We start from the raw sequence: 71,386 nt of genomic DNA on the forward strand, positions 1-71,386 counted from the left end.
CGGCCTTTGCTCCTCGCCTAGCTTGCAGCGAGGTAGTGCTCCTGGTGGGTGCTGTATCCCGTGTCACAAAAGCACCTTTCTACACAACAGGGGTACAGAGAATGGGCCACAGCACAGTGGTTCTCCTTGGGTCGGCTCCAGCCCACCGTAGTTGGATTTCAGACCTCCCCCTGTGCTTCCAGCAAACACCCTCATTGGTGGGGATGTTCTTTTGCCCAAGCCTGGCAGAGATATCAGAGAGACCTGGAGCTCCTGGTGCTGCCTCCAAACCGCTAGAGAGGATAAATTACCTACCACTTATGCATAACTGGGTGAGTCTTATTCATTTTGTTAAATTATACATTTTGCACAGAAAGTTGATTGATGGCTTACTTATTAAATTTTTTTTTTTATGTGTAAAGAATGGCATATGTTGAGGAGCGTACTGAACTTGATAAAGATGATGAATATGCAGGTTTTCATTGCAGTTAAACATTGTAGCAGCAGAATTTAATGCTAAAAGCCATAAAATCAGCTTTGAATAGTCAAACTGCCGACTTTTCCAGTCACAATGGCACATGACTGAGAAACAAAGTAGCTCCAACCTGAAATTAACGGTGTAGAAAGCGCACAAGTGGAAATAAAGTTGTAATTAGCGGTGTAGAAAGCGGTGTAGAAAGCTCACAAGTGGAAATAGAGAAACATAGAAAAATAATCCGAATTGAAGAAACAATATGGAGAATGATAGTGGATGAGAGGAGAGGTAGCTTGGTAGTGCTGAGTGTTTTGCAACAGCGAACTGCTGATCAGGTGTGCTATTTTTGTAATGTCTTTAAACCTAAAGTGGATGGGAAATGAAATGAGTGCAGAAGAACGGAAGAAAAGAACTTTTAAACTCTGTTCTCAGATCCCAGTCAACCATGAGGATTATCTCCTGTCAGTCTACCCTTGTGGCTGTAGTTGTGGTTACACTCACTGTGGTGTCCTGCGCTGAAGCTAAGACTACACAGAAGCCAAAGTACCAGTACACCAAGAAACCCGTCCCTCAGATCACCGTGCACAGCCCTGTGACCACCAGCATGCCCAAGACTCTCAAGATAGTGCCGAGCGCAAATCCTGTGGAGCCCCATCCGCTCCCCACCACAGTGAGGGCCACCTATCCAAATCAGGTCCCTCCACAGTACTACACAGACACCACCGAGCCCCCCGGTGCTGGCCCTGAGAATTACACTCTAGATTACAACGAGTGCTATTTCAACTTCTGCGAGTGCTGTCCACCTGAGAGAGGCCCCAGGGGGCCAAAGGGAGACAGAGGCATGGCAGGTATAAGACTCACTGATAAAGCGCATTTGAGAAAAATGCTTTTGATTTAATCAATTCATTTGTTTGTTTTCAACATTTTGAACTTATCCTACGTTTCCTTATGTAGGGCCACCTGGTGAAAGAGGCCTTACAGGAGCAGCTGGTTTACCTGGACCACCGGGAGTGAGTGGTCCTATGGGGTTAAGAGGAGACAGAGGTGAGTATAATATGGTTAAATTTAAAATTGCTTACTACATAAACATTACAATTATATTATCATATATTATATTATACTAGTATGGATGTGTTATTTGATTTACTATAGATAGACAGAAAGGAAGAAGATAGATGGAAAAGAAAGAGAGCAAAAAAAAAATTTAAATGTGTGTGTATGCATGGGTATATGTGAGCTGTAGGTAGGTAGATATAAAGAAGAATTGTGTTGAATTGTTTTGTATTTAACTAAAGGATAAAAATAGAGAAAGGGGGTAGGACTAGAGAAGTTTGTTTATGAACTTCTTCCTACTCCTTTTTGAACATGGGAATTTCTTATTTGAATTATTTATAATAATTTTGGTAGATTGTGCTGAGATGTCCTTATTTATCTGTCATTTTAAGGACATCTTTTTTTTGTTACATGTTCAAATAAACTACTACTACTACTACTATTATATTATCATATATTGAAAGAATGCATCCATGGCATATCATACATTACAAAGACATATTATGAAACAATTGGCCCCTGGGCACAACACATAAAGCTCAGGGGCCCATTACACAACGGTGATTCAGAATAGTCAGTTTACACAGGCCCCATCAAATATATTGTTCTTCTTTACTAGTTAGAAAAATAAAAATACTCACATTGCTTATGTTGGATATTGTTCATTGAATCAATGTCTCAGGGGATAGAGGTGACAGAGGAAGCAGTGGGCCAGGTGGGCCATCAGGAGTCCCAGGGAAACCAGGACAAAAAGGTGCCAACTTGATCCGGTCATTGTTGAATTGTTTTATGTTGTTTCCACACTTCAACAGTTCTGACATAGTTTTCCTTACCTTGCAGGTGATGTTGGCTCAAAAGGTGAGAAAGGTGAGATAGGGTCGCAAGGTGTCAAAGGTGATAGTGGGGTGAAAGGGGAACCTGGCCAGAATGGGACTGCTGGTGAGAAAGGAGAACCGGGAAAAGAGGGCCCAGCTGGACCTCCAGGAGTGGCTGTTGAGATAGGTCCTAAAGGAGACAAGGGGGATAAGGGGGAGTGTGGCACGTTCGGGGAGAGAGGACAGAAAGGTGAGCGAGGGGACACCGGGTCCCCTGGCATTCCAGGAGCGATGGGCATTCCAGGAATGAATGGCAAGCATGGTGCCCCAGGTCCTGTAGGCCTCCGAGGGGATCAGGGACCTGCTGGACCACCAGGAGAACCAGGGTTTACAGGACCTCAGGGACCACAAGGCATAAGAGGGATGCTTGGGCCAAAAGGGGACAGAGGTTACCCTGGGATGAGAGGTGAGCGGGGCATTCGTGGATTCAAAGGAGCTAAGGGATCAGGGGTTCCCCAGAAACGCTCAGCCTTCAGTGTAGGTATCTCTCCAAGAAAGTCCTTCCCTCCCTCTGGCTTCCCAATCCGCTTTGACAAAGTGTTCTACAATGAAGAGAACCACTTCAATGTCACTTCCAGTAGCTTTACATGCATCCACGCTGGGGTTTATGTCTTCTCCTACCACATCACCGTACGCAATCAGCCACTGCGAGCCACGCTGGTAGTGAACGGTTCACGACGGGTAAGGACGCGGGACTCTCTGTACGGTCAAGACATCGACCAGGCGTCTACTCTGGTGGTGCTGCAGCTGGCAGCGGGTGATCAGGTGTGGATGGAAACGCTCAGAGACTGGAATGGCGTGTATGCCAGCAATGAGGATGACAGCATCTTCTCTGGATTCCTGCTTTACTCAGACACGGTCTGACTCTCTACTGAAAAAATTGTTTCCTCTACTGGACTGTTCCATTCCTGAAAAGGACAAATACTGGTGGTGCTACACTACACTCATTACTTATGAACTGTTGGGAAAGCTTTACTGCACACTAGTATGAAAATGCAAGGACTGGCAATATCAAGGTCATGTTTAGTATCTTCTTATTTTACCTGTTGCCCTCTGAATAAAAACAAAAGTCTTGTTTACTGATTGTATATATATATATATATATATACAAAGTTTTTATATACACAACCTTCCTCACGTAACACGCATAAAAAAAGATCTATAAGTAAACATAGATGTGGGGTATATTGTCCAGTCCAAAAAATTTGGTAAATTAGTCAATGAGGAATCTTGAAAAAACACACACATTGCCTCCTAGGTAATTAGGGGAAGAAGACAATAAAAAACGACACTATAAAAATGTTTGCAAAATGACAAGGGCAAAACATGCCAATATTCACCATAAATTTAAATCTTACATACAAATATATGATGCATGTGTTAAGTATACAGAGACTATCACTGTGACCTATAACTGTATTATTATCATTACTGTAAATCCACTGCCCATGTTATTATACCAATACTTCTAATAAGAAAGCAGTATTGCATGAGGACTACTAAATATTGTGCAATAGGGTTGTAAAAAAGAGTTCATTAAAAAATAAAATCCAGTAGTACATACTGTATGATTCATGCTTTATTTGCTTGCACAATATGACATTAGTTATTATTCCCAGCACTACGGATCCAGTTAGTTTAGTACAGATGAGATCATGAAGTTGACACTTGGTAACATGTAGAATTAATTACAACAATTAACCATATAAAAAGTGTGCACTGGCAGCACAGTGTAAATATGATTGATATCAGATAGCTAAAGATGTGGCAGTTGCATGTTATTACTCTGATTTAGGATTGTGTATTTTCTGTAATGTCCGATAACTTGTCACTATAGGACAGTGTCTGCAGATCCTCCAGACATATCACCAGATCCTTCAGACATATCACCAGATTCCTCAGACATATTGAAGGGGGTAGGGGTAGCAGTTTGTGTGAGAGACTGGACTGTAGATAGCAGAGTGCTTGGTGCTGGCTGTGAAGGCATCAGTGGAGGAGCTGTAGAGTGGGTGCTCACTTCAGCAGGCTGAATAAAAGTGGGAGCTGCAGTGGATCGGTGAGGAGAGGGCCGGGCTGCTGTTGGCTCAGCTGCAGGAGGCTGGGAGAGCACTGGGTACCTGGTATGAAAAGTGCGAGGCACCAGCATCTGTGCTCCTATTGGGTCAGATACAAGTTGACCTCAGAAGCAATTCACAATTTTGAGGTTTAGGTTTGAACTTTTAGTCAAGGACACACAGCAGGTTACATTAACTTCTATGTACCTGTTATTTGTCCGAAGCTTTTGGGTTCACTCCACCTGGAGATGCCCAACTCAGGCACCCTGGCCTTGCAGCTGTACTGGCCTGGAGTCCGTTTGACCAAATCATGGTTCTCAGAGGTTGCTGTTCCCAGTCGGTTGTTATTCTTGTAGAAATAGAAGTTTATTGCAGGGGCAGGAGCACGGGCGTTGTATTGGAGGTGGCATATGAGCTTCATCTTCGTTTCTGGAATCAGGTTATTGTCTGCAGAGATCTCCAAAACTGGCTGCGACAGAACCTCTGAGATAGAGCCGCAGAAGAAGAAACATTACTGACACATCCAAATAGTTTAAAAGAATGTTGACTTTTTTTTTTTTTTTTTTTTTTTGGCAAGTAATTATGCTAAGATCTTATGGGAATGGTTCAACATTATGGGAAAGGCTCCTCACTTTCTTGCCGAGAGTTAGTTGAAAAGATGAATACTGCTCTCAGATACAAAAGTGGTATTGCTCTTCTAACTTTTGGCAAGAAAGCCAATAAGTGCATTTCCTAAAGTGTCTAACTATACATTTATCGCGTGCAAATTTACCAAACTCAGCATATGCAACCCAGAATGTAAACTCACCTAAGACCTGCACCGAAGCGTCAGCTGAAATTACAGAGCGTGTACGTCTGCCTTCATCCCACGATGCCCTACAAGAATAAATTCCTTGGTCCTCGAGGGTCAAGTTATTCAGGTAGAAATGTGGGTGGAGGCCATTCTGTCTCATGACTTCAACGCCATCTTTGTACAGAATCATCTCATGAAGTCGGGATGTGCCTCGGACGCGACACGTGATCTTTAAGGTTTCTCCGACAAGGCCGGGATGAGGTGGGACTTGCAGGATAGCCCACCCTCCTGAACAAAGATTACAGAGAAGAAAGTGACATTGAAATAACATCTTGTGCTCTTATATTGATATTTACAGTAATAAAACAGGCCAATGGCAGCGTGTTTTAAATGTGACCAAAACTTGGTCACGTTTTCTAAAAACAAACACACAACGGGGCACCGTGCAATATTTAAAAGCAGCTGGAGTTCAGTGGTTCCCAATTCTCAGAGTTGACGGGAGTAGCAGAAGTAGGAAAAAAGAGGAAGAAGAGGGCCTGACATGTGAATCAAGGAGATTTCTAATGAAATGATACTGATAAACAAGCTCTTACCATCCACGTGAATCTCCAAAGGCAGACTTTGGAGAGTGTATATGTTTCCCACTAATGTGTCCCTCACTCCCTGGCAGTAAAATTTCCCACCATCTTGAACCTTGGCTTTCCACAGAATGAAGTCCTTCTCAGACTGTGGGAGCTTCTTAGAGTCCCTGAACCACAGGTAGGTCCAAGTGGACCTGTATGGATCAGTAATGTTGCATGTCAGCTTGACACTCTCTCCAGAGAAGATCCTTGAATCCCCTGACACCATTTCCAATACAGCTCTGAACGAGGTCACACGGGGAACTAAGGAGACAGACACATATGGGTTTGCTGGGGAAGTATATCCCCCCAAAAAATAATCTGTATACCTGCACAGTTTCGATTATAAATGTTAATGTTTAGCTCATGAACTTAAAATCACATAATGCCATCTGTTCAGTGGATTGATAAATTCTATTGATACAGTATAATGTATGCTTACAAAGGTTAACATTTAGTTATGTGAAGTTCTTCCATATCTAGAATTTAATAATAAGAATAAGTGGTACATACCCTCTGTTACTACAAGCTGTGGTAGTGCCAAAAGAACTGAAAAAGGAAAATAATCCAGCATGAGACAAATAAAAGCAGAAAAACAATATTTTAAACACAATGATACATTTGTGAGATATTACGAATGAACGGATGAAAACTCACCAAGGAGGGAAATGACAGTGTCCATTTTAAATTTTTGTGAGAAACAGAGACTGAGGGAGATTCTTTTATTTCTAGTGGGGAGGGAAGTGAAAATGATGTTCCAACACATCACACAGGATATCCCTTTTTTTTTTTTTTTTTTAGAAATAACATTTTCATTTCTGACATAAGTCTATTTTTGAACTCTTCAAAAATACTTCCACAGAAACCTAAAGGGGATTACTTTTTTCTTTTTTTAAAACAACAAACAAGAATGGATGGGTATTACAATATAAGGGACTATCTCCTTTTGTTATCGATATAACAAATATTGAAAAAAATAAAATATATATATATATATATATATATATATATATATATATATATATATATATATATATATATATATATATATATATATATATATATATATATATACACACACACACTATGGGTCAAAAGTTTGGGGTCACTAGAAATTTTTTTTTTTTTTACCAGGGCAGCAGTTTTCAGATTACATGATGTGCTTATGTAATTGCAAAAGGGTTCTCCAATGTTTTCTCAGTTAGCCTTTTAAAATGATAACAGATTAGTAAACAGAATGTGCCTTTGGAACATTGGATGAATGGTTGCTGATAATGGCCGATGTAGATATTGCATTAAAGATCAGCCACTTCTTTCTACAACAGTCGAGAACCCTTTTGCAATTATGTAAGCACATAATGTAATCTGAAAACTGCTGCCCTGATTAAAAAAACAATGCAACTGATCTCAGCTGGTATTCTGTCTGGAATGGAGCGGAATGGGAATTTCGAAGTGACCCCAAACTTTTGACCCTTGTGTGTATATATATATATATATATATATATATATATATATATGTTAATTTTATAATTATGTCCTTTTTAGTCTTTTCTTCATATCTACTTAATTCCAAACAAAGGGAAGTGAAAGAAACACACCCTATTTTGTGATTCTGAGTTTCAGTTGAAATGCACCAACACCCAATGACAAATAAACACGGGAAGACTTATGAAACAAATCACAATATATGTTGTGTTGAAAAAGGACTAAATAAATACTTCTTTTAAATCCCTCTCCAATGACATGGGCAAACAGAGTGAGGACTGGTAGCTGGGGTTAGGAAAAGTGCCAGTTCACCTCCTGGGCACAGCCAAGGGGCCCTTGAGCAAGGCACCAAACAGCCAACCCGCCCCACAGCTTGATAATGTATTTTCTACCTGTTTTATTATTTTAAATAGTTCATCTGTTGTCTTCCTCTTTTGATTGACTTTTTTGTGATGCTGTAAGATTAAAATGTTTCACTGTATTTAGACTTTTATTAACTATACAGCAAATCTGAGATTACTTAATACATTTACAAACTTTTGGTCTGCTGCCCTGATTAAAAAAACAATGCAACTGATCTCAGCTGGTACTTTACTTTACTTTATACTTTATTAGTCCCATCACTGGGAAATTTGTCTTGGACACCGTGCATAGTCTAGTCATGCAAAGCAACATGATCAAATACGTAAAAACACAATAATAATAGATCATTCACACAATACAGCATCAAAAAAAAAAAAAAAAAAAAAAAAAAAAACAGCACAAGAAGGCAGTTCACAGTATTTCATTTCCATTTAGCGCCTTGATTGCATTAGGAACAAAGGAGTTTTTTAGTCGATTAGACCTGCACATCAAGACCCTGTACCTCCTTCCCGAAGGTAATAATTTAAAATTGTCATTCAAAATATGTGTATCGTCTCTCACAATTTTCTTGGCATGATTTAGAATTGAAGCATCAAATAGCTCTTGGGGTGATCGTTCCCCCACACCCCCTATAATTTTAAAAGCCATGTGCACCAATCGTCCCAACCTTGATTTTAATTGGACAGTCAAATTACCATACCATGCCGTAATACCATATCTGATCAAACTCTCAAAAATAGACTGGTAGAACAAATACATCATTCTCTGATTTACTCCGAACGCTTTTAACCTTCGTAAAAAGTATAGCCTCTGCTGTAACCTGGAACAAAGATTGTTGACATGAGAAGACCAACATAGTGCATTATCTATATAAACTCCCAAGTACTTATGTGAAGGTACCTGTGCAATGATATTACCATATATCATTACCGGACTATGGTCTCTTACACTTCTAGGATCAAAAATGATCTCTACAGTCTTGGCTCCATTCAGTATTAAAAAGTTATTATCGCACCAGCCAACAAATCTGTCTACCTCAGAGAAATAGTGCGAAACATTATCTTTCCTTTTTAATAAGCTTAAAATTGCTGTGTCATCAGAAAACTTAATAAAAAAAGTGCTCTCTTGACTTGCTACGCAGTCATTGGTATATAATGTAAATTAAATTGGTGAACAGACGCATCCCTGCGGGGCCCCGTGATTTGTAATTTTAACCTCAGAGTACGAGTTGTTGACTCTCACTTGTTGTGTGCGATTGTTCAGAAAGGAATAGAGCCATTTGATACAGTATGGATTTACATTAAGTTCTTTTAACTTTGTGGTCAGCAATCTAGGATTCAGGGTATTGAACGCTGAACTAAAATCAATAAAAAGTAAACGGGCATATGCTTGAGTGTCTTCTAAATGACTAGTCACTAAGTGAGAGATGCAGTTAATGGCGCCCCTCAGTACCTCGCCTCTCCTTATAAGCAAATTGAAACGGTCGAGAGTAAATGTTTAACATGATCCTTCAAACCCATTAAAACATATCGTTCAAAACACTTCATAACATGTGATGTTAGGGCCACAGGTCTGAAATCACGATTCTCCATTGAGTTCTGTTTCTTAGGGACTGGTATAACAATAGATTTTTTCCATAAGGATGGAATAGTATGTAAATCTAAAGATTTTTGAAAAATTGGGCAGAATGCCCTGGAAAGCTCTATTGCACAGGTTTTCAACAAAAAGGCTGAAATCCTATCTGGACCCATAGATTTTTTAGAGCATACATCTCTAAATAAAGTGCTAACCACCTGTGGGTCCACCACTATCCTCTGACCTGGTTCACATGTTACATTATCCAGAACATCCGTATAATCATCTGGCGACTCAAATCTAAGAAAAAAATCATTTAAATCGTTTGCCCTATGTTCGTCATCATTAGTTATAAAATTTCTATGAGGGGATGTCATATTTCGTATTCTGTCTGTAATGGAGTGGAATGGAAATTTCAAAGTGACCCTAAACTTTTGACCCATAGTGTGTATGTGTGTGTGTGTGTGTGTATATATATATATATATATATGTTAATTTTATAATGATATCCTTTGTAGTCTTTTCTTCATATCTACTTAATTCCTTGACCCTATCTATTTCCTGGAAATTTCAGTGAAAAACAAAGGGAAGTGAAAGAAACACACCCTATTTTGTGAGTTTCAGTTGAAATGCACCAACATCCAATGATAAATAAACACGGGAAGACTTATGAAACAAATCACAATATATGTTGTGTTGAAAAAGGACTAAATAAGTACTTATTTTAAATCCCTCTCCAATGACATGGGCAAACAGAGTGAGGACTGGTATCTGGGGTTAGGAGAAGTGCCAGTTCACCTCCTGGACACAGCCAAGGGGTCAAACCCCCCCTCCAAGAGGGGCGCCTGTTAAAGGCAGCCCCGTCACTCTGACATCTCACCATTAATGCATGTATAGATCCTAGGCATGTGTGTACATTTCAGGCCTGTTTGTATTGTAATAACTAATGGAGTGAAAAAAATGTAATTTCCCCTTGTGGTCTCAATAAAGTAGGTCTTAATCTTTTTTAGATTTAAGTTTAACAAAATCTCACCACAGGCAGCTAGAAGAGAGGACACAGAAATAAATTCATACTAAAAAGTCACTTTGATTAGTCATACTCTGACTTACTCTACTTACTGTCAAATATATTGTATACAGCTTGATAATGTATTTTCTACCTGTTTTATTTTAAATAGTTCATCTGTTGTCTTCCTCTTTTGATTGACTTTTTTGTGATGCTGTAAGATTAAAATGTTTCACTGTATTTAGGCTTTTATTATTAACTATACAGCAAATCTGAGATTACTTAATACACTTACAAACTTTTGGTCTGCAAGAGCCTATTGACTATTTCCAAAATTAAAATAATATGAGCATACACTGACGGAAAAGGTTCATGAATTGCAGAATGTTATATTTTGTTAAACTTTTACAATTACTTTTTTTCCTTTCATTACACCACCATGATACAGAACTGTATAAATTGTATCCATATAATTATCAGTGTGCCAACTCCTTATTTATTCCTAGCTTGCAAAATCACAAGTCAGGTGAAACTACATGAACAGGAACTGCACCCGAGTGCACATGCATTTTCAGTTTTTATTAATCATCATCACACACCCATAGATGCAAATAAACCAATACTGCCCCAATAAGTTACATTTAAATAAAAGACAGTATTGTGTATTTCCCATGTGATACAATAACAAACCTATTAGATTACAAAGATGTTTTAAACTTCCTTAAAATACCTGATAAATGGCTTGTGCATACAGTGCAATATTAAGTTATTCAAGGTATTGTTTAGGTTTGCATTAAAAGTCCTTTCTCAAACTAATATTGGACAGCAACTGCACATTAACTATACGTGCCGCTAATAGAATAAAAAAAAAAAAAAAAAAAGATTCAATTCTAGCAACACAAGGAAATCTCAGCTCATGAGCAAAGGAAAAAAAACAACTCTCCCAAACATTTCTCCCACTCTGTACATGACCGCCAAATACAAAGACACTGTTAAACACTGTTTTCACCAATTATCCTTTTAACTGAATATAGCCATTAACTTCCTTCATTAAATGTACCTCTAAATTAAGAGATTTAAAAATCAAACAGAAAAGTGCTTCAAAATTAAATTGGTTATGTGAATTTTTCTGCACTGGTAAAGCAACCGGCCTTAGGAGCGTATTGTGTTACAGGAAACAGCATCATCTTTGACTTCTTACCGACTTAATACAACAGCTCCAATAAATAAATCCCCAAACAAATCACCTAAAAACAGATTTTTCTATGTTGATGGGACACCCTCTAGAAAATAGAAATGAATAGATGAAGATTTTACTATTCAATCATTAGAAATCATGTAACATGTCTTGAAGCAATGTTCTTTTAACCAGAGTACTACTGTAAATATTACAGGATTAATATCTCCTATTGCATCCAAAATAATTGATACCTGCCACTCTATAGAAAAATAAAATCACTTCTGTACATCAAGCTTATGGCTGGAGAGTGAGGTCTGCCATGAAAATAAGACCACAATATCCATACACACTACTTTATGATTTACCGACATTAACGGAACATGACCATGCAATACCCGCTCACGTTCACACACACACTTTCCCCGCATGCACAACTGTCACACACGCACATCTCTCTGGATATTTCTCTGTAAGACAGGGAAATACACAGTAAACACAGCACAAATTACGAGCATGAGCTGGAGTGTTATTTTAGGGGGAAGTTAGGTTTTGCATTATACAGATTTCTTCATTTCCTTTGCCGATAACACATTTGACTGGAAACTCCCTATTAGGGGTTACTTGGGCTGTAAGCTTTTGTGTGTCCATTTGAGCCTCCACTGGTCAATTTACCTAGGGCCATCACAATTAGGATAACAAAATCCTTCTCTGAAAAGCCGCGAAGAAGGACAGAAACATGTTTACAAATCACATCCAACAATTTATACCGTCTGTTTAAATGTAACTACAAGGGTGACCAACGGATGGGTCTCCTGGAAGCCAATCTGTGAAAGCTTTCCCTGCACTTCTCACTTGAAAGGAGAAAGCACCAGTCAGAGCACGCTGGGGTTATATTTCCCAAATAGCCTGGGAACACCAAAAGGACATGACTGGGTCAAGGATGCCAGGACAACTCTGCTTATCCCGAAACTGAAATAGAAGCCAAACATCAGGGCTGCCCCGCAAATGCTGCACCTGAACTTTTGGAACCAGGGCAAAATGCTTAAAGTGTAAGTGGTCGCCGGGACTCTCTGGGACATTTTGGGAAATGATGATTCGCTTTTTGTTACCTTTTGACGGAGGCGGGTTAGGCATTTCCCCTCGGTTTCAAGCCTTTATTCTAAGCTATGCATCATATTTACTGTACAGACATGAGAGAGGCCATTGATCTAACTCTCTGCCAGACTATTCCTTTAATGTAATAGTTCTGTTACTGCTCAGTGTAATTTCAGGGCCTCTTGGACTACGGATGGATCAATGGAATAAAGATGGCCGGAGTGGAAAGAGGGTCCATGTCAGTATGTATGTGCATACGGACAGCAACATTTAACACCAGGGAAAAGGGGAAGGGTGAAGTAAAGTCTCCAGGGGACTTTTTTTTTGGAGCACAGCACATCAGCCAGCAAACACTTGCGGTAGCAGTGGTGGGGGCAGGTGCTCATTCTCAACATTATCAGAGTCGATTGCTGATGATGCTGCAGAAGTTGTCCCACTAGCCGTGGTTGCAGTGGGGTTTTGGGTCTCTGCTGGAATGCTCTCCAGAACGCTCTGCACCTTCTGCTCCACTTCGTCCGTCCAGTCGATGAGGTCGCTCTCCAACTGGCGAGCCTTCTCCATGACCCTCTCCTGCCTTTCCCCGAGCCCCGTTAGCACGTCCAGCCGCTTGTGGACCTGACTGAGAGTGGCGCTGCCTGGGGAGCAAGAAGAAGCTCCAGAGGACTGTGGCCAGTGGGGGGACGCCTGGCCCGACATGTACAGGTCAAACTCCTCAGAGCTCAGGTTCAGAGACTGGCCGTCCAGCTTCTCAATGAAGGCCACCGCACAGCACTGGGGAGAGGGGATGTGGCTGGTCAGTACAAGAACATCGCACATGGATATCATCAGTCTGTGATTACAGATTCACTGAGATTAAAAAAAAAAAAAAAAAAAAAAAAAAAGTCACTTTTTTTCTGCATTTGGTTTTTATTGGACAGTTGGATGGATGAATGGAATAAAGATGGCCCGAGTGGAAAGAGGGTCCACGTCAGTATGTATGTCACTCAATCAGATCTCATTTTAGACCTTTTAATGTGAATAGGTTTGTAAACATGACCAATTTACACTGACAAATTTATGAAAATGAAAGTAGTCGTTGACCAATCACAAGACAGACGACACCAGAAGAACACCAGACCAGAAAAGCAAATATTTTAAAACTTTTAAAAATATATTCAAATGTGAAACACTAGTGGATTAAGGCCCCATAGAACTGTAACGGCTGTGTCTGGCCGGGGACCTTTGTTGCTCTCTCTGTTGTGTCTCTCATATAATTGGTTATAAAGTATCAATGGGTTAGGGAGACGGAAAAAATTATTAAACAATAACATTTATATGTATTTAATGTTAAACCACCTAACGCCTTGAATGTTTCAGAGATCTTAGGAATTTTCCAACGACTATGGCATTCAGTAAATTCAAGGGGGTAATTTGTGACAAATGTAACTGTAACTTCTTTAACTCAATCTGTCTTTCCCACGTTGCTACCAGAGTGAACAGCAGCACAGTGAAGCAAGGTTTTCAAAATTTCTAAATAAAGCCATAAGACATGTTACATAAAATGTTAACATTGCATCATGGTTTATTGAGACTGCTGTTTGACTCAGCTGCTTGCGAAAGTTTGTCGTTATCCTGTTTTCAAAAAGGTGAATTTCCAGAAGAGCTGGACTGATTCAAAAATTGGACATCTGGATTATGTTATTTAATAACTGTTTTTAATAATTGTTTATTTTGGGAGGTGTTGATTCAAGTTTATGATTATTTTGCAGTATGTAGTTTGCCGTGCTGTTGAACTGTATTGAATGATTAAGAGAGGTGTTTCTGTCACTTCTGCATTGGCTTCATTTTCCAGCGCCGGTGGTAGGCGCTTCATAACACCACACAATTTGACAGAACCACAGCTTCTTCAAAAAAAATGTGGAAACGGAGACTTAGGGACACACACAATAAACCACATAGATGCAAGCCGGTACTTATTTCCTCACCATATTAGTGAAGTAGTAACCATCCTCTCCAGTCATGAGCCTGCTGGGGTTGCTGAAGCGGGTGATGTACTGGATGTTGGACTGCAGTCGCGGAGGGTTTGCTTTCAGCACAATGTAGATGAGCGTGGGGAGGAAGTCATCCGCAGACGCAGCCTCTTTCTTGCTGATTTTGATGGCGTTGAAGATGTGCTTGCTGCAACGGGTGATGCATGCCAGCTTCTCCTTGGGCACACACTTTGAATCCATTTCAATCACATCTGAAACGATGCCGACATTTGAGAAGACAACAAAAATGGTTTCATCTGAAAATCAGGCTGGATTGCTACAGCCAAGATAACGAGGTGATGTCCTACCACGGCCTTCTGAAAAGTAATGAGACTTACCCGTGATGGCTTTGACTACGCTGTCCGACACCTCAGCAATCTCCTCGTCTACAGGAACACACAGCATCTCAATGGTGACCCAATGCAAGGCTCTGTAACAGACCACAATAAAGACTTTGAGTTGCGGCCATTTCGCCTGCAAATGTGTTTTCTAGTGCTCAAAAGGGAATGCAGAGAAATGATTATCTGAGAAGCAAATGTAAGCATCATTACAACTTTTGTTTGCTAACCTGATTCTCTTCTGAATGGCCAGGTCTTTCCTCTCGTCGTCTGTGGTCTCAGGACAGAAGACGTCCTTGTAGAGACGAGTCATCATGTACTTCTCTACTTCATCCATAACACTCTCTACATGATCTGACGAACCTAGGAACAGAAGCACAAAGATCAAAGATATACCGAGCAAAGACATTTTACACTGACTAATGTAAGTGATATTCACTGTTTCTATTCTTCTTAAGTGTAAGCGTTAAGCAGTACCCTTGAACTGGGTGTGGAGGCGGTCTGAGAGGTTCTGGTAGAAGTCCTGCACACACTCTGACAGCTCATCAGCACCCATGTCCTGAACAAGGAATGGGAATGAACAGATCAGATTTAATTGAATTTTTAGCTTAGAAATACATTCATGGTACAGGAACGGATTTCAAAATCAAGCCCAAATTTGACAGATTGATATAATGTGCATCATTTTAATTTTGATAATGTTATCTGTTTAAATGTGGCAATTACTAGGCAATTTTAAATGGAGAAATAGTTCATGTCAATATCAAACTGGATATCTAAAAAAACTGTTGCTTGGGACAGCACTGTGTGACAGTCATCTCAATCGGAAGCAATCAAGATTTCACTAGCTGTTTAAGGTATTTGACAATGTCATGTAAAAATAATAAAAGCAATACAAGCTCATTTCATTCAGAGATTGCGACGTTAACATAAATCAGGACAGGTGGTAATGAAACACTATTACAGATAAACACTGCTGAAAGTAGACACATGGTGCAATCACAATGACTTGAAAACTATCAGCATTGCTATCATTGCTGTATAGTCTCGCATTGCCAGACCTATCTCCACAGCGCTGCGGAGGAAGGTCTGGCAACAGGAGTATACACTCCTGAATAGGAGAAAAAAACGGTCAGGGGTTGTTTGCATTTCTTTAAACCAATCACAGTTGTCTTGGGCGGTGCCAAGCTTCGGACACAGCGAGCATGGCTCTTTAAAATGGTTTCGGAAAGGAACTTGTTTTGGTGGAACATTTGCACCCCGCAAAGAAAACGCTGCATACGATATTAAATGAAGTTAACTGTTTACACAATACAGGAATGTGAGCTATATGAATTTGTTGGATACATGGTTAAATATAATTTGCTATTAACCAGTGTATCGCCATGTGAATTTTGTTCATAGCAAATCCCCACCAATCGGTCCGAAAACATCCCAGTTAGAGAGCGAATGCCGTAAACATATTCTTTGTAAATCTTTACAATCATTCCAGGAATTTACCAAGCAGGCACGCCTTGTTGCACGATCCAAATTTTCCCTTAACACTTGCTATTTACCGGAGTTTAAAGTTAACGCAAAGAAAATGAAAAGTGGGGGACTTCCGGCAGTGCCGCAACTATCCTGTACCCGAGCCGACTTTGAGTAAAAACACAATCTTAAAACAAAAATAAATAGAAGCAAAAGTACATTTGTTAACAGGCTGTCCAGATTTGCATAACTATTCATTCATAGGAATTAAATGGTTCCTACAAACACACAAAAACATGATCAATTATCCACTTCAGCTCACCCGCTTATAGACCATGCTCTCAGTGAAGGCCCGGCACTGTTTGAAGATCTCCCTGCCAGACTTCAGCGGCTTGAGAAAATCAATGAACTCTCGCGTTGCATAATCACTGCCCACAGAAGAATGCCGGCTCGTAGAGGAACTGGGGCTTGGGCTGGAGTGAGCATCAAAAGGAGTGTCTGGGGGAAGATATTTAATGTTACCCTAATCAAAGCTTTTAAAAAAAAAAAAAAAAAAAAAAAAAAAGGATGTACTAAGTATTTTCTCCTGATATCCCTTACAACATGTGGTAGTTGCACCACATGCTGCACTCTATAAGGTTATTTTAACCAAACTGTGTTTAGGTTACCCAGGTCACCACAAAAATGCAGGCAGAGAGAAAGTTCAATCAAAGCAAGCCTAACTTCCTAAATTAGTATAAATATCACCATAACTTGACAACAATACTGTAATTGTTTGAATCAAGAACAACAATGAAAACTTGAAAAATAAAGGTTTGATAAATGATTAGCATCTCTATCAGTTGAGTATGTGCAATAGTATGTACCTTTTTTTGGTGGCGTTTTTGTGGAAGGAGTAAAAAACTTTGTAACTGTATTGACTTTGCTGGACTTTTCCTTAGTTTTTCTTTCTTCAAACTTGCTGAAGGGTGTGATGGTAGGCTGTGTTTGGGCCTTCTGATGTCTGCTATATGCTTCCTCTTCCTCTCTCTGCAGCCTGGGGGGAAAGAGAGTACAACTGTAATAGCTGTCAGATGGACAGGCGGACAAAAGAGCAAGCCAACAAAATGAAGAGGTAAAGGAACAATTGACAGAGTATTTGCCTTTTAGGAATAATTGTACACAGGACACACAGAGACATACACACCTCTCAGCAAGTGCCCAGTCTTCCTGAATCTGTTTTTGCTTTTCTTTTTGATTTTCCTCTCGCCAGCACTTTGAGCACAGGCCCTGCCAGCCAGTGTTGCCATAAAAACCACATCCTTTTTTGCAAAGCAGTTCTGATTGGTCCAGATGGATCCCACGGCGCTGCGTCGTCATCCTTCACCAAAGTTAGAAACACTGCTAGGGCAACCAGAAGATAGAAAACTTTAACGACCAAAACAGTGACTACGAACAGCAACGCAGTGACAAAAACAGTGCATTATCGTGTGTAAAAGAGACAGTTCCCGTTGCCCATTACACTTGCCATTCAAGATCGCAGAACAACTTTCTACAGCAATGACTCACAGGATCTCACCACACGTCGTTAATCACACCCTGCTACAGTAGTTTATTCTAGCACTGACCAAAAGTTAATCAAGGCCCTGACGGCTCTAGTTGATTTCTTGTTTAGGGGCTATTGAAAGCTTTGACCTATTTACTTGTTAGCATTAGCTAATAGCTAGCACCTTTCTCTCGTGGTACTAAACTGACAAGAGAAGCTAACTCTACAACAGAATATCCTCTTAAAACAGCGTTGTCTCTTATTAACATATCATTCTAAACGATTGTAACGTTAGACAAGTATGTTCGCGCGGCAAATCAACAAGGGAATCCACAGCTAACGTTAGCTGCTAGTGTTTACCTAGCTATCGCTAAGCTAATTACACAGCTAACCTAGGCTATAGGTTAACTAACGTAAGCTGAATAACAATTGTGTTAATGGTGATGCTCTAGGTTGGCTATGTGAATTTTGTGTCAACATACACACTCATTCGCAGTGTCAAAAATCTATCGGGTAACGTTATCGTCGCTCAGGATCCAGTCTACTGTTGGTGGATGTTTACATTAGCCAAGCAGCTAACGTTAGGTTTGTCCCACAGCCATTTTGTCTGTCAGTTGTTTCTTCTTCTGTGATAGTTTTTTTTTGTATGTTACAAATCCATTTATATCGATGATCGCCGTCTAGCGTTACCACATTGCAATAGCCTACGTTTTTACTCACAGATTGTAAAACAAATGTCATTTATTTGCTACAAATAATGACTCGCCCTTTTCAATAAAAAATAAATACAATTCTATAACACAAGATCTTTTAAGGCACTGTTTAGATCTCCAATTTCGTTAAACTGACCCCTTAAATGTGTTTTACTGGTTTGTCCGGATATTACAACAAGGTGAGTCTACAGGCACACCTGAGGCTGTAGTGCTTATTGTAGAGAAACCCAAACCTTGGAGATGGATAAGAGCTGCGGCCCAGAGTTATTTTTTTTTAGGGAGATATGTTAATTTTGGGTTTATACTTAATAATTAATAAAACACATTATTTTTTTCATACTGTCTGTCTGAATATACCTGAAATTTGTATCATGCTGATATTTGTTCAAGTGATAATTTTTTTCACGAGTTTTTATTAGTTATTTGATGCTATAAAAACAGGATGAAAATGTCATGATTGACAGCTGTGATTGACTTGCGTTGCGATTGGCCGGGTGGGTGTATGGGCGGGACTTCGCCCTTCAATAGCGTTCACACACTACTATTGGCCAGGCGTCCATGCTTACGTGTACAGGTCCTATCCCCTGACCAATCCCCTAACCCTAACCTTAACCACTCGAGGTGAAATGCCTAACCCCAACCAATCGAGCTGCTTCGTAGGGCGGGTCTTGGCGTGGCCATAGTGGGATTCGTAATTTTGCTGCCCAATACTGCTGCTCCAAAATTTCAAGATATCGAGGCGACGCCCGTATTTGCGATATTTTGGCTTGTCTTTTGTACAGTGGGGTGGGAGGAAGTTAGCCTGGATGCCAGCCAAACTTAGCCCCGCCCACAACATTTGAGGTTGGGAAGTTCTGTCTGGACTTCATCCGTTTTGGAGCAACTAGCCTATGCTCGAACCAGAGCTGTTCGGACCAATCAAATTCACTGTAAACGTAAACGGATTTTGGAGGGTAGTAAATACAACACATGCAAATTGTTTAAATTTTACCGCAAATATATTAGTCAGTAAGCAAATATACAATAATGGGTAAATTCTACCTACATTACATATTTTATAACAGTAACATTTGCAGCCTAAACAAATATAATAAAATCTACCCCAAAATGATAAGTCTGCAGTTCAAAGTGCACATGCGTCAGTGCTGGTTCTTGGTATACCAAGAAGCTTGAGTATACGTAAAGTATTTCAGAAACTCTTTTGGTGCTTGACAGAGCAAAGCTGTTCAAGAAGGTCCAGAGCCTCAAAAGTAAGCTAATGATGAACTGTTTGTCACCGTATTCAGGCACAGACTGTTTCCTGGGAACTTACTGTTGGTGCTGAAGAATGCTCACTGTACAATGCAATCAGACAATTTCATCTCCCAAAGAGCAGTGTCACATTGAAATTCACTACATTCAAATAATGCATATCATCTCATGGATCAATGTTATTCAAAAGATACATATTGGTTGAGCAAGGACTGAACTCAGTGTGTTTCTGACTGGTACTAGGCTGTCAATTCATTTAACCAAAGGGACACGGTGTTGAGATGTGGAAAATGCTGTCTTATGTTCAGGCACAGACTGACTGGTTATCTTCAACAATCCCATAAGGCTTTGCAAATATCTGCATATGTTCCTCAAACATATAAAAAAATGTAAGATGTTCATGTTTGGTATAACAAACAAACTGGAATCCACATATGAAGGGTTTAAGAAACTTCTTTCAGTTGAATATGCAGAGTGGAGAGGGTTCTTTTTGTACATCCTCCTGTCCTTATTTTTTTGAACATTTCATTGATTAAAAGAAATTGACATGATCAAATATCTCCTGTGTCTGACAATAATTTTTTGTAAGTAAAATTTACCTTCCCTGAATAAGTAATGATTAATAACAATTATTAAGTATTAAGTGCTTACAATCAAGAGGTAATGTTACTTACTTTTTATAAGTAATCAGTTGTGTAATGTATTGAGAAATATTAGGTACACTTTACCTAATTTCTTTTAGTGTATCATAGCTGTTAAATGTAGATATGCTTCACTCAAAACATGTGGTGAAATCTACCCAAACAGACTGAGTGCAAATTGTTACGTCACATTTATTGAGTAGATTCTATAGGTTGCTTTTTACAATGTTGTCAGGGCGGGCTTTATACGATGATGGACAGATGATCAACAGTAACATAATCAACCATGTCACCAAAGAGTGCTTGGGTTGAATTAGTTTATTGGTTTAAAATTAAATTTTAATAAATGTGAGCTGTTTGCTGTTAAAACCTTTCCTTCTCTCTCTCTTTACGGTATTCCAGTTAAATCACAAGTGACCTATCTGGGTATATCCATATGTAAGGATGATAAAGTTAGATTCAGACTGAACTTTGACCCAGTTGTTGGGAAAGCTAAAAGGAAATTCAATTCATGGTTACAGAGAGATTTATCCCTAAGAGGACGAACTCTTATTACTAAAGCCGAGGGTATCTCAAGAATTACTTACCCTGCTCTCTGTTTATATGTAGATAAAGCTGCATGTGCAGATATTAATAAAATGCTATTTGATTTTCTGTGGAAGCATAAGAGGCATTACGTTAAAAAGTCTGTGGTTATTAATAATTATGAGTGTGGTGGTCTAAACATTTTAGATTTTACCTCTTTAAATAACACTTTCAAGATAAATTGGTTAAAACAGTACTTGACAAACCCTGAGTCTTTCTGGAATACTCTTCCTAATCTTGTTTTCTCTAAGGTGGGAGGTCTCCCTTTCTTATTATGTAATTACAACATCACCAAATTGCCCCTTAAATTGTCAAATTTTCATAAACAAGCACTTTTGGCCTGGCATCTAATTTATAAACACAATTTTAATCCTCACCGGTACTTTATTTGGAATAACTGCGATATTATTTATAAAAATAAGTCGCTGTTTTTCCCAAATTGGGTTAGAAATAATTTGATTCTGGTTTCTCAATTAATTAATACTGATGGATATTTGTACTCGTATTCAGAGTTTTTGAGTAAGTACAATATACCTGTCACTCCTCGAGAGTGCTATTATAATGGATGCCATCCCTTATGGAGCATTAACTCTTCTCAGAGACTCAGCTAGATCCCAGATTTCTATGTCAGTAGCTCATCCTTTTGATACAAATATTGGAAATGTTTGTTTTTTATCTAACTCTAATGGTCGGAACAGAATAATTAGACAGCTATTTCAAAATGAGATTTTTTCTCTCCCATACATTGTGCCATACTGGAATGGCCAATTTGTTAATATTCCATGGAAGAAAGTGTGGTCTTTGTCTTTTAAATATTTAATAACCAATAAGGTCAAGGATGTGTTTCCTCCGCTGGTTCGACTCTCTTTGGGCGAAGTTGTCTGCGGCAAGAAGAGTCAGAGAGTCAGAGGGAGGCAGGGAGAGAGGGTAATAAATACATGTGACATTATGAAATAAAATTCCCCCCAAGCATTATCAAGAGTATAGGTTTCCAAAGTAATTTTAGCCTGGGCTGAAAGCAACACTGGTAGGCTAGGCTGGCGCTGTTGCCTTGGAAATGACAACATCCGGTCTCTGAATATGAAAAAACAAGACTTTTTTCGTTTCTGTTTTCTAGTGATTTTATTTTTGTTATATAAAATATAAAATAAAAATCAAAGCATAGTTTAATTTCTCCCATCCCCTGTTGACCATGAAAAGGAAAACATGCCTTGTATTTCAATTTCAAATGTTGTATTTTAAAACAAAAATCAAATAACCATTGTTTTTTGTTTTTCAATACCTGTTTATGAAATGAAAATCGAATGAACGAAAAAGTACACGGACCTTTTTTCATTTCTATTTTCAAGTTGAACCATCACCTTATCGTGGTGGAGAGGTTTGTGTGTCTCTGTGAACCTGAGGGCTGTGTTGTCTGGAGCTTTGTGCTCCTGGTAGGGTCTCCCAAGGCAAAGTGGTCTCAGGTGAGGGGCCAGACAAAGAATGGTTCAAAAACCCCAATGAAGAAGCAAGGTAGAGATGGAGTGACCCTGCCCGGAGGAAGCCCGGGGCCCCGTCTGGAGCCAGGCCCAGACGGGCGGGCTCGTCGGCGAGCGCCTGGTGGCGGGTTTGCCACGGAGCCCGCCGGGCACAGCCCGAACAAGCTACGTGGCTCCCATCTCTCCAGCCCATGGGCCCACCACCTGTGGGAGGAACCGTTGGGGTCGGGTGCGATGCCACATGGGTGGCAGTGAAGGTCAGGGGCCTCGGCGGACCAGACCCGGGCGGCAGGCGCTGGCTCTGGGGCGTGGGCGTCACCTCTCTGTGGGGGAAAGAGCCGGAACTGGTGCGGGAGGTGGGCGCTACCGGTTAGATCTGGTGGGGCTTACCTCTACGCACAGTCTCGGTTCTGGAACCATACTCCTGGATAGGGGTTGGACTCTTTTCTTCTCGGAGTTGCCCAGGGTGTGAGGCGCCCGGGCGGGTGTGGGGATACTCACAAGCCCCGGCTGGCGCCGCTGTGTTGGAGTTTACCCGGTGGACGAGAGGGTCGCCTCCCCACGCCCTGCGGGTTGTGGGGGAAAACTCTGACTGTTGTTTGTGCATATGCACCAAACAGGAGTTCGGAGTATTCGGCCTTCTTGGAGACCTTGACTGGAGTCCTGCATGGGGCTCCAGTGGGGGACTCCATTGTTCTGCTGGGGGACTTCAACGCACACGTGGGCAATGATGGAGACACCTGAGGCGTGATTGGGAGGGCGGCCTCCCTGATCTAAACCAGAGTGGTTGTTTGTTGTTGGACTTCTGTGCTAGTCATGGATTGTCTATACTTGAACACCATGTTCGAACATAGGGATGCTCATAAGTGTACCTGGTACCAGAGCACCCCTAGGCCGAAGGTCAATGATCGATTTCATAATCGTTTCATCTGATCTGAGGCCGTATGTTTTGGACACTCGGGTGAAGAGAGGGGCAGAGCTGTCAACCGATCACCATCTGGTGGTGAGTTGGGTCAGGGGGTGGGGAAGACTCTGGACAGACCTGGTAAGCCCAAGCGTGTAGTGCGGGTAAATTGGGAGCGTCTGGAGGAGGCCCCTGTCCGACAGACTTTCAACTCACACCTCCGGCGGAGCTTTTCGTGCATCCCTGTGGAGGCTGGGGGCATTGAACCCGAGTGGACAATGTTCAAAGTTTCCATTGCTGAAGCTGCGGCGAGGAGCTGTGGTCTTAGGATCTTAGGTGCCTCAAGGGGCGGTAACCCACGAACACCGTGGTGGACACCAGTGGTCAGGGAAGCCGTCCGACTGAAGAAGGAGTCCTTCCGGGATATGTTATCTCGGAGGACTCCGGAGGCAGTTGCAGGGTACCCGAAGGGCCGAAGGGCTGCAGCCTCTGCCGTGAAAGAGGCAAAGCAGCGGGTGTGGGAGAAGTTTGGAGAAGACATGGAGAAGGACTTTCGGTCGGCACCAAAGTGTTTCTGGAAAACTGTTCGCCACCTCAGGAGGGGGCGCGGGGAACCATCCAAGCTGTGTACAGTAAGGATGGGACACTGTTGACCTCCACTGAGGAGGTAATAGGGCGGTGGAGGGAGCACTTTGAGGAACTCCTGAATCCGACTAATCGCCCTCTATGTTAGAGGCAGAGCTGGAGGATAACGGGGGATTGTCGTCGATTTCCCAGGCGGAAGTCACTGATGTAGTCAAACAACTACACAGTGGCAAAGCCCGGGATTGATGAGATCCGTCCAGAAATGCTCAAGGCTCTGGGTGTGGAGGGGTTGTCCTGGTTGACACGCCTCTTCAACATTGCGTGGAAGTCTGGGGACGGTGCCAAAGGAGTGGCAGACTGGGGTGGTGGTTCCTCTTTTTAAAAGGGGGACCAGAGGGTGTGTGCCAATTATAGGGGTATCACACTTCTCAGCCTCCCTGGTAAAGTCTACTCCAAGGTGCTGGAAAGGAGGGTTCGGCCGATAGTCGAACCTCGGGTTGAGGAGGAACAATGCGGATTCCGTCCTGGTGGGTGGAACAACGGACCAGCTCTTCACTCTCGCAAGGATCCTGGAGGGAGCCTGGGAGTATGCCCAACCGGTCTACATGTGTTTTGTGGATTTGGAGAAGGCGTATGACCGGGTCCCCGGGAGATACTGTGGGAGGTGCTGCGGGAGTATGGGGTGAGGGGTCTCTACTCAGGGCCATCCAATCTCTGTATGACCAAAGTGAGAGCTGTGTCGGGTTCTCGGTAGTAAGTCGGACTCGTTTCAGGTGAGGGTTGGCCTCCGCCAGGGCTGCGCTTTGTCACCAATCCTGTTTGTAATATTTATGGACAGGATATCGAGGCGTAGTCGGGGTGGGGAGGGGTTGCAGTTTGGTGGGCTGGGGATCTCATCGCTGCTCTTTGCAGATGATGTGGTCCTGATGGCATCATCGGCCTGCGACCTTCAGCACTCACTGGATCGGTTCGCAACCGAGTGTGAAGCGGTTGGGATGAGGATCAGCACCTCTAAATCGGAGGCCATGGTTCTCAGCAGGAAACCGATGGAATGCCTTCTCCAGGTAGGGAATGAGTCCTTACCCCAAGTGAAGGAGTTCAAGTACCTTGGGGTTTTGTTCGCGAGTGAGGGGACAATGGGGCGGGAGATTGGTCGGAGAATCGGGCGCAGCGGGTGCGGTATTGCATTCAATCTATCGCACCGTTGTGGCGAAAAGAGAGCTGAGCCAGAAGGCAAAGCTCTCGATCTACCGGTCAGTTTTCGTTCCTACCCTCACCTATGGTCATGAAGGCTGGGTCATGACCGAAAGAGCGAGATCCAGGGTACAAGCGGCGAAATGGGTTTCCTCAGGAGGGTGGCTGGCGTCTCCCTTAGAGATAGGGTGAGAAGCTCAGTCATCCGTGAGGAGCTCGGAGTAGAGCCGCTGCTCCTTTTGCGTCGAAAGGAGCCAGTTGAGGTGGTTCGGGCATCTGGTAAGGATGCCCCTGGGCGCCTCCCTAGGGAGGTGTTCAGGCACGTCCAGCTGGGAGGAGGCCTCGGGGAAGACCCAGGACTAGGTGGAGGGATTATATCTCCAACCTGGCCTGGGAGCCTCGGGATCCCCAGTCGGAGCTGGTTAATGTTGCTCGGGAAAGGGAAGTTTGGGGTCCCCTGCTGGAGCTGCTCCCCCCGCGACCCGACACCGGATAAGCGGACGAAGATGGATGGATGGATGGATGGATGGATTTTCAAGTTGTTGTTTTTTTGTTATATGAAATAGAAAATGAAAATCACAGCATATTTTAAATTTCTCCCATCCCCTTTTGACCATGAAAAGGAAAAAACGCCTTGTATTTCAATTTCAAATTTCGTATTTTAAAACGAAAATCAAATAACCATTTGTTTTTTGTTTTATAATACCTGTTTATGAAATGAAAATCGAATGAACGAAAAAGTACACGGACCCAGTCTGTTAAGTACAATTTCACCACTATAATAAAACAGATCTAGAAATGTTATGCTTTATTTGCAACTTAAATATGTTATTTTTTTAATTAATACAAAGCAAACTGAGCAGAAAAGAACAAGTGTTTTGTTTGTTTGTTTTTCTTCTTCTAGGTGTGACTGAAGTACCCCTGTTGTAATATAATATTAAAATCATGTTACATACACTTATCATTTATGTTTCTTGCTTAAATTCACTGGGTGCACAACCAGGCCTTGGAGAGAAAATTACTGATATCCACAAAACCAAATCAGATAAGGTAAGGTATGTGTATATATATATATATATATATATATATATATATATATATATATATATATATATATATATAAAAGTAATATGTACACCTAATATCTTATGTGTTGATGTCTATGAATTTGTCTTTAATAGGAGCATACTATACAAAGACAACAGTGGAGAGTTGCTGGATCTTTCTGTCCTCAAAGTGCCAGAGATCTACAAGGACTTCACCCCTCTTTCTGCACCATCACCTGCATAATCAAAGTGATAAAAGAGAGAATTGTTTTCTCTGTTGACATGAATAGGTGCCTGTAATGTCTACCAATATATTCAATCAATTCAATAAATGTTGATAAGTATCACTGATATTTCTTAAATCATTGTAGTTTTTCAGAGCAATAAGATACAGATTATTAAAACCATGTTCATATTTGCAACAAATTAAAACCCTGATCAAGGCAAATTGTTTTTTTCATTTTCCATAACATTTATAAAAAAAAAACAGTACAAATAAATTGACCAGAGCTGACACTTGGTAAATAGCTTTAATTTAACTTGTCAAAACAATGAGCAATTCATAACAAATTGCACAATATTTGACACAAAACCTTAAAAGTGTATTGTTCATACAACGGTGAAAGCAGAACAATTTGCCTATAGGATTTACTGTAGCAGGAACATTGATATTGGCAAACAGATGACCCAGGTTAAGGTGAGTTTGTGAGCAGGGTTATGAATAAAGATAAGATAAGCCTAGTGTTCACAAGAGGGCTGATTCAGGTATTGCAACACAAATTAAGAATAATTCAATTAAATAGGAGGTATATACAACTAGTAGAAGATAAATGAACTATACAAGAGCAATTAAGGTTAAGTTATGAGGTAGTGGTAAGCTAAAGTGATGTATAATCAATAGCATGGAGTCAAGTCAACAGTGTACACCAGAATAATATATACTGTGGTTAAGCAATGATACTTACTGTTGTCTGTATTAGAGTCAAGTCAACAGTGTACACCAGAATAATATATACTGTGGTTAAGTAATGATACTTACTGTTGTTTGTACTAATATAAAAAAACAAAAAATATACTAATATAATATAGTGTGTGATGCAGTATGGAGAACAACCAAGTCCTATATAAACCCAAGAGACTTTTAGTGCAGCTGTTGATGTTCACTAAAAACAAAACTTGCAGATGGTTGTAGTCTGTAGTCAGCCATACAGTAGGTAGATCTGGACCAGATGGTTGTAGTTTGTAGTCAGCCATACAGTAGGTAGATCTGGACCAGATGGTTGTAGTCTGTAGTCAGCCATACAGTAGGTAGATCTGGACCAGATGGTTGTAGTCTGTAGTCAGCCATACAGTAGGTAGATCTGGACCAGATGGTTGTAGTCTGTAGTCAGCCATATAGTAGGTAGATCTGGACCAGATGGTTGTAGTCTGTAGTCAGCCATACAGTAGGTAGATCTGGACCAGATGGTTGTAGTCTGTAGTCAGCCATACAGTAGGTAGATCTGGACCAGATGGTTGTAGTCTGTAGTCAGCCATACAGTAGGTAGATCTGGAGCAGATGGTTGTAGTCTGTAGTCAGCCATACAGTAGGTAGATCTGGACCAGATGGTTGTAGTCTGTAGTCAGCCATACAGTAGGTAGATCTGGACCAGATGGTTGTAGTCTGTAGTCAGCCATACAGTAGGTAGATCTGGACCAGATGGTTGTAGTCTGTAGTCAGCCATACAGTAGGTAGATCTGGAGCAGATGGTTGTAGTCTGTAGTCAGCCATACAGTAGGTAGATCTGGACCAGATGGTTGTAGTCTGTAGTCAGCCATACAGTAGGTAGATCTGGACCAGATGGTTGTAGTCTGTAGTCAGCCATACAGTAGGTAGATCTGGAGCAGCAGGGTGAATTCTAGCTATCATGGGTTGGTGATATGACACACACAGATCAACAGGGGTCGAGCCCCTCAGCCCCACCTGGATGAAAAGAACGTGAAACAAAATACTTGTTTTTTCAGTTCAGTTTGCTTTGTATTAATTAAACAAATAACTGCTAAGAGCAAATAAGAAAGCATATCATTTCTAGATTTGTTTTTATTATAGTGGTGAAATTGTACTTAATGTTACAACTTTTTAAACAGACTGATATGAATTCATCATTTTCAGACTAATGCTATATGAAGGAATGAAGACTAAATTCTGATGAACAACACAACAGTGATGCAAAAGCTGACACAAACAATCCAGTTTCTTGTTTTCTTTCAGTTATATTACAGTTTAGGTTCTACTACTGGCTCTAACATGAAATCAGCCAAATCCCAGGAACATGGTTAACCAAACGAGGAAAAAATACAAAGTGAGGTCATCACATATACACATATAGTCCGTCATATGTCGTTCAATCTAGCTATACAATAAAGAAAATCTATTTGTTTATGGACATCAAGCTAGGCTATATGCTAGCGCCATATGTTAGCTAGCTAGCTAGGTGCTTAAGTTATGTTACTCACCCTCGTAGTTTTGGACATAACTTCATACGTCCCACTTCAAAACTTTCTCCCGTTTCCTGATGGGTGCAGGTGAAAGTGCGTCGACCATTCTGTGCACATTGTTGACATATACTTATAATAAAGCAATGAACGGCGCGGGGGTATATAAACTTGGTTACAGTTATCGGTTACAGTGCAGCCGCTCTCAACAGACGTTCTAACGTAAAGTGAATGCATCCTCAATGGGGCAGGGATAATTTCATTGGTCAACACTACAGCTGGCATTCTATTGGTTGTTGACTTTTGGCAGGGTTATAACACAAAAAAATCCAAGCGTGCAGGAGAGATCCGAGAGCAGAAAATTTGTAAGCGAGCAGAATCAGCCTGAGTGCGAGGAGAAGGTTCAAAGCTGAGAGCAGGAAATCTGTCCAAACAACAACATATCTGAGTCTAAGCAGAAAGTTTGAGCACAAGCAGAGCAAATCTAAGCACGAGCAGTGACTATTTGAGTGTGAGAGCAAGAAATCTGAACGTAATATCAGTGAGAAATGCTCTCAAATTGAAATAATGCACTCTTGACTAATGGCAGTAATATAACTCCATACTTTCTTCCTCTCTTTGTGTTTGTGTGTGTGTGTGTGTGTGTGTGTGTGTGTGTGTGTGTGTGTGTGTGTGTGTGTGTGTGTGTGTGTGTGTGTGTGTGTGTTGTGTGGGCTTGTTTAACTATATCTGTGAGGTCTACAAACCCAAGAATCAAATCGAAAGAGTCCAGTATACTTGTGGGATCCCAGCAGCTTTATGGGGCCAAAATGCTGGACCCCACAAGTTTAAAGGGCTGTTTGAGGGTTAAGACATACCTGCCAACACTGTTTTTTTTCCGGGTTTCTCCCGTTTTTTAGCCTTATCTCCCGGACCTCTCTCGGTTTGTTATTTCTCTCGGGAAACTCCCGTAATTTGCATGGCCAAAACTCCTTTATAAATAATTGGACCAAAATTTGTCTAATGTTGACCATTTGCCAGATCTTGTATGAAACGCATCCTATTCACACAATCCACACACCATACAATTTTCAACCCGTTTGTCACCTCAACCTTGCAAGCCAGTTGCGCAGTTGATCTCTGCGCAAGCTTGTGAGCTGATAAAAATGACAGGTGAAGGCAGTGTTCCCGCAAAGAAATCGAAATATAGCTGTAAATTTCAACAGTGTAATTTCCTGTGTAACGTATGTGTGTGTGTGTGTGTGTTTGTGTGTGTTCAAGTTAAGCTGTTTAAAAAAAAATACAAACTCGCCTTAAACTCCCGCCAACAACACTATCAGTCTTTTGCAGGTGTGGTTTTCTACAGAAGTGAACACGCTCTTTCCAACAGTTGTTAAAAATTGCACTAGAACTGATTTTTATCAAACAAGTATCCCGGCCTTTACTTGCTGTATTTCTTGTGGTTAAAACATTAAACACTGCATTACAACACGGTTGTTATGTTTCAGGTCTCTATAAGTGAAGTAAAAGGTTAGTTTAATCTTTTTCAACCTGGACCCTATGACTGATGGGAACAACAATCTTTGAAATTGCTCCAGTATTCAATTTTATTTTATTTGTAGTGTCAAATCACAACAGGAGTTATTTTGGGACACTTTACAGATAGAGTTGGTCTAGACCATATAATTCAATGCATCCAGCAAATTAAAAACCAAAACATTAAAGCTGATGCTCTGATTCTGCTGTACAACAATCCTTATGTATTATCAGGTTTGATACCAGTAAAGTCACATGAAGAAAGTTCATGCTGTCATTATGAAATTCTTCATTGAAATTCTGTGATAAACAAAGCTAGGATTAGACTGAATGTACTGAAAGTGTTAAGTGTGTATGTGTGTGTGTGTGTCTGTGTTTGTGTGTGTGTGTGTGTGTGTGTGTGTGTGTGTGTTTGTGTGTGTGTGTGTGTGTGTGTGTGAGTGTGTGTGTGTGTGTGTGTGTGTGTGTGTGTGTGTGTGTGTGTGTGTGTGTGTGTGTGTGTGTGTGTGTGTGTGTGTGTGTGTGTGTGTGTGTGTGTGTGTGTGTGTGTCTCTCTGCATGTGTGTGTGTGTAAGAGTAGGTTAAAAGCAGAAAACATAGTTACCATGCAACACAACCGCCCCTGTCCACAGACTGTCGGAAGCTGGCGAGATTTCATGTGCAACTTTCTTATTCTCAGACTACAGTTTAATAACCAATTCTGATACAAGATTTGAGAAATGGCAGGTAAGAGTTCCCGAGCTGAGTGCATTTTAAAAGTAGCCTAACCATAACTTTGGTGTATGTTGAAGGATATCTGAAGGCGATCAGACAGCAAGGGCTTCTACTTAGACTACTGGGAGTGCTATAGCGGTGAGGAAGATGGAGGATAGAAATATGATTTCTTACACTTCCTTTGTTTTATAAAGTTTACCAAAGTCTTGACAATATCCAGTCGTGATAATTCTGCATTTTATTGTGTCAGGCCACGTATTACTTTCATTTTGCTGGTGCTCATACCAGCATTTCTCTGTGTGAGGAGGAAGGGCACAAACCAGTCAACCCTCCGCAACGGAAGTCTTTACACTTTATTATCGTGTTGTGTAGCTTAACTTAACATATGAAAGATTAAAAACCTATACATTTATGGTAATACTTTACAACAAGGATACAAACACATGCTTAAGTAATGCTCAATAAGGATTGTATTCAAGATGTAACTCACTATTAAGAAAGGGCCAACTATCTGTGAGTTTAAGGGATTAGTTATTGATTAATGAACCATAAGTCAGTGATTTCTAACTCACACTTACTAATTCACATTCATTTGTAGTTTCTTTTTTAAAAACGTTATTATACACACAGTTGCAGTTTACTAGGTACACCTAGCTAAAACGGATGCAGTCTAATGCAACAGCCATGGAATATTTTTTTTGTTGAAACTGTTTTATAAAAGTGTTAATCCAACTTTATGATACATTTTTGGAGGATGTAGTTTGTGGTGTTGTTGGACTGTGTGCCTACTCAAATGTGTCTCTATTATTTTGCCAACCCTATTCATATCAATATTCATAGGCTACTCCTAAAGTCTTAATTAATGTGAGAACCTCTGTTGACATCACCATTTTTGAGTTGTGTATTTCTTTTGCTTCATATTCCCTCTTCTAGTTGAGCTTGCCAGGGTGAGGGGTAAGTTTGTGGACAAGGTGTCCATAGCAGTGATTAAGCAGCTTCTGGACGACCTTTTAGATGATGATGTCTTAAATGACGGCCAGAAAGACACAATACTTGAAGAGAACAAAACCACAGCAGACAAGGCACGCAGTCTCGTTGACACAATAAAGAAGAAAGGAGATGTAGCCAGCAGGAAGATGATCGCTCACCTTTACGAAAGAGATCCGACACTTCACTCTGAGAAGTGAAGTGAAGCAGAGCAACAGATGAAACAGGACTGGTCCAACACGCTCATCTCTACCACCGAGGCATTCTGGACGGAGAAAAAGAATAATGGAAAAGTTAGTCATTCATGAAGGCAATATCAAATATTTCACATGGTCTTAAGTGACAGATTTAACCTCAGCTATTTGCAACAAGTTTCTGTTCAAGAAAGGTGTTGGTAACAAGTGGGAATCATAGTTTTCTTATTAAAGTCTACAGTGTACATATTTCCAAACATATAGTACATTTGTTTTTATAGTTTTTTTCTTTAAATTTGTTTTTCAGACTTACCCTGCTGAAAAAAATCCCATCAGGAATCGTGTGGCCCTGCTAATCACTAATATAAAGTTTACTGATGAGAGATACAACAGAAATGGAGCTGAAAAGGACGAGGAGAACATGGAGAAACTGCTCTGGGCTCTGGGATACAAGCTGGTGAAATACACAAACCTCACAGGAAAGGTACTTTCATTTATTTTTTTAAAGGAAAATAAAAAAATAAAAAGATTTCAAAGTTGACATAGTGATACAATAACTGACTTTTTGTATTCTCACAGGCAATTGATGATGCTGTAATGAAGTTCTCTAAACTTCCAGAACTCAAAGAGACAGATAGTGTGGTGGTGGTTATCATGTCTCATGGGAAACTGGGAGCTGTCCTCGGTTGCAACTGGACAAAAGATGATGTTGAGAAACCAGATGAGTTCCCCATCAACAACATTTACAAACACTTGGGCTCAGAGAAGTGTCCAGCGCTGCTGAACAAACCCAAGATCATCATCATCCAGGCCTGCAGAGGAGGTGCTCCCATCTATTCTCACACAACAAACACCAATATAAATGAATTTAGGAGCCTGCTAACATCTCGTTGTTGGCTTCAATCAAGCGATGCTCTCGTGTACTGTACTAAAAGTATGCCACATGTGTTTCAGAGGAGAAAGGCTCAGTGCTTGTTAGTGATGATGCAGTGGTCTGTGATGATGTGTCACAGCCAGGTCCACCCCTGTGTGCTGACGAAGAAAACATTGATGATGACAATATGAGATGTGTACACAAAGAAAAAGACTTCATTTCTCTTCTTTCCTCCACCCCCGGTCAGTTAACTTAAACATTTTCAGATCTTATTCTACAGCTCATAGAGATACAGAATGAAAATAAACATCAATATTTTGCATTGAAAACTGCTAAGAATAGTTACTTTATATAATAAATTATTATATATATATATATTATTTTCTCTTTCTGTGTGTTTTTCCCTCCAGATACAGTCTCATACAGGCAAAGAAATAAGGGGTCTTTTCTCATCCAGTACATTGTCGATGTATTCAACACCTCGGCACATAAGGAACACATTGATGAGTTTTTCCGAGGATTAAGTGGAACGTAATATCAGTTTGTGAGGCAATAACACCACATAGCAAGCTGTGATGATGAAGCTCTTGTTTTATTAGTCTTTTGCTTAATTTAATGCATTGTTTCTTTCCACCATACAGGTCACGCAATGCTTTGAAGAGCATTTCATTAAAGGCCAGATTCCGAACATAGACAGAGTCTCTCTAACAAAGCACTTCTACTTCTTCCCAGGTCTCTTAAGCGACGGATGCACTGTTGTTTAACACAGACTTGTAGCCACATTTTAAATTATGTTGCAATGCTTTTTGAAGTTGGCTACTTGGTAAATTGATCAAACTTTTGGATGAATCACTGAATGGGCCTACCGGCCAGTGACCCAAGTGACAGAAAAAATAAATACAAATAGACACAAATTGACAACAAAGACACAATGATAAAGCTGTGTCGTTTTGTGTCTCTTTTAGTCTTGGTGTTTTGCTCTTTTGTAATTGGGCTGGGGGGGAATCTTACACGACTGTATTCGGGGCCTGCAGTCTTATAATCTATCTATCTCTTGGTAAAAACTAGACAAACATCTTTAGCATGAAACATTAATAACATAATGTAATAAAGTGCATAATTAAGCTCCTTAAAAGCTTGTTTTGATTCTTAATGTGACATCTCAACATTGAATGGGCATTTACTTTTGTTCTTGCTTGCGTAAATTTTGTCCAGGTAGGACACCAACATTCACCACTATGACATTTTCAAATGGTTTTCTTATACGAATAGTTGGGCTAGGCTGGGGATGTCTGCTGTTGTGGGCCTAAGCCTATGTCGTGCTCTTTTACTTGATGTGTGACAATGAACTCTCCAAATAAACTTGACTTAAGTTGATTCCTTGGCTTGTACCTTTGTTCCTACATGCACATATAGCTTCCTGCATTTTTACGAGGTCAATTAATAACATAACGTTTAGACTTAAACACAAATCTTTACTCACTAACTAAACCTAATAAATACAAGCAATGTTTGTGAAGAAAAAGTAACATGAGCTTAGCAGTAGATGGATAGATTTAAAAGAGATACAGAATGAAAATCAACTGCATCGAAAACTGCTAAGAATAGTTACTTCATATAATAAAAACTAAATATATATTCTCTCTTTCTGTGTAGAAGTAAATGTTCTGTGTACTTTGAATGTGAGGAAAAGGAAACTTCAGAGTCCAGACAAGAGTTGATGGAAAGTAAAGGACATAGTTGACCTACTAAAATGCGAAGTAATTCTTTGCAATACAAGAACAACATTTCAGTTCATGATCTGGACAAAACTTAATAAGGGATATTAGAAATTGTGAGGAAATCTGTCTCTGTCATCAAACGTTTACTCATGTAGCTGTAATGTAGGATGTTTAAACAGGGACAGAACAAAATAATACATTAGCCTAAGACATTAGCCTTAGAATTTAGAGAAATAGATATACAACCAATGGCCAGAAAAACCAGACCAACCAACGCAGACATTAGTGTAATATATCTCCTTCTGAGAGAGAGATTCAGCCTTCAAAAAAAAAGATAGACATTTTGGCTGAGCTCCAATATAACAACAAAAAATCCTGTGAAGCCCAAAACAACATGTCGCTGTATTATAACTTTTCATCCAATCAGGTTTTATATCTGTAAAACTTTCTCAAAACCTAAAGTTCTTTTTATGTGCATGACATCAGAAATCACTGCTCTAGGCCAAGAAATAGTCCAGAACAACAACCATAAAATCACAATTTTTTCACTTTTATCGATCCTCCCACCTAATTCCTGACAAAAGAACAATGTGTATTCCTTTAATGCTTAAAACAAGGTGAAGTTAATTATTTTGTAACTGTGACCATGGACTGATAAAACATTATCAGGATCAATGTTACATACATCTGTAGTGAGAGGCTGGCTGTTCATGAACTATGCTGAGGTATAAGCACTTTGAAAATGATTTGGGTCTTTGATTCAACACACGTTTGTTTTGATGAACATAACCACCTTTCTGCAGCTTTGTGTTTGTAGAAAAACATGCAAAGCTGTTCAGCAGACTGCAGAACATGTACACTACAAAGGTACACTGTGTGAATCATGACACAAACTGACACAAAACCCAAGTTAGTTCCTCAGGACTTTTGACTGTAAAGAAGGTTTAGAAAACATATATTAAAAAAATTTACGTAAAAGTTATCGTAAAATATTTGAGTGCACAGGGCATTTATGCAAGCCTGCTTTCTACTTCATGAGCAGTTCCTGACTGCACAATACAGACCCCCCACTATATAGTATATATTAACTGCTGAACATATGACCCTAAGAAATAGGCATCACGTCCTGTCCTGTCTGCTCTGTAGGGATTTCTTAGAGTCCTAACTGAGTCCAACTGCGAGGCAAATAATGAGGACGGTCAGACATGCTGCAATACAACCTCCTATCAGGATCACCTTCTGGAGGGAAGAATAGAAACAAGGAGGGCAAAGTGTCAGCAAATGATTCAGTGGATTTAAAGAGAGAACGAATGAGAAACAGAGAGAAAGAAGAAAGGAAGGGAAGAGCACAGTCTATGATTATAAGTGGGGAATAATTATGTGGTTGACCCTTGTAGTAGATTGGGGTCATGTGATGTATGAAATTCCTCTACCTTCGAGTGCTATTATAGATTGTCACCAATAGGTGGCAGAGGTGTTCCACTGTGATCTAGGTGAAACGCACCAGTATTCTCAAGCCCTGGGTGGAGATCAGGTGGAGACACATGGATGCAGGGGTGGTATATTCTAATGAGCTCGCATATTATAGAAAGGGGAACAAAATCTGAATAGCTTGTTGAATCCCATGTTTTCTGAGCAGCCAACAACTAACTGAGTTGTTTTATTTTACAGTTTGTGGGTTGGTAGGCACTCCAGATACCCAAATATATATGCACAAGCAATGGAAAGAGTTTTTTATATGTCCCCTTTAAGTAGTCATGTAGAAGTAAAAGTGTACTATAGAATTTGGCCAGAAGGTGGTGTACCAGTAAAGGCCCTATAAGGGTTGATCATGTGATCATCAGTGTTAAGATATGTGTGTGGCAAAATACTATTATTTTTTACGTGAAAAACAAACAAAAAGGCCAATGTTTTACTATAAGCAACGTGTGAGATTTCCACAGTGTTTGGCTGAGGAAGACGCCTGATGCTGATGGTGTATGCTCCAACAACACATTCTCACATCAGATCATGATTCCATTCTGTCCTCTGGCCAACATCTGAAAGCCAGATGTTGTTTTGTGCTGCCTATAACAATAATTCAAAATGTTACATCATTTTCTTTTCGCAAAAAAACGTTATTATGTTAAAATGGTAACTTAACGCCAACATCTCCAAAGCTATGCGCTCGATGGTCCCGATGCACAGGGAAGAGTTTAGGCGCGAATGTAAACTTGAGGTGTGTGAATGATGGCAGGTAAGAGGATTTGTGGTCTAAAATGCACTTTGCAAGCAACCATATACAGGCATAACTCAAGTTGTAAATTGGCGGTAATTAAAATAGCCTCCTGGCACGAAAAAGAAAGGAATCTATGGGTATGGAGTCTGTAAAGCAGGAAATGATTTGCTTTCTTTGATCAATAGTGGTTATATTTGCAATAGCCTACCGAGGATTGCATATAACTTTGTGTGTTCAGGTAAACAAAGTATGCTTAAAATTAAGTTCAACTTTGGGGCTGCCTGGGCATTTCCATATTAAAGGTCTCATGACATGGTGCTCTTTGGATGCTTTTATATAGACCTTAGTGGTCCCATAATACTGTATCTGAAGTCTCTTTCCCGAAATTCAGCCTTGGTGCAGAATTACAGCCACTAGAGCCAGTCCCACAATGAGCTTTCCTTAGTATGTGCCATTTCTGTGTCGGTAGCTATTGAGAAGGACGCCTCATAAGGAGCAAGATTCCAGATCGGCTCATCTGAGCTTTCATTTTCTCAAAGGCAGAGCAGGATACCCAGGGCTCGGTTTACACTTATCACCATTTCTAGCCACTGGGGGACCATAGGCAGGCTGGGGGAACGCATATTAATGTTAAAAAACCTCATAAAGTGAAATGTTCATGCCATGGGACCTTTAAGCACACATCTGCAGGATACATGAACGTAAAGTAGCTCCTGTAAGGAAACAAACTATTCAGAATTTAAAATGACAATTCTTCAATCAGTCGGTCAGCCAAATATTAGCAGAGAAAGCGTGTTCAATCAATCCTCAGACATTAATTCACATGGTGGGGAATGCTTTTAAAAGTTTTTTCTTTTTTGGCAGTGTGGTTTCACTTTGACTCACTTGTTGCTTACATGAGAGAAAACGAAAGAACACAAGATCAGCGTACAATTATTTTTTTCGTAAAGATTGGTTTACATGCTCTTTGAACATAAACCCAAAAAGTTCAAGTCTGTGTGCCGCCACCTAATCTTCAACAATGATTACATGTTAGAGATGAAAGATGAAATGATTAGAGAGTACATTGAATTTGGTCTTACTGACTTACTTATTTCCTGCACATAAACCTGCCAAAAAACTTTGCCAAAATAAAAATATATTTCTAAATTCATTGTTGAAAAGGAGATTACCAGCTTGTCAGAGGAGTACTTTTGTGGATAAGGCAATGTTAGTACCTCTGTTGAAATCAAAAAAATGGGGGCAACACTAATGTGCTAGGCCTTGGTCCTGGATGTATTTAACTTGGGTGACAAACTAGTGTTGTACACTGTCATGTTCAAATGTATTAGTAGAGAAGGTAGAAGGCCCGGAACCCACCCTGACTCTCTCCACACCCCACCTCTGGCTCTATATACCATTGTACTTAATCTGCTGTTCTGCTCTTTTTATCTTAATTTCTACTCTTATTTTTAATACATTCTGTATATATATACTGTATATACTGTATATATATATTTATACTTATATTGTTTGTTCTGTTTAACCTATTTGTTTAACTTATTTTAGAGAATGTGTCACCTACAACACCAAAACAAATTCCTTGTATGTGTAAAAAACGTACTTGGCAATAAAGCTTTTCTGATTCTGACGTATAGGCCTACGGTAAAAGGTAGTTTGGGCCTAAATGAACAACTGAATTTGTTAAACATGATGGATGCAGTTGTAGGTTGATCATATATGTGTTTGCTTTTTGGTTAGCTCAACACTTTGAGGTACACCAAATGAGTAGTTACCAGCAAAACAAATGAGGAACTCAAAATTAAATAGGGTAACTCCTTATTTAATATTATAGAGTGGCTAATTATTAATTAATTAAGAAATGAGTGAGGAACATCAGGAACTTGATAATCGATGAATCATTAATAAGTACTTCACTAATAATTCCTAACTGGGGACTAGATAATAAGAGTTTTAGAGAAAATCACAAGGGACACAAAAAGGGTAATCCTAGGATAATAAAATAATGATCGAGGGACTAGGCTACTTAGTAAATACTCTTTATTATGTATCACTTTATTTGGGGGCGCAAAAAGTAACAAATGTTTAACTAATTAGTAATTAATGAGTCATTACTAGCTGATTCAGAGTTAATCTGGAATGACTCCTGAAGAAAGTTGTATGATCGATTCACAGATATCCTTGAACTAATCATTGCTTTTTTATTTATTAATATAGGCTCTCCCAGTGTGTTCTCAAACTCATCATTATCCTCTAATATAATTCTTAGGGAAGCAGCCTACTTATTAACGATTAATCAATTATCAAGTCGGTCCTGATTCGTTCCTCACTTGTTTCTCAATTAACTAGGCTAATTATTAACTAACGATAGCTCCTCTATAAACGTTTGATTAGGATTTAGGCTACTCATTGTCACAACGCTTCACCATTTGGAGCATTTAAGCCACTATGTTAGCCTTAGCAGCAATAGGCTAATACAGTGAACTGTAATAGACTAGGCTACTGCTGGTAACGTAAAGTAGGTTACATACAAGCAGGAAACATAGTTACCATCTCATCCACCTATAGGCATTAGCCTCTGCAACGCAACCGCCTTTGTCCACAGACTGTCGGAAGTTGGGGAGATTTCATGTGCAACTTTCTTTTTCTCAGACTACAGTTTAACTAATTCTGATACGAGATTTGACAAATGGCAGGTAAGAGTTCCCGAGCTGAGTGCATTTTAAAAGTAGCCTAACCATAACTTTGGTGTATGTTGAAGGATATCTGCAGGCGATCAGACAGCAAGCGGTTCTACTGAGACTACTGTGAGTGGTATAGGGGTGAGGAAGATGGGGCATAGAAATATGATTTCTTACACTTCCTTTGTTTTACAAAGTTATCAAAGTCTTGACAGTATCCAAAGTCGTGATAATTCTGCATTTTGTTGTGTGAGGCCACGTATTACTTTCACTTTGCTGGCGCTCATACCAGCATTTCTCTGTGTGAGGAGGAAGGGCACAAACCAGTCAACCCTCCGCAAAAAAATAAGCCTTTACACTTTATTATCGTGTTGTGTAGCTTAACTAAACATATGCAATATTAAAAACAGATACATTTATGGTAATACCTTACAACAAGAATACAAACACATGCTTAAGTAATGCTCAATAAAGATTTTATGCAGGATGTAACTCATTATTATATTGATATTCATATCAATGAGGGTACGATAACATAGGCTACTCCTAAAGTCTTATTTAATGTGAGAACCTCTGTTGACATCACCATTTTTGAGTTGTGTATTTATTTTGCTTCATATTCCCTCTTCTAGCTGAGCTTGCCAAGGTGAGGGGTAAGTTTGTGGACAAGGTGTCCATAGCAGTGATTAAGCAGCTTCTGGACGACCTTTTAGATGATGATGTCTTAAATGACGGCCAGAAAGACACAATACTTGAAGAGAACAAAACCACAGCAGACAAGGCACGCAGTCTCGTTGACACAATAAAGAAGAAAGGAGATGTAGCCAGCAGGAAGATGATCGCTCACCTTTACGAAAGAGATCCGACACTTCACTCTGAACTGGGTCTGGGTCAACCTGTTTAGGTGAGCTGGGCTGGCATACTTGAGCTGGGCAACACTAATGTGTTAGGCCTTGGTCCTGAATGTATTTAACTTGGGTGACAAACTAATGTTGTACACTGTCATGTTCAAATGTATTAGTAGAGAAGGTAGAATGTGCCTGAGGGGAGAGGATGCCCCCCCCCCCCCCCCACCCACTAAAACAGCAGGGCACTGTAGTTTTAGCAAATCTTACTCCAAACAGGAGTAAATAATGCATTTTGTGAGGGACTATTTTCAGTTGTGGATTAAAAGACATAGTATTTGCAGCAGCAGGATAGTGTATGTGGGATTGACTCAAAATAATCTACAATGCTAATTGTTATTGTAATGAAGGAAAATGTCCCTCAGTGCAACTTTGTGGCACATTGATGTGTTTAATAGTTATTGGACAACAATGGGGGAATAAGATGTTTTAGGATTTGACTAAACAGGCAATAATTGTTAGTAGGACTAATTTATTGTAGGTTTTGGTCTTTTCACATGATTTGTTGACAGCAATAAAATATACAGTATCACCAGCAAAGATAAATACATAATTATGAACAGCAGTCTGATACCAGTGATGTTGTGTTTTGCTGTCTGCAGCCACAGTGTCTCAGGAGGAGCAGAACTGGTCATCCACACTTACCCTCATGCTGCTTATGCATTACTTGTGGACAGAGAAAATGAAGATTGAAGATGCTTATCATTTATTATCATGCAACATCTAAAGCCATATAAGATGTATGTATGTATAATGTAAGAAATGTATGGTTTTACTGCAGAACAATTGTCCCCACACGAGGTGCATTCATAAATCTCTTGATGTCTTCATTAAAAATCTATGCATTCCATATCTACTAAATGTGATATTTTAAAACTTTTTTTTTTAGCTTCAGAGTGATGAGTGAGCAATTGTTGATTAGTTCATTCAGTTCCACTGTGTACTGTAAATTACTCATTACAAAATGATATATACATTTTAACTGTTTTGCTTAAGTGGACCTACCTATCAGGGATTATGGGACATGTGGCACATTTTAAGTCATGCTTGTGTCAAATAAATGTTGCAGCTCCTAAGACTATTTATGCTGTACTGGGACATATTGTATAAGTTCATTCTATTAATGACAGGGAAACTCTTTAACAGGTTTTAAATGGTACTTTTTATGTATAGGCCTGCGGTAAAATGTAGTTTTGGCCTAAATGAAGAACTGAATTTGTTAAACATGATGGATGCAGTTAAAGGTTGATCATATACACTACCGGTCAAAAGTTTTAGAACACCCCAATTTTTCCAGGTTTTTATTGAAATTCATGCAGTTAAATGTCTTATTGTACTCTGAAATGAAAGAATAGCACAAATGAACAATTTAAGTTAAAAAAGAAATCATGGAATCAATTTATAAACCAAAATGTATTGTAAATTTTTGACTCATCAAAGTAGCTCCCTTTGGCAGTTATAACAGCTGAACACACTCGTGGCATTCTTTCTACAATGGAAATCAAATATTCTTCAGAAAGTTCTTCCCAACTCTGTTGCAGAAGTTCCCATAAATGTGTGGCACTTGTAGGTTGCTTTGCTTTCACTTTTCTGTCCAGTTCATCCCAAACCAGCTCAATGGGGTTTAAGTCTGGTGACTGTGCTGGCCACTCCATGTTTTTCAGCTTACCATCTTGCTCTTTTTTCCTAAGGTACTTCTGGCATAGCTTTGACTTATGTTTTGGGTCATTATCTTGCTGTAGGATGAACCCCTGACCAACTAGGCGCATACCAGAGGGTACTGCATGGTGCTGCAAAATGCTGTGGTAGCCGTTTTGGTTGAGGGTGCCTTTCACTCTGTACAAATCACCGACCCTGGATCCAGCAAAACAGCCCCAGACCATCACGCTTCCTCCTCCATGTTTGACAGTTGATGTCACACACTGAGGAACCATCCTTTCGCACATGACATCTTAGCAATGACTTCCTTGCTGCAACTCGACTTATCAAACCTGCAGCTCTTCTCTTTACAGTTGAAACTGAGACTTGCTTATTACGACCACTATTAAGCTGTGCTTGAAGCTGTTGTCCTGTGAGCCGCCTATCACGCAAGCTGTTGACTCTCAGAAACTTGTCTTCTGATTCTGTTGTGGCTTTGGGTCTGCCAGACCGCTTCCTGTCAGAGTTTCCCCCAGTTTCTAAGTGCCTTTTGATGGTGAAGAATACTGTACTCACTGACACCTTTACTTTCTTTGCAATTTCTCTGTAGGAAAGACCAACATTCTTAAATGTTATGATGGTCTGTCTCTCTTCCATTGTTAATTGCCTTTTCCCCGCCATTTTTATGGCAACACACTACTTTCTGCAGTACAATACTGTTCAAATAATGCTCACGAGGGTACGGTACCACAGTGTGTTCCAACAATGCTTTTATACAAACAGAGGGGGTTGTAAGTAATCCAGAAAAGTTGGAACTCCTGTGGGAATTGGTAGCACCAACTTTCAAAGCTTGATCAACCTCCATTGCTGCAAAACAGCTTTATGTTGTTTACCCATTTCTTGTTCCCTGAAAAAGGCCTTTTTGTAAAATACTGAAATGTACATTATTTTTCAGTTTTGGGTAACCTCAGGCAGTTCACCACTTACCTTTGTACCATTTCAAGCTATTCATTGGACTTGAACTGCTAACATTTCAATAAAAAACTAAACAAATTGGGGTGTTCTAAAACTTTTGACCGGTAGTGTATGTGTTTGCTTTTTTGTTAACTCAACACTTTGAGGTACACCAAATGAGTAGTTACCAGCGAACAAATGAGGAACTTAAAATTAAATAAGGTATCTCCTTATTTAATTTTATAGAGTGGCTAATTATTAATTAATTATGAAACGAGTGAGGAACATCAGGAACTTGACAAATGATGAATCATTGATAAGTACTTCACTAATAATTCCTAATTGGGGACTAGATAATAAGAGTTTTACAGAAAATCACAAGGGACACAAAAAGGGTAATCATAGGATAATAAAATAATGATCGAGGGATTAAGCGAATTAGTAAATACTCTATTATGTATGGCAAAAACAGTAACAAATGTTTAACTAATTAGTGATTAATGAGGCATTAAAAGCTGATCCACAATCTGGAATGACTCCTGAAGAAAGTTGTATGATCGATTCACAGATATCCTTGAACTAATCATTGCTTTATTATTTATTGATATAGGATCTGTTGAAGTTAAAAAAGTTAAAACATTGGTGATGTTTTAGAGCAATATACTTTTAGGTTAAAAATGTAACCTATTTCATGTAAACCGCTGTGAGACTGAAAATTATTCTTTCAATACTGATTAGCATTCGATTGCCTGCACCCCAACCCTAGTTGCTAAAGAATTAAGTCATGTCTGTTATTTAGCATAGAGGTAGAAGCTCTACAAGACCTAACAGCTTTGAGAGCCACTCCCTGCTGGGCCAGACTTGATTAGAACAAAGGAAATGCATAGCTGTAAACTTGAATTGGCACTACCATGATAAACGACCTTTGTCTGTGACCTGGAGTAAACCAGAATTCAAAGGTGTGTCCTTATCCTGGGACAGTTTTTCATTCAAGGAAACACCCACAATTCTAAAGGAATATTTGTAAATTATATAATTTGGAATTTCTGTACCTGGACTCGAGGACCCCCTCGAAAACGAGATGGTTCACCTCAAGGGGTTATTCCTGTTCAATAAATAAATGTCAATATATAATTCTGAAACAGAGGTGATTTCGGGACTGCAAACTGTTATCCCACAAGGGTCGGGCTCGGACATCAATTTATTAATACCTGTCGGGCTCGGGCCGGGTTTGGACACGGCTCTGTCGGACGCGGGCCATGCTCGGACAGAAAAATTCGGCCCGATCTGGAATGTCCGCTGCTGGCAGTGTTTAGTCTTTTATTGTTGTATTGTTTTTGTCTTGTCATTTTCATGATTCATTCTGTTTTATTGAAACTTTTGTTTAATTCTTCATTTGGACCCAAGCCTCTCCTCCTCAGAAATCAAACGATCACGTCTTTTAGATTTTTCTAACAGATCTCCCAGTGTGTTCTCGCACTCATCATTATCCTCTAATATAATTCTTAGGGAAGCAGCCTACTTATTAATCAATTATCAAGTCGGTCCTGATTTGTTCCTCACTCGTTTCTCAATTAACTAGGCTAATTATTAACTAACCATAGCTCCTCTATAAACGTTTGATTAGGATTTAGGCTACTCATTGTAACAACGCTTCACCATTTGGAGCAATGGTTCTGTTTTTAAGCCACACTATGTTAGCCTTAGCAGCAGTAGGCTAATACAGTGATCTGTAGTAGACTACTGGTAACGTAAAGTAGGTTACATACAAGCAGGAACTCATCCACCTGTAGGCATTAGCCTCTGCAACGCAACCGCCCCTGTCCACAGACTGTCGGAAGCTGGGGAGATTTCATGTCCAACTTTCTTTTCCTCAGACTACAGTTTAACTAATTCTGATACGAGATTTGAGAAATGGCAGGTAAGAGTTCCCGAGCTGAGTGCATTTTAAAAGTAGCCTAACCATAACTTTGGTGTATGTTGAAGGATATCTGCAGGCGATCAGACAGCAAGCGGTTTCACTTTGATTACAGTGAGTGGTATACCGATGAGGAAAATGGAGGATAGAAATATGATTTCTTACACTTCCTTTGTTTTGCAAAGTTTACCAAAGTCTTGACAATATCCAGTCGTGATAATTCTGCATTTTATTGTGTGAGGCCACGTATTACTTTCATTTTGCTGGCGCTCATGCCAGCATTTCTCTGTGTGAGGAGGAAGGGCACAAACCAGTCAACCCTCCGCAACGGAAGTCTTTTCACTTTATTATCGTGTTGTGTAGCTTAACTTAACATATGAAACATTAAAAACCTATACATTTATGGTAATACTTTACAACAAGGATACAAACACATGCTTAAGTAATGCTCAATAAGGATTTTATGCAGGATGTAACTCACTATTAAGAAAGAGTTTAAGGGATTAGTTATTGATTAATGAACCATAAATCAGTGATTTCTAACTCACACTTACTAATTCACACTCATTTGTAGTTTCTTTTTTGAAAACGTTATTATACACACAGTTGCCAGTTTACTAGGTACACCTAGCTAAAACGGATACATTCTAATGTAACAGCCCTGCAATATTTGTTTTGTTGAAACTGTTTTATAAAAGTGTTGATCCAACTTTATGATACATTTTTGGAGGATGTAGTTTGTGGTGTTGTTGGACTCTGTGCCTACTCAAAGGTGTCTCTATTATTTTGCCAACCCTATTCATATCAATGAGGGTACAATAACATAGGCTACTCCTAAAGTCTTATTTAATGTTAGAACCTCTGTTGACATCAGAATTTTTGAGTTGTGTATTTATTTTGCTTCATATTCCCTCTTCTAGCTGAGCTTGCCAAGGTGAGGGGTAAGTTTGTGGACAAGGTGTCCATAGTAGTGATTAAGCAGCTTCTGGACGACCTTTTAGATGATGATGTCTTAAATGACGGCCAGAAAGACACAATACTTGAAGAGAACAATACCACAGCAGACAAGGCACGCAGTCTCGTTGACACAATAAAGAAGAAAGGAGATGTAGCCAGCAGGAAGATGATCGCTCACCTTTACGAAAGAGATCCGACACTTCACTCTGAACTGGGTCTGGGTCAACCTGCACAGCCGGGTCAGCTGACACATTTCGTGAGCTTAGAATTATAAGGTTCTATCTCCACTTTTGGCCGAAATTGAGTTTTTGACATAATCTGATCACTTAGGTGTTTATTAATGCTTGTGTGGTGTTATTTTTGTAAAAAAATATTTTCTTAGTTAGTAATTAATAAAATAAAAAGGTTCCATCTCACAAAATAGCTGGGATGTAAAAACTTTGATGCTCAATATCTCAGAACTACCCTAAACGGAGATAGAACCTTATAATTCTAAGCTCACAATTTCATCCTATTTGACACTGTCATGAATACAGATATACCCAAAAATAAGTACATCATTCTGAACATAAATGTTTTGCTGTTCCCAGCTGCAGAGCAACAGATGAAACAGGACTGTTCCAACATGCTCATCCCTACCACTGAGGCATTCTGGATGGAGAAAAAGAATAATGGAAAAGTTAGTCATTCATGAAGGCAATATCAAATATTTCACATGGTCTTAAATGACAGATTTAACCTCAGCTATTTGCAACAAGTTTCTGTTCAAGAAAGGTGTTGGTAACAAGTGGGAAACATAGTTTTCTTATTAAAGTCTACAGTGTACATCTCTCCAAACATATAGTACATTTTTGTTATAGTTTTTTTCTTTAAATGTGTTTTTCAGACTTACCCTGCTGAAAAAAATTCCATCAGGAATCGTGTGGCCCTGCTAATCACTAATATAAAGTTTACTGATGAGAGATACAACAGAAATGGAGCTGAAAAGGACGAGGAGAACATGGAGAAACTGCTCAGGGCTCTGGGATACAAGGTGGTGAAATACACAAACCTCACAGGAAAGGTACTTTCATTTATTTTTTTAAAAGGAAAATAAAAAAACAAGATTTCAAAGTTGATATAGTGATACAGTAACTGACTTTTTGTATTCTCACAGGCAATTGATGATGCTGTAATGAAGTTCTCTAAACTTCCAGAACTCAAAGAGACAGATAGTGTGGTGGTGGTTATCATGTCTCATGGGAAACTGGGAGCTGTCCTCGGTTGCAACTGGACAAAAGATGATGTTGAGAAACCAGATGAGTTCCCCATCAACAACATTTACAAACACTTGGGCTCAGAGAAGTGTCCAGCGCTGCTGAACAAACCCAAGATCATCATCATCCAGGCCTGCAGAGGAGGTGATCCCATCCATTCTCACACAACAAACTACAATTTACAATTTAGGAGCTTGTTAACATCTCGTTGTTGCCTTCAATCAAGCGATGCTCTCGTGTACTGTACTAAAAGTATGCCACATGTGTTTCAGAGGAGAAAGGATCAGTGCTTGTTAGTGATGATGCAGTGGTCTGTGATGATGTGTCACAGCCAGGTCCACCCCTGTGTGCTGACGAAGAAAACATTGAGGATGACAACATGAGATGTGTACACAAAGAAAAAGACTTCATTTCTCTTCTTTCCTCCACCCCCGGTCAGTTCACTTAAACATTTTCAGATCTTATTCTACAGCTCATAGAGATACAGAATGAAAATAAACATCAATATTTTGCATTGAAAACTGCTAAGGATAGTTACTTTATATAATAAAAACTAAATACATTTTCTCTTTCTGTGTGTTTTTCCCTCCAGATACAGTCTCATACAGACAAAGAAATAAGGGGTCTTTTCTCATCCAGTACATTGTCGATGTATTCAACACCTTGGCACATAAGGAACACATTGATGAGCTTTTCCGAGAAGTAAGTGGAACGTAATATCAGTTTGTGAGGCAATAACACCACATAGCAAGCTGTGATGATGAAGCTCTTGTTTTATTAGTCTTTTGCTTAATTTAATGCATTGTTTGTTTCAACCACACAGGTCATGCAACGCTTTGAAGAGTTTTCGGTTCAAAGCCTAAGACAGATGCCGACCAAAGACAGAACCACTCTAACAAAGCACTTCTACTTCTTCCCAGGTCTCCCAGGTCTCTAAGGGCAGGATTCTCTGTTGTTTAACACAGATTTGTAAATTTAAAATTTGAAATTATGTTGCAATGTTTTTTGAAGTTAGCTACTCGGTAAATTGATCAAACTTTTGGATGAATCGCTGAATGGGCCAACCGGGCAGGGGGCCAGTGACCCAAGTTACAGAAAAAAGGGGGGGCTTACATGACTGCAGTCTTATAATCTATACTTGATAAAACTTAATATAAACATTTATATTTTTATATATAATTAACAGTGTGTAAGCCTTTGAATTAAAGGAACATAGACATGTTTATCAACTTACATTTAACAGGTTGCTTACTCATGGTTGTCATGCAACTAGTGGACAGGATATTGGATGATTGGCGTCACTAGGCTCTTAGTTCTTCCATCAAATTTTAAACACAATAAATCTAATTTATGAAATCACTTGGATGTTCTTTACAGCCAAAGCAACATTGTTTTTCATTTTAAATTTCTTAAAAGTTATAAGACACCAGACAGCACTGCCATTAACTCAGACACAGTGCCCCTGTTAATCATCAGTACTCTAGGTATAAAATAGACAAACATCTTTAGCATGAAACATTAATAACCGTGCATAATTAAGCTCCCTAAAAGCTTGTTTTGATTCTTAATGTGACATCTCAACATTGAAGGGCATTTACTTTTGTTCTTGCTTGCGTAAAAAAAGTGATTGTCGAGGTAGGACAGCAACATTAAGCAGTCTGATTTTTTATTTTTTTTTAGGCTTTTCTGCCTTTAATTTTTGACAGGACAGCTAGGTGAGAAAGGGGGAAGACATGCAGGAAATTGTCACAGAACAGATTTGAACCCTGGACCTCTGCATCGAAGCATAAAGCTCTCAGCATATGTGTGTCCGTTGTACCCAATCCAGCCATAGCACTATGATATTTTCAAATGGCTTTCTTGTACGAATGGGGATGTCTGCTGTTGTGGCCCTAAGCCTATGTCGTGCTCTTTTACTTGATGTGTGACAATGAGCTCTCCAAATAAACTTGACTTAAGTTGATTCCTTGGCTTGTACCTTTGTTCCTACATGCACATATAGCTGCAAGCATTTTAACGAGGTCAATTAATAACATTACGTTTAGACTTAAACACAAATCTTTACTCACTAACTAAACTTAATAAATGTAGGCAATGTTTGTGAAGAAAAAGTAACATGAGCTTAGCAGTAGATGGATAGATTTAAAAAAAACTTTTTGGTACAGTATATTATTCAGAGGCAACAGAGGACAATCAGGGTAGTGCATATCAGTCGTATGTGAGGAGGGTGCTACAGGGAGTTCAGAATCCTGATGGCTAAGAGAAAGAAGGAAGTTTGTGAAGGAAATAGGACATACCAGAGAGCTGAGTATTCAACTCAAGTAATCAACAGTCACACAAAAGAGGTTTGAGCAATCCAAAGTAATCACGACAGCAGACAAAAAGACAGCAGAGAAAAGCATATTAGAAATGTCATGCAGTTTGGAGAAACACATTTCAATTTGATCTGTCGTATTTAATGATGTTACAGTGCGACTACTTTGTGTTAGTATTATGTGTCACAGCTCCGCATGTGGGCGGAATTCTGCACTAAAACGTTTGGAAGATACCCATTGGATATGTCTAATTCAGACTGCTGCTGAACAAACCCAAGACTATCATCCAGGCCTGCAGAGGAAGTGGTTTCTTATCTCCTCTCACAGACATCAACATAGTTGTGGAGCAGTAGTAGATTGGAGCTGAACTGTATGTCAAATATGTTGCAGGAAAGGGTGGTTAGTGGTTAGCTGTGGTCTGTGAAGATGTGTCATAGACAAACTCTTTTAAAGAAAACATTGTGGATAATACATTGTGATGTGTAGACACAGAAAAAGATTTATTTTCTCTTCTTTCCAGCACCCAGTTTGTCTTTTTAGATATTATTCTATATATCATACTGTAACATAATAAAGAAAAACACAGCATTTAAGCATGGCTACCTTATAGTGAATAATCTATATATTTTCTTTTTTTGTATCAGGGCTTGACATTAACTTTTTGAGGCACTTGTCCTTTGGACAAGTACATTTACGTTTCACTTGTCCATGAACAAAAGTCACTTGTCCGGTAAAGAGATGTTTTGCTAATGCAGAATTTGAAGAAACCATTGAAAGCATACAAACACTATAAACATTAATACAATTCAGTTTAAACAGTAGAAACAAATGTGTCCCAAGAATAGATTTCCCCTTCAACAAGAAAAAAGGATCTCCAGACTCATAATACAAAGTTATACTTTGCACGCCGGTGTGCAGAAGTTAATATATTGAGATTCTAAGTGAATATTTTAAAGTTTCTCATTACTTTCAGATTCCTAGTCAATATTCTAAGTTACTATGTCAATTGAGATATTTTGAGATATTGAGTCAATATATTGAGATTGTAAGTCAATATTTTGAATGTTCTCATTTTTGCTTTGAGATTCTTAGTCAATATTCTGAGTTACTAAGTCAATATATTCAGATACTGAACCAATATGTTGAGTTACTAAGTCAATATTACAATACTAAGCCAATACATTGAGATTAAGTCAATATTTTATAGTTTCTCATTACTTTGATATTCTTTGTTTATATTCTGAGATACTGAGTCAATATACTGAGATACTAATTCAATATTTTGACCAGAGGTAGTGGTGACTTGAACTTATACTATATCTAAAATAATTTTGTAGACATAACAATGGATTTTGCCACTAAATGTTGGTGTCAACGTGTTTTTTTTTTTTTCTTTCTACAATTTCACTTAACAAGGGATCCTTTAAAAAGGTGTAGCTACTTTACAGTTGATTATTACCTGATATTTAATCCGCTACAAACGAGTAGCGGAGCAGCTAGTAACGTTACGAGGCAGAGAGCCAGCCGTCAAGAGTCAAATTAACTTCATGCTTCATCCGCACAAAGCACACTTCTATCGCCACGAGTGACAGCTTTATTCGGCTCGTTTTCTGTGAACGATGTGGGGACGGGGTAACGTTAAAGCGTAGTTAGCATGCTAACGTTAGCTAACTAACACCGGCTGCCTGGCTTGCTGGTGCTTTCTTGCTGTATCGCTTACAGAGAAGGAGCTGAACAGTGGGCTGGGTCTAACGTCAGCGGTCCGCTCTCCCGCTGCTGCTGGGTCTAACGTTAGTTAATGTATTTGTTTCAAATCGGTAAAGTAAAATCTGTAACATAAACGGAATGAGTGGCACATAATAACGTATATAATGCTTCATCCACACAAAGCACATTGCTATCGCCACGAGTGACTTCTGTTTTCAGCTTGTTTTCTGTGAACGATGTGGCGAGGAGGTAACGTTAAGGTGGAGTTAGCAAGCTAACACCGGCTAGCTCGCCGTGCTTTCATGCTGCTTCGCTTTCGGAGAATGCGCTGAACAGCGGGCTGGGTCTAACGTTAGCGGCCCGCCGACCCGCTGCCCGGGATTGTGGGGTAAAATATGTATTTGTTTCAATTCTGTAACATTGACGAAATATGTGGCATTTTGTTTTGTTTGAGTTTTAACTTGTCCAGTGGGGCAAGTAAATTTCTCTTCCACTTGTCCTACAAAAAATCCACTTGTCCCGGACAAGCGGACAAGCCTTAATGTCGAGCCCTGTTGTATGATCCTTCTGCTGATACTGCCTTATAGACACATTTCATTAACTTTTCTTAGGGCATTGTTGAGCTATTCAACATCTGCTCCCATGAGGACAATGTTAATGAATTGTTCAGACAAGTAAATTTTGGAAGTAGAAACCGTTGTGTTTTGATGGGATATTTGCAAGCAAAACAGAACTCTTTATTATGACCTAATTATTACTAAATGCTGTGGTGCAACAAGACCTTACTGGTAAACAGATGGAACTGAACTTTGTTTTATACGGTATGTACTTAAAATGTAAGTCTTAGTTCTAAATCCTTGGATGTTGGTTACAAAATACCGCAACTTAATGTGTTTATTTGAAACACATGTAATGTTTATTGTCAGACACAAGTAGAGGAAGTAAATGTTCTGTGTGCTTTGACTGTGAGGAAAAGGAAATGTAGTTGCCTTACTAAAAATGGGAAGTAATTATTTGCAATACAAGAACATTTCAGTTCATGAGCTGGACAAAACTCAATAAGGGATATTACGACAATACGACGAAATAGAGGACGAGTGGGAGTATTAGGCTCAGACCACATTAATGCCTGTATGATTTGTTTCTGTAAAATCTGTAGGTTTTTCAAGTGGCTGGGAAAAGTATTACACCATATGACATTACAATAGTTTAAGTGAGGCTCAAACAACGTTTTGTATAAGGTGAGAAGTGCTGAGTGCGGGAGAAAATAGGCTCGTTCGAGATGAACTGCGCCTCGCCTGTAAAGTAGACGAGAGCAGGCGGCAGCAGCGGGGGGCGGTGACAAAAGTCCGCTCTCAAGTCGGACAGTTTTCCAGCTGATTCCAACCATAGACAGTATATAATGGACCAATAGACCCCGTTGCTCTGGACGGAGACCAGTGAAGGCTATTAGAAGCACTTTTCCGGTGATGGCCAGCTTTATTGCGCAGCCTCCAACTGAGAGAATGTGACGTGAGCAACGTGTCTGAAAGTTGTAAGTCTTCTGGTAGCTGTGCCAAGAGAAATCTCAATCATTCCCAATCTTACAGATACGGAGACTGTAGGTATATGTAAGGAGATAACATGGGCACAGGCTAATTATTGATCACTAACATGCTAGTTAACATTAGTAATTAAACCTAAACATCTCATGTAAGTCGAAACTGCCTGCAAGCTTCTCCTGTACTATACGGTAATTCCTCTACTATGCGACAGTAAGTCACTTGGTTATGACACAATCGTTAGCCTATTTTTACAAAAACGTCTGCTACGGAGCCATAACGTGAGGTACAAGGTAATGGAGCCTTTTATACATTGTCGTGTTTCTTTGGAACTAAACAACGGACAAATAGAGTCTTTAAACGCTTCAGATGTAAAGTTATTCGCAGTCAAGTGACGTAAAAAAAAAAAAAAAATGGCGGTCAGCGGAATGCTAACAGGAGGTGATGGCCAGTTAGCAACAAAATGGCGCAATGATGGCTCGATTTCTGAAGCGAAGCTTACCCCCTTGATTCCAACAGCCTTCAGGCTGAACAGGAAGTGACACAAACACTGTGGTCCGATTCCGATTTAATAAAATGTTATCAGACCCATATATCAGATCCTACACAGTCTCCAGTTGATTTTATTATGACAGAGTAGCTGTCAAAATTCTCTACATGCGATCTGTTGCTGATTTTAATTACCAACAGACTGTAGATGATCCATAACCTGAACAGATTTAGTCTCTCTGACTTCTAAACGTAACTATCGGCCTCACAACAGGTGTTCTGTACAGAATAAGCCTTTAAATCAGACAAATAGCAGTTAAAATCCCTCCGATTAAAAATCAATAAAAAAGTTTATATAAAACGTCATCATGTTGAGTCGATTCTGAACCAATCAGCTGTTCGATCAGCTGAGAGGCCGGCGTTTCCCAGCATGCAGTGGGTCCACCTGCGTCCGCCTGGCTCTTGCAGTTGGTGAAAAGCAAATGCGCTACCTGCGTCTCAGAACTGCGGCCGCCTTGGTCTCGTGAGATTATCGTTGCCCACGTGTGCATGACGTCAGAACAAGTTGGGATCAAGTCGGACAAGAATCTAACCGGCATGCATTGGGCGGCGATCGACGGTGATCGATTCTGCGCAGATCTGGCTCATCTCGAACGAGCCTAATGTCTTACCCTGCGTTCATGCCACCTCGGAATAACAGGCACCGCCCCCGTGGTTACGTTGTTTTTCCGACTGGTAGCGTTCACATGGTCGGGATCATAGACAGTATATAATGGACCAATAGACCCCGTTGCTCTGGACGGAGACCAGTGAAGGCTATTAGAAGCACTTTTCCGGTGATGGCCAGCTTTACTGCGCAGCCTCCAACTGACAGAGACAACGTAAATGTGACGTGAGCAACGTGTCTGAAAGTTGTAAGTCTTCTGGTAGCTGTGCTAAGAGAAATCTCAATCATTCCCAATCTTACAGATACGGAGACTGTAGGTGTATGTAAGGAGATAACATGGGCACAGGCTAATTATTGCTAACTAACATGCTAGTTAACATTAGTAATTAAACCTAAACAGTTAATGTAAGTCGAAACTGCCTGCGAGCTTCTCCTGTACTATACGGTAATTCACAGTAATTGACAGTAAGTCACTTGGTTATGACACAATCGTTAGCTTATTTTTACAAAAGCGTCTGCTACGGAGCCATAACGTGAGGTACAAGGTAATGGAGCCTTTTATACATTGTCGTGTTTCTTTGGAACTAAACAACGGACAAATAGAGTCTTCAAACATTTCTGATGTAAAGTTATTCGCAGTCAAGTGATGTAAAAAAAAAATGGCGGTCAGCGGAATGCTAACAGGAGGTGATGGCCAGTTAGCAACAAAATGGTGCCATAGATGGCTCGAGTTCTGAAGCGAAGCTTACCCCCTTGGTCGGAATGCGTGCTCTTCTTCTTCTGTTATATTGGCGTTTGGCATAACACCTTTTTGCATTACTGCCACCAACGGTCGGCCGTAGCCGAGAGCATCAGGTGTGTGAAAACATGGAGGCCACAATAAAAAATGATTTTCTGCTGTTTTCATATGCGAGCATCCAAACAGCACATCGACAGGTGTTTGTTTGTGTTATCTGCAAGACAACCAACGGGAAAGGACACGGATAATGTTTTTTTTTTTTATACGTGGGCCTATTTATGAATAATTTGAAACATATTATGTTTGTGTATGTTTCTTGGAAGAGGCATTTGTCCACAATAAACAGTTTATTGTCATTAAAATATGTTCAGTGAACCGAAGTTGCCTCCATCAAACGTCAGTTGTCAACAACGCGTCACCAACTGGGAAACTCGGGTATCAAAATCCAGCCCAGTTTCCGACCTCTGATTCCCAGGGGAAGTTACGTGAACGGTGACGTTTTCACTCGGAAAAACGTTTTTCCGATGTCCATGAACGCAGGGTAACTTTCTATGTCAATGGTAACTTCCAGGAGAGTAGTCAAACACCCATACAGACACCCAACACACAGTGGGGACAAACACACATACACACACCACAGACACAGTGGGGACAAAACAAGGGGAGAGAGGCACACAGAAACGGGGAGAACAGCTGCCCACATAACAGAGATAAATAAAACAAGTAGAAAGTTACTGGAGGGTAAAGGTTGCCTTGCCTTTAAAAAGAAGTACTCCTCTTTTATTCTCTCTCTCTCTCTCTCTCTCTCTCTCTCTCTCTCTCTCTCTCTCTCTCTATATATATATATATATATATATAATTTAAAACATAGTAGTCACAAATTATATGAAAGTATTTAGTCTGTAACTTCATTTAAATGTAGCTTATAATACTTTTGTACTTTTACTTAAAGGAACAGTGTGTAGGATTTAGAGGGATCTATTGGCAGAATATAATAATAATATAATTTTTTCATTAGTATATAATCACCTAAAAATGAGAATGGTTGTGTTTTCGTTATCTTAGAATGAGCCCTTCATATCTACATAGGGAGTGTGTCCACCATGCTGCTCGCCATGTTTCTACAGTTGCCCAGAACGGACCAACCAAACACTGGCTCTTGAGAGGGCCTTTCACGTTTACTTAAATGCCACCATAGGTTCTACTACACTCTAGGAACGGGAGGGGTGAGGGAAGGGGTATTCAGTTGGTTACAATCTGCAACAGCACCGCTAAATACCACTTAATAGTACACCCTGGTTATTTAAGTGAGATTTTAAATGCAACACTTCTACGAAATACAATGTTGCTTTTGCTAAAACTCTTTAGAGTTGGTGACCAGTGCAAAGTTTTCACGACTGAGAGTCAGGATGGCCACAGTGATGAGAAGAACCAAGTTGGAAAATACAAGATTTTCCCTCCTGAGACCCAGCCCATTGACTTATGTCCACTGTAGTGGACATTTGAGTTTCATTCCTCTCCTTGGAATCTTTTGTGCAAGTCTCTTAATTCTTGCTGTACTGTACAGAGGACATCCTGGGCTTTTCAGTGATGTGTTATTTGATTGACTGGGAGGCCGGGAACCGCCTCTATCTTTCAATCCAAAATGGACTGCATAGGAACAAGCACATTTTATGGAAAGATAAGAGATGAGTCAAATATTGTTTGTCTATGGTTTTGTCATATATTTTCTTGTTCATTAAGGTGTTAGGAATCATATATTGAGTTCTGATAGAAACTACATTACGTATCTTTTGAAAAATGTGCCATTTTATGAATGTCAATTATAGTGGACATCAGGACTATCTTCATGTAAATAATGACTCCACATCTACCAAATTTGTCTGTTTTCGTACTCAAATGATCCTGTTGTCCACTACAGTGGACATTCTTTAAATATCTGTGATAAATAAAAATAAAATTTAAATTGTAAGATGTTTTTTTAACCTTAAACAGGTATGGAATCACAAAAAAATCTGACTCGGAAAAACTAAATTTTCCTTGGTTCTCAGGAGGTTAATGGACTTACAGAAATATCCTGTCTCTTTAAATGCACTTATGTAAAGCAACGCACACACTCTTTTTTTCAGACAATCTTTACTTGAAAAACAAAACAAACTTAAATGAAACCAAACCATGTCATCACAATACACCACAAAGGCAACAAGTTGAGTAGGCAACATGGTAACATGGTTGCAGTTTCTCTGCATGTCTGAAAGCAGAAATTATTATTTTTTTTTTACAGGGCTACTTTGAGTTCATGCTGACACTTTCACGGACTCATGTTCACTCATGAAAATGAACATTGAAGTAGCTCGACAAAGAATATGCTTAAAGCTCGGGGTTTATAAAAAGACATAAAACAACAAATGTTTGTCACTTACAGACCAGAATTATCAATCCAAACCTGACTAGACTCAATTTTAACATCTTATTTGAACATACTGGCAGTGTAGATAGCTTTATATCAGTTTACACTTTATAGAAAACAAAGACACAGGTGGCTAATAACAAGCACTCACGTTTTCATCCCACGACTCACACTCGGCACGTTCAAACATGTAGCTACAAATAAACACACATATATCCTCTTTCCCATGCACACGCAACACTGGAGCAACGGCCAGAAATGCTGCACAACTGGTAAGGCCAGATGAAGTTTAGTACAATAGCATGGCTTCCATAAACTACAAGATATGACATTAGAGAATGTTTGGCAGTGTGATGATTCTACGAGCTAACTACCCAACATGTCGTCTGTCCCCTTTGCATTAAAAAAAACAAACCACCACTTTACAGTGAACTAAACCATGCAGGGCTTTTGATGGGAGGTAGAGGACATCAGAGAGAGAACGTCAAAAGAAAAGATAAAGTAAATAAAGATATAGCTCTATAGAAAACGTGGCTTTGCAGATTAGTGGCCCATAACTTTGCCTGTACAACACAAAATAGACATCACAACTGAATAAATGTCATATTTGGAAGATGGAATGTATTAGTATAGTGTTACATATTTAGTAAATTCAGGAATTCACTTTTGGAAACATCTTATTGTTGACAACACTCAACACTCAGATAAACAGTTTGCAGCACCACACATTTACAAAATAGCAACTCATGCGAAAACACCTCTGGCCCTGTACGCCGCGTGTAAAATGTGTCGTACAATATAATGCACCTTGTAATAGATTGAATTCATGAAAACAGGAAACTGAAAATGTAAATCTGTTGTGTCTTTACTCTGTTGTGTGTCTGCGGCTGTGTCTTTGAGTGTGACTGTGGTTGTGGTTTAGGCCAGCGTTCCCCCAACAATGGAGGCAATGACAATTCCCAGAACCACACAGCATATGATAATCATAATTTTCTTCTGTAGTGTTAAGTGTTAACAAGAACAGATAAACATCAATGGCAGCAAATGGGGAGCAGAGGAAAACATGTTAGAGATATGACTTTACTTTAATACATTACAATATTTATAATGATCAGAACAAAATGCAGTTTAGAAGAAAAGCAGAAGGCAATATTTGATTTTAATGTAGCTGGGTTATGACGTTGTTGGAGTTATTACTGTCGTTTAGAAACGTTTCCACATCCTCTACTTTAAAAACCATAAATATTTGGTTCCTGCATTTTGATCATACCACATCAAACAACATACAGTACTTTCACACATGCCACAAATGTGAATGGTTCTCAAATTTAAAGCCACTATGTTTAGAATATGGAAATCCTCAATATTGGCGCCATCTGGTGGCAGCAAAGAGTGTAATGTGGCAGACAGCAATGCATGGAGCTACCTCCTGCAATAATCCTAAAGATATGGCTGAGCCAATGTTCACAGGGATTGTGCATTGTTCTGCAAAAATCTACACAGTGGCTTTAAAGGTAAATAATAAAACATGTCTTTTCAGCATGCATCCCTCTACATTCATAAACAGCCAATGTCCAACTTGTAAACCCTGTGGAATCAACAGTCTTCATCAATTCTTAAAGGACTAGTTTGGCATTTTGGCAGCCAATAGTTAAATGAGAGGATTGACACTGTTCTCATGTACGGTAAAAAAAGGTGGAGCCAGCAGCTGGTTAGCTTAGCTTAGCATAAAGAGAGTTATCTGGCAAAACAACAATGTGTATTTCCCATATGGTAGAAGTACAGTATTCCTTTAATGCTTAAAACAAGGTGAAGTTAATTATTTTGTAACTGTGACCATGGACTGATAAAACATTATCAGGATCAATGTTACATACATCTGTAGTGAGAGGCTGGCTGTTCATGAACTATGCTGAGGTATAAGCACTTTGAAAATGATTTGGGTCTTTGATTCAACACACGTTTGTTTTGATGAACATAACCACCTTTCTGCAGCTTTGTGTTTGTAGAAAAACATGCAAAGCTGTTCAGCAGACTGCAGAACATGCACACTACAAAGGTACACTGTGTGAATCATGACACAAACAGACAAAAAGCCCAAGTTAGTTCCTCAGGACTTTTGACTGTAAAGAAGGTTTAGAAAACATATATTAAAAAAATGCACGTAAAAGTTATCGTAAAATATTTGAGTGCACAGGGCATTTATGCAAGCCTGCTTTCTACTTCATGAGCAGATCCTGACTGCACAATACAGACCCCCCACTATATAGTATATATTAACTGCTGAACATATGACCCTAAGAAATAGGCATCACGTCCTGTCCTGTCTGCTCTGTAGGGATTTCTTAGAGTCCTAACTGAGTCCAACTGCGAGGCAAATAATGAGGACGGTCAGACATGCTGCAATACAACCTCCTATCAGGATCACCTTCTGGAGGGGAGAATAGAAACAAGGAGGGCAAAGTGTCAGCAAATGATTCAGTGGATTTAAAGAGAGAACGAATGAGAAACAGAGAGAAAGAAGAAAGGAAGGGAAGAGCACAGTCTATGATTATAAGTGGGGAATAATTATGTGGTTGACCCTTGTAGTAGATTGGGGTCATGTGATGTATGAAATTCCTCTACCTTCGAGTGCTATTATAGATAGTCACCAATAGGTGGCAGAGGTGTTCCACTGTGATCTAGGTTGTTAAATTAAGGAATGACGGTAACCAGTGAATAACCCTCTTTATGAACTGTAAACCAGTTGTTCCCAGTTGTTGTCTTATTCGCTTTAAGCCGTGAGTTACATGAGACGATCAATACCATTCTGATGTATGGTCGAATAAGAAGCTGGAGCCAGCAGCTGGTTAGCTTAGAATAAAGACTGGGAACAGGGGGAGCAGCCAGCCTGGCTCTGTCCAAAGGTAACAGACTACACCCAACTCCTCTAAAGCTCACTAATTAACACTTCTTGTGTAATCCAAAAAAACATTTTGTGGGGTTTATTGATGTATTACTAAGAGAGATGGAATTTACATTTGTACCACTACCATTTGGTATGGTTCATGTGGGACATTTCAGTAATTAATAGCCGTGACAATGATTCTGGTATTCTGGTGTGTGTGTGTGTGTGTGTGTGTGTGTGTGTGTGTGGTCCTGGAGCTACCACAGTGGTGGTTTTAAGTACTTTGCCCCTGGCCCAACAATCGTGCAAGATACAGTCCAGAAACTTTACAGGTGTGTAGTCGGGGTCAAAATGAAGGCAGAGTTGGAAAATGGGTGTGCGCCGGAAGTAGCGCGGTATGAAGTAGGAGAGGCGCCCGCCACTTTACGCCCCTGGCCACTTATTTGCATTGCGGCAGGTGTGATCCCATCGCAAGATAGTCTAGTTTAACCATTACCTTTAGCTATTTTGGCATCTTTGCCTACTAACTTACTAGATTTCACAAACCTTTAGCAGCAGGTGGTGTACAGGTGGGCTATTGTTTGTTTGATATTGATAGTGATTGATATTGATTTCATATATACACCCTGGTAACTCCAGTGGTACACCCGGAGTTTGAAATCACTGATTTCGAATATGTCAAATACACACAAAACACACATGCTTCACATGCTCCAGATGCAGAATACATGCACACACACTGAGGACAGACTACAATATATACATGCAATGCGTCTGAAGTTATTTATCACTTTCATATGTGATAGCATGTTTGTGCACATGCATGGTTTGTTGTATATGTGACTCACCCTCCGGGCTTTACTCTGGTATTTAACCGCCTTCTTAGTGTCTGATACTGCCCTCTCCACATAGTCTACTGAGTGCTCCACATTGTACTCTATGCGGTCTATCATTTCCCCCTGGGAGAGGTTAGTTACAGAGGAGGTGTGGAAGACATGCAGACAGGAAGAAGAAAGAGGGAGCAGATGTGGATGCAGGGGGAGGAGGAGGAGTGGATACAGATGGAGAGGAGGTGAGGGGAAAGGGGAGGAATAATGGGTGACAATGAGGACAGAAAAGGGGAAGCAGAAAGGGAGAAAGAAGAAGAGGAAAAAAGAGGAAATAATGAGTTAGTTGGTAGAATGTTTGCTTCTTGAATCTCACCCGTTTGCCAGTCTTTTTGAACTTTTTGCATTTTGGGATGTTCTCCTTTGCCTGCTCCACAAATTCGTAGGCGTCCAGCACACTTCGCTCAATGTTGTTCACCAGTTCACCCTGAACAAAAAACAAGAGACACATTCATTGTATAGTGATGTCGAGAGCTCACATTCAGTACCATCTTTAACCACACTGAGATTTAGATTCCATAGATGTGTTTTAAGTCACAATTACAATGATGCCTAGTGTAATACTTAATATATGAGCATCGGAGAGAATGGGAAAGACTGCTGTATTGTGAAGAAAAAATATATTAACTGCTCTTTTCTTTTCCTATCTTTATTCATACGTGTTCCTTCTTACTAACACTATTATTTATGAAAGCAACAGAAGTCATTAACCATCAGCATTCATTAACAAAGAAAGCCTAATATTGCTATATTGTTAAAACAATAGTAATAAAATAAAGAATCAACCCTTTTGCATGAAAATACATATTAATATGAACCATGCATTCACTGCAACAATGATTTAAGTAAAAAAATAAAAAAGTGGATTCACAGGTAAATTACCTTTCTGTATGAGAAGGGGAGCGCTGTTCTCTGTTCTCTAGAGCTTAAGAGTCATTGTGGTGGTAACAGTGTTGTGTAAAAAAAGAGGGAAAAGAGAGTGCAAAGCTGATAAAGGCAAAATTAACAGTATAATCAGTAAGTATAATCTTAAAAGATGTGGCACTGTGTTAATAAAGGAAGGGTTAGTTAATTACATTTAGAGTTTTCATAAGCGTGGCAAGAGAATGAAAGAGTTTACACACAAACACAAACAAATTCTACTACTACTAATAATAATATGAATTATCTGACATTTAAGCAATTATGACTTCCACATTAACATTATGCCTGCTATTGCATTGTGCTATTATTCATATGACTTGCACGCAAACATTTATTTTCGTATTCATCATTCAGCATATTTTCTTATGCATGTCTTTACCTTTCCATTTGCATAATTCAGACTGACTATTTCTGATGAGGGAAACAGTTCATCTCTGTGGGGGGTTCAACCCACACACTCATGCAGTCACATTTACAGGCAAGACTACCGATTTAACTAAAGCTCAACACTTAACTGAGATAAGCAAAGATAACTCTTACGCTTGAGGATAATGTGCGTATGTGGCTTTAAAGAAGCTAAAGAATAGTAAGAGAACATATTGTCGAAGCAGTCATGTTCACAGCTCACTAGATGATGTAAGTACCTCAGCACAATGTACTTTATAGACTCAGACCATCTCTGTTCTCTGACAGAATAACATTTCTAACATAGGGCAATGAGAAATTCTGAAAAATTCTCAACTTACAAAGCCAAAGCCCCTGTAAAATCAAGGTTTGTTTATAATTCAAGGCTCTTACAAAACAGCAAATTAATGCAATGCTGTTTAGTTTCCTTACTGAAAGTCCCAGATGTCAGATTTTCCTTCCAGCTCATGAACGCAGCATGATAATTATGTATTTGAAAATGGCAGAAATCCCATATACAGATTCCAATCAACTGATCCTTGAGCCAATAATTATCTGTTCCAAAATTCTGTCTAAATTTACGGAGATATTTGCAAACAGAGAACCAGTTGGAGCTGAAAACATAACCTCCATCCAACTCTGTACTAATTCCCTCTACAACTTGTATGTAAATTAAGACTGCTAGTAGTCTCTAGTGGAATTATTTTCATGACAGGGAGAAGCAGCAGCTGCTGCAGCAGGATAGCTGGTTAATGATTTCACCATTGTGAACACAGTATGCCACTGAACTTTTGCATTAGCCAGGGCACAATTTCAAACCACTGACAGGAAGAAATTCTAAATCTACAAACAGGAATTTTGTATATCTTCTTTATATTGTCCATGTTGGCAGGTGGATTGCCAATTCATGATTGTATTTGCAGGTTTATTTTCACATGCATTTGGCTGAGCCCCAAACCACACAGCTGTAGGTACTGGGAGTGGATTGACGTTTTCACCTGGCTCTCCACCAGCATGGCCATGTCCATGAACATGTCATGAAGCTCTCTGATGCTGTTTTCCAGCTTGATGATCTCATTGTGCCGCGTCTCGATCTCATTCATAGCTTGCTCGGTGATGTTGTCCATAATGATCTACGATGGTACAACAGATGGAAAGAGTTAAGAAAGAAGTAGAATTAGATTCAAATTCAAATTCACTCACTCAGGATGTTACATTTGTTGTATCGCTTACCCCCGAGGTAAAGATAGCCGGGTTGTCACTCTCTAACATGCTCTCCAGCTCCTCATTTGTTGTGTTTCTCCCAGCTAAAAGGACAAACACACACACACACACACACACACACACACACACACACACACACACACACACGTAAACATCTATAACAGCATTCATGTTTGTAGGTGTTGAAGAGATTTACCATGTGTGTGGATAATACAGTCAATTTAAGCCCAAGATTTAAGAAGTGTAGGTGCAATGCTATCGGCTTAAAAGGTTTTCCATACTACAGTGGATGAAGACAACATTTGGAACAACTAATACAACGCCCTAATGATAACAGCCCCCCAAGTCTGCCTGAGGACGAATTAAAACAAGTGTTTGCGACTCTCTTTTCCACATGCTCATATTCTCTCTATCCAATGAGCAACCCATACTGCATTTTAAACTCTTTATTCTTGCATCTTTCTGAACAGCAGTGGATGTGAAAATCCAGATAATTTAGTCTACCTCAGTGGAGTAGTCTACGCAGGTATACGCAGTATACCCACTAAGAAAGCTCCAGGATTTCCATATACCCACTTAAAAATGCCCACTGGTCTAATGTATTGTAGTGGGTGTGTATCAGTGGTTCCCAACCTGGAGTCAGGGCACCCCCAGGGGGGGCGGCAAAGATCACAGGGGGGGCGCAAGTCTTTATCTGGTTTGAGGTTGAGGTAAAAAAAAATATTTGCACATGCTACACAAATTATGATAATACACTAGAATATATAATGTATACAAAAGTCTGTATGAAAACTATATATTTTGTTGTATCCTCGTTTTTCCTGATGCCACGGCATCACTATTTTATGAATGAAACATGGCGGAGAAACGTAACAGTGCTGATAACTCCTCTGTATCAAAAAAGAAAGTAAGGCTCTATCTCGAGAGTTACCTCAACTTCGGTTTCGGGGGGGCTCAGCTTTTCTTAGACATGAGTAGGGGGGGCGCCAAGGAAAAAAGGTTGGGAATCTAACTGCATTAGACTACACCACTGGTCTACCTGTATACCATCATTGATGTGTGTGTGTGTGTGTGTGTGTGTGTGTGTGTGTGTGTGTGTGTGTGTGTGTATGTGTGTTTGTGTGTTTGTGAATTTGTCAGCATTCAACCAGGCATCTCAAATGTTAATTTGAATGCAGCCTAAAACACAAGCTCAGTTAGAATCCCACAACCTTTAGCCTCACACTTCAACATAACTTCACTCATTTAAACACGGCCCTGTCTAAACATTTACAGCATTACAACTGAGTGACCTCTAGCCTGATATGGTCTGCTCAGCAGTTCAGACATCTAACACTTAACCCCCACTCCTTTCACATTGGCCAGTCGGGCATGTTTTCTTGCCATAATAAGGTCTTCCACATCCAGCTGCTTGTCCAACTAATATGAGGATAATCAAAGGTGTAAAATGACTTCTCATATGGCTCCCATTTATAGTGTGTCTCGCTTTCTCTGTTGATCTATTTGTCAAGGTGGATTTTGATCTGTTTTGAAGCATTAAAGGAATATAGACAAAAATGCTGATGATTCCCTTTTTGCATATAGCATTTGTCCTACATCACGTCTTTCATCTTGTGCATGACATGAGTGTCATTTACCTCTAATACTGTTGGAAGAAGGATCAATGAATACTTTGCATGTTTTGTATTCTGTTTTGAACAGTTCCTATCTCTGTCGCTCCAGTTTATAAAACCTTCTGAACAAGTTTGATTTTCTTGCCTTTAAAAAGATGTGACCAGTAACATATGAAGGTAAGGCACCGCATTTGGAGAAAAAACGCACGTCATGTAGAATTACGGAGTCAGAAATCTCAATAATGTTTGATAGGATCAGAACAGTTTGGGTCAGTCTGAACATTTGTTGAAGCCATTAAGATTTAATCTCATACTTGCAGATAATCGTTTGACATTTCCCTTCCAACTGACAGGAAAGGCAAACAAGAGCCAACAGGCCTCATAATGCTTGTAGTTTTTTGAGAGTAACAGAAAGTTAGAGACATCACCACAGCACATCTTGCTGCTTCTTCCTGCTGATGTGTTTGCTCCTCGTTCCAGAGAGAGCTGACCTACTTTATGAACGTTTCCTCACCTCTTCGCTACCCCTACATTCATATTATTGTGTATGAGTGCTTACTTCACCTGCAGAGATGCTTCTCTTGGGCCCCATGTCCGCCCCACTGACACTGTAGGTCACAGTCAGACTGTGTCAGCATCATCTCCAATCTTTCCTTTGCACATTAAATCCTATGTAGGGCTAGATACAGTATATACAGTACAGTACTCCCTGCGTCTCTTACTAACCATTAATTGGTGTGCAGTTCGAGCTGAGTAGTTAACAACACAAAGACTTTAAAGAAAAGTAATCTGCAAGTTGCAGCGCGTCAAGGAGCATCTTGTGTAGAAAGAGAATGTACAGTATGTCCTTGTATTAGCCGACTACTTATATGTGAATATATATTTTTTGATTTTAAGGACTTTAAAAAACCTAAAGAGGTTAGAGTATTGGAGTATTTTACAAGATAAAAAAGCAATAAGGAAAAGAGAAAAGACGCTTTTAAAAAAGACTATAAGCAATAGTAGCTCTGCCTACTTAGCTTGCTTATGAGTTATTGTGATATCTATTGGTCAAGTTAAAATGCGTCAAGACCGCTCAAGCTACAGCTACAAGGGAGACTTTTATTATTTTTGAGAAATATGGATATCTGCAGAGCGCAAAGAAGCGCAAAGAAACAGAGGCAAACATCTAGCTGGCATAGCTAAGATAATTGCTTTTGGTGGGGAAGCGTATCTATGTTCCCAGGATCATATGTTCCCCGGCTTAATATCCTTTTAATATGACACAATAACAAGACCTTTTAAAGGTTTTAATGTTCTCAGCAATGTATGCTCCTCTAGGTCAAATGTTCAAATCCCCCACCTACGTTAGCCTACTGATATTATACTCTGGGAAACACCCTCAACAATTTTTCAACGATTTTTACCATTCAAACTGCATTTGAAATGTCCATCTCCGTTGATGATGAACGCAATTAATTCGAGAATATAGCACTTAGTAGCCTGGAAACCAGATTAATCTGCCATCTTAGGTTTAATTCACATCTGGCCCCCCTCACATTTATAAAATTTCAACCGAAGAGAAACTGGACGGACCAATCACAACCATGTAGCTCACAATTTTATATTAAATTGCATCCAGAGGCATTTTGGTCTGTCCCCTTGGAAATCAAAAATGAACTGAAAGGTTCCAGACTAATACACATTTGTGAATTAGTCCTGCTATGCCAAGCTAAGACCTTAGCAATCTCTTACATTTGTTTGGATCAAGAACATAGGACCCTGGGAACATAGGGGTTAACCCTGTTGGGGAAAGCGTCATATTTTACTTACAGACATAAAAGTGGTGTCTATATTTTCATCTAACTCTTGGCAAAGTGTGTATCCTAAAAATGTAACGTGATTAAAACACACTGGCCAATTAATTTTCACCCATAATGTAACTGTATAGACTTTAACAGCTACTGTAGCTTTGTCAGATATCGCTCTGCTTTTTCTCTCTGGACCTTCAGCAGCTGTGGCTCCTGGGAGATTTTGAAGGCAACAACAAAAACCTCTATTCATGACCTAATCAAAGTGTATGTGAGTGTGTGTATGTGCATTGTGTTTGTATGTGTGATGGAGGCCTCAGTGCAGAGCAGGTAGGTAGATGGTGAGTGATGATGCTCAGGAGTCAGAGCCGATGATTGCCTTCATGAACAGAATACTGATGAAGCTGTCCGTTTACCGCTGCATGAATTTGTGTCCATGGGTGTTTCCGAGTGTACTTTTATTCATTTATCTTTACATAAACGAGGCCTATCGTGTCTAATCCAAACTTCATATCCATATCAAAGCAATGAAATTCAGTTAGTTGTGGTTAAGTGGTCCCGCTGTTTATTACCGGGCTTGAGATTCTACTCATGTTTAGCATTTTGCAGTTTGACAAATGAGGGGACACAAAGAGGAATGAGACCACATTCACCACATCACTGTGATCAATTCCCTATTCTCCTGGCCTCTCTTATAATAAATAATCCCTCTATCATTAAGGCTTAAACTACAACATTAAAGAGGGTCACAGTTAGAGTTGAAGGACAGAGAAGAGTGACAATGAGTCATGGATAATTGTGAAGAAGAAAAAAAAACAAAGGCACTCTAGTGCTACCCTAACCTATTTAGCTCACTTTCCACGCAGACACGCGCACATGCGCACGCACGCACGCTTGCACGCACGCACGCACGCACACACGCACACACACACACACACACACACACTTTTTTTTAAAGCCCTGACAGGCTCCGAGGGATTCTCTTATTTGTAACCATGGAGACCCAAACCCTGAGAAGCCTAATATGAAGCCAAGAAGTCTCACTTCACCCACAGCATTTATGGACTATTAAATCATTCATACTATGTTGCTACCAGCAACATTATTTCATTTCAATTGTTATGTAACACAAATGAAGTGAGCCCCCCGAGGAACAGAATGAAAATGCAAACCACACAAATGTTCACACACACACAGAGTGAAAGTGGCAAATGATTTTGATGCTCCTGTTCAATGCAATTTCATCTGCAAAGGAACAAGAAAAGCATGTATCTGCACACATATAGGTCAATCTGTTTACTATACAGGAGGAATATGTTGGTGTACAGCTCAATCTGTTTACTATACAGGAGGAATATGTTGGTGTACAGCTCAGTCTTTTCCCCCCGGCACTGTGAGGAACTAAAACATAATCAAATGTCAAAGAGGCCCTGTGATGCCTGTGACCAAAAGCCAATCCACCCTACTGGGCCTGCCTTTCTGCTTTTGGAAGCAACTAAATTTGTGATATTCTCAATCAAAAATACACAAAAATGCTCCAGAAGGTGAAGAACAGTTGTCTTGTATTGTTATTAACCTCCAATGAGTTATTTTAAGAAAATGAAAGATATTTGCCTTTAAAGGAATAGTTTCACATTTTGGGAAATGCTGGTTTGCTTATTTGCTTCTTTGCCAAGAGTGAGATAAGATTGACATAACGCTTACATCTTTCAGCTGTTAAACTGGAGCCAAGAGATGACTACCTTAGTTTAGCATACAGTAAAGAGTGATAGCAGGTAAGAACAGCTGGCCTCACTCTGCCTACCATCACCTCTAAACTTCACTCATTAACATGTTGTCTCTCATTTGTTTGACTGTAAAAAAAGTGTGAAAACGTTGTGTGGTTTTAACATTACATTTTTACCCTTAGAGTTTTGTGTATCAAACAAGATAATGTGTTATTAGTAAGCTTTAAGAGGTGCTAGTAGGCTGACTTTGTTACATTTTGGCGGAGCCAGCTGTTTCCGTGTTTCCAGTCTTTATGCTAAGCTAAGCTAACCGCCTCCGGCTTCATAATTACCGTACAAACTCTTGGCAAAACAGCAAGTAAGTGTTTCCTTTCTATAGCTCAGCAGCTAATTATGGAAACATTATTTCAAAAGAAATAAATGTTTATTAATGATATAAGCTAGGGGTCAGTTATCAAAACTGTTAATTAATACAGTGTATCATATGCAGAAATCGCTTGCCTTGATATATCAAAGGTGCGACAGAAGTATCAGCAGTATCCTATATGTTTTCTTTAACTAAGTGCATTTTGCTGCTGGGAACAAGTGCAACCATTTTATTCATAAAGAAGAAACCCAAAGGGTTGATGCAAATATATTTGGACTTGGGGTTACTCGTAGAGGCAAAGAAAACGTTTTGTCTTGATATGACATGTTTATACTACGTCACAGTGTTGGCTTCCTGTTTTTCTTATTTCTGTATCAATAGGCGAATGGGAAAGAAGGGAAGCAGCAGAGGAAACATCGATACTCAGTCTGACAGACCAGCCTCGGTTTCCCTCTGTGTGTGACACACTCTTATTGATTCACACACAAACAAGTCAAAGAGGTTGGCATAACAGAAACACAGCTCTCTTGCCATATAACCCCCAAAGGATTTAAATTGTGTTAGATCAAAATCAGGTCTAATGTAATCTGAAGGAAATGCTTTAATAGATATTTGCAATTTTGTTTCTCCAAAACCAAAAACTGCATTTATTTGTATGCCTCATACTCATAATGTCCCGCCTCTCAATCCATCTCCGTACTCTCCCTGCAGGTCTAATCCCTTCCCTGACGACAAGTAATATCAGCTAAGGCCTCCTGTGACTCCACCAGCTGATAAATCAAATCCAAATCAATCTGGAGGAGGAAAAAGTGAGTCAGACGTGTGTGTTTTTTTATTCCATGACGATGTGTTTGTTCTTTGATTAACCCCAGAGAGTAATGTGTGTTGTCATTGCTGTTCTTTTTACTGGGACACATTCAGTGGGTAGTCGCACGCGCACATGCGCACGCACGCACACGCACACACACACACACACACACACACACACACACACACACACACACACACACACACACACACACACACACACACACACACACACACACACACACACACACTGCATGTGTCTGACAGATGGCCAAAGAAAATTACATCTGTGCCAAGTGCCCTGCAACATAACTGCTCCTGCTCTACTCTGCTGTTACCACTAAATGAGTCATATTGTTCTGGTCTGCATGCATGTGTGTGTGTGTATGTGTGAATGGTGTATAAGGTGACTGTATCACGGTGACTGTTAGGGGCAGCTGGCATGGTGCAGCCTGCCAGGATGCCGTGGCAGAGGCTGTGGCAGTGTCTGGTCCAGGAGCCTGGGGCCTGCAGCTAATACCTGTCAAATCATATGACGCCTACAGTGTGACACGAGTGTGAGCAGCTCCAATCGGAGCTGCAGCAACCTGGCATGTGCACGTATATGGGTGTAGGTGTTGGTCATGTGGTGTTTTGGAAAGTGGTTTTACTGTGAGAGTGGTTGTTTTGGTACACACTAAATGAAATACTCTATGGATGGGATAAACTGACATTTTCCATTAACAAAACAATTAAAGGACAGTTTGTTGGGTGGGGGGGGGGAGGGCATGATAATAGTTGGATGTACTCCTGGTTTTACGTGATGCTGGAACTGATGCTGTCACATATGTACACTAAGTGTTATGCATTTATTATGTTTTCTGTTTAAGTCTGTGTTCTGTGTTTTACCTGCCTGCCAGATAAATTCCCCTCTGGGACAATACAGATGAAGTTGATGCTGAAGTGCATAAACAGCCGACAGCTTGGAGCTGAGATTTATTATTTTTAACACCCACGTTAAAGCCTCCTTTTTCACTAATAAAAAATGTAAAAAAAAAATTGTGAATAAGTAAACTGAAGGCAGAAGATGATTCAGGACGTGGTTTTATAAATCAAACTGCAAGTCAACCTAGAGCAGGCACGCAGCTACCTAGGGGGTGCTTTAGCCTCGTCACAAATCTGCTTAGTCCCAGATAAACATTTTAGTATTTTTTGGGTTTTAAATATGTATGTAAATATGTATTAAAATATGTAAAAGTCAATTACCAGCTCTTTGGATCCCAATACAATTCCTGGCTGCGTGCTCACCCATGTACCCTATGACGTGTGTGTGTGGGCTGAATTTTATTAATTTCCTTTCTGACATTGTGATAGCCATTTCATCTGAAACATTATTAACAATGCACAGTTGTCTGATTATGCATATGGAATACATTAACTTCTTGTTGTTGTTGTCACATCTTGGATGTATTGTGTTGTTATTAATTGTGGCTGCATGGGCGCTGTCCGGTGCTGAATTCTTTCACCTTTGAATATTAAAGATGTTTTTGTCATAGCCTTGTGGTACTCTGTATAAGGCTTATAGCTTTTAAGTTGAATATGCTTTGGCTAA

General features: G+C 39.8%; 6 protein-coding genes across 8 annotated transcripts in view; 3 read left to right on the forward strand and 3 right to left on the reverse strand.

Annotated features, from left to right (window-relative positions):
* The first annotated feature begins 899 nt into the window (after positions 1–899).
* On the forward strand, positions 900–3,246 carry otol1b (otolin 1b). The gene is made up of 4 exons (XM_028573957.1): positions 900–1,302; positions 1,409–1,498; positions 2,190–2,261; positions 2,348–3,246. The coding sequence occupies exons 1-4, from the start codon at positions 900–902 to the stop codon at positions 3,244–3,246; spliced, it is 1,464 nt and encodes a 487-aa protein (XP_028429758.1).
* Positions 3,247–3,943: 697 nt separating this feature from the next.
* On the reverse strand, positions 3,944–6,581 carry LOC114552665 (immunoglobulin superfamily member 1). The gene is made up of 6 exons (XM_028573647.1): positions 6,507–6,581; positions 6,363–6,398; positions 5,823–6,113; positions 5,245–5,517; positions 4,644–4,919; positions 3,944–4,536 (listed from the first exon to the last, which is right to left on the reverse strand). Exons 1-6 carry the CDS (start codon positions 6,529–6,531, stop codon positions 4,214–4,216), a joined length of 1,224 nt encoding a protein of 407 aa, XP_028429448.1. The 5' UTR covers positions 6,532–6,581; the 3' UTR covers positions 3,944–4,213.
* A 4,261-nt stretch (positions 6,582–10,842) lies between these two features.
* Positions 10,843–18,509, reverse strand: rabgef1l (RAB guanine nucleotide exchange factor (GEF) 1, like). 2 transcript variants are annotated; one of them, XM_028573922.1, is made up of 9 exons: positions 18,375–18,509; positions 17,554–17,747; positions 17,234–17,403; positions 16,690–16,865; positions 15,378–15,459; positions 15,131–15,263; positions 14,901–14,992; positions 14,518–14,774; positions 10,843–13,324 (listed from the first exon to the last, which is right to left on the reverse strand). In XM_028573922.1, exons 2-9 carry the CDS (start codon positions 17,724–17,726, stop codon positions 12,893–12,895), a joined length of 1,515 nt encoding a protein of 504 aa, XP_028429723.1. In that variant the 5' UTR covers positions 17,727–17,747; positions 18,375–18,509; the 3' UTR covers positions 10,843–12,892. The 2 variants fall into 2 exon arrangements, with proteins under 2 accessions (XP_028429723.1, XP_028429724.1); XM_028573923.1 differs by lacking the exon at positions 10,843–13,324 and adding an exon at positions 14,153–14,436.
* Positions 18,510–30,998: 12,489 nt separating this feature from the next.
* Positions 30,999–40,572, forward strand: LOC114552861 (caspase-1-A-like). Its single transcript, XM_028573958.1, is given in 8 exon segments — positions 30,999–31,005; positions 31,891–32,273; positions 32,482–32,658; positions 32,754–32,997; positions 33,129–33,290; positions 33,459–33,564; positions 33,686–33,780; positions 40,301–40,572. Coding segments are annotated over 8 exon segments (1,446 nt in total).
* A 4,322-nt stretch (positions 40,573–44,894) lies between these two features.
* LOC114552537 (caspase-1-A-like) lies at positions 44,895–48,370 on the forward strand. The gene is made up of 8 exons (XM_028573414.1): positions 44,895–45,086; positions 46,004–46,279; positions 46,631–46,719; positions 46,927–47,103; positions 47,197–47,440; positions 47,569–47,730; positions 47,889–47,998; positions 48,120–48,370. The coding sequence occupies exons 1-8, from the start codon at positions 45,080–45,082 to the stop codon at positions 48,231–48,233; spliced, it is 1,179 nt and encodes a 392-aa protein (XP_028429215.1). The 5' UTR covers positions 44,895–45,079; the 3' UTR covers positions 48,234–48,370.
* Positions 48,371–56,974: 8,604 nt separating this feature from the next.
* Positions 56,975–71,386, reverse strand: part of stx1a (syntaxin 1A (brain)) — a 64,674-nt gene continuing 50,262 nt past the window's right edge. The window contains exons 7-10 of one of the 2 annotated variants that reach the window (XM_028573543.1): positions 63,501–63,574; positions 63,266–63,400; positions 60,900–61,010; positions 56,975–59,595 (exon numbers count right to left, since the gene is read on the reverse strand). In XM_028573543.1, coding sequence (XP_028429344.1) covers positions 59,518–59,595; positions 60,900–61,010; positions 63,266–63,400; positions 63,501–63,574 — 398 coding nt within the window. In that variant the 3' untranslated portion in view covers positions 56,975–59,517. Of the gene's footprint in view, positions 59,596–60,899; positions 61,011–61,254; positions 61,366–61,820; positions 63,401–63,500; positions 63,575–71,386 lie in introns of both variants that reach the window. The other variant, XR_003692194.1, reaches the window with a different exon arrangement.

Source organism: Perca flavescens, chromosome 3 (assembly GCF_004354835.1).
Source record: "Perca flavescens isolate YP-PL-M2 chromosome 3, PFLA_1.0, whole genome shotgun sequence".
NCBI classification, from domain to species: domain Eukaryota; kingdom Metazoa; phylum Chordata; class Actinopteri; order Perciformes; family Percidae; genus Perca; species Perca flavescens.

Coding starts and splice junctions, on each gene's coding strand:
- otol1b (XM_028573957.1), top strand. CDS start 900: ATGAGGATTATCTCCTGTCAGTCTACCCTTGTGGCTGTAGTTGTGGTT. Junction 1,303..1,408: donor GGGAGACAGAGGCATGGCAG/GTATAAGACTCA, acceptor TTCCTTATGTAG/GGCCACCTGGTGAAAGAGGC. Junction 1,499..2,189: donor GGGGTTAAGAGGAGACAGAG/GTGAGTATAATA, acceptor TCAATGTCTCAG/GGGATAGAGGTGACAGAGGA.
- LOC114552665 (XM_028573647.1), bottom strand. CDS start 6,531: ATGGACACTGTCATTTCCCTCCTTG. Junction 6,114..6,362: donor ACAGCTTGTAGTAACAGAGG/GTATGTACCACT, acceptor CTGTCTCCTTAG/TTCCCCGTGTGACCTCGTTC. Junction 4,920..5,244: donor CGCTTCGGTGCAGGTCTTAG/GTGAGTTTACAT, acceptor GCTCTATCTCAG/AGGTTCTGTCGCAGCCAGTT.
- rabgef1l (XM_028573922.1), bottom strand. CDS start 17,726: ATGACGACGCAGCGCCGTGGGATCCATCTGGACCAATCAGAACTGCTT. Junction 15,460..16,689: donor AGAGCATGGTCTATAAGCGG/GTGAGCTGAAGT, acceptor TTCCTTGTTCAG/GACATGGGTGCTGATGAGCT. Junction 15,264..15,377: donor CCTCCACACCCAGTTCAAGG/GTACTGCTTAAC, acceptor TTCTGTTCCTAG/GTTCGTCAGATCATGTAGAG.
- LOC114552537 (XM_028573414.1), top strand. Junction 46,720..46,926: donor AGAAAAAGAATAATGGAAAA/GTTAGTCATTCA, acceptor TGTGTTTTTCAG/ACTTACCCTGCTGAAAAAAA. Junction 47,731..47,888: donor TCTTCTTTCCTCCACCCCCG/GTCAGTTCACTT, acceptor TTTTCCCTCCAG/ATACAGTCTCATACAGACAA.